The sequence below is a fragment of the Dendrobates tinctorius genome, unplaced genomic scaffold (genome assembly GCF_039654945.1).
Source record: "Dendrobates tinctorius isolate UK_male_01 unplaced genomic scaffold, ASM3965494v1 ptg000022l, whole genome shotgun sequence".
NCBI classification, from domain to species: Eukaryota; Metazoa; Chordata; class Amphibia; order Anura; family Dendrobatidae; genus Dendrobates; species Dendrobates tinctorius.
The window spans coordinates 112517247-112589335 of NW_027361690.1; the positions used below are offsets into that span (position 1 = coordinate 112517247).

Here is a 72089-nt window from a genome sequence, read left to right on the forward strand (position 1 = left end):
CACCCGCAGAGCCGCACTCCACATAGAGAATAATGGAGCCTCCAGCACCGACCTCCACCCGCAGAGCCGCACTCCACATAGAGAATAATGGAGCCTCCAGCACCGACCTCCACCCGCAGAGCCGCACTCCACATAGAGAATAATGGAGCCTCCAGCACCGACCTCCACCCGCAGAGCCACACTCCACATAGAGAATAATGGAGCCTCCAGCACCGACCTCCACCCGCAGAGCCGCACTCCACATAGAGAATAATGGAGCCTCCAGCACCGACCTCCACCCGCAGAGCCGCACTCCACATAGAGAATAATGGAGCCTCCAGCACCGACCTCCACCCGCAGAGCCGCACTCCACATAGAGAATAATGGAGCCTCCAGCACCGACCTCCACCCGCAGAGCCGCACTCCACATAGAGAATAATGGAGCCTCCAGCACCGACCTCCACCCGCAGAGCCTCACTCCACATAGAGAATAATGGAGCCTCCAGCATCGACCTCCACCCGCAGAGCCACACTCCACATAGAGAATAATGGAGCCTCCAGCACCGACCTCCACCCGCAGAGCCTCACTCCACATAGAGAATAATGGAGCCTCCAGCACTGACCTCCACCCGCAGAGCCACACTCCACATAGAGAATAATGGAGCCTCCAGCACCGACCTCCACCCGCAGAGCCACACTCCACATAGAGAATAATGGAGCCTCCAGCACCGACCTCCACCCGCAGAGCCGCACTCCACATACATGGCTGCTCTCAGTGCTCTGTGCTGTGCGCACAGGACCTGTGATGAGGTCACAGTAGGGGAGGAGTCAGGGGTCACATGATCGGGGGCCCTGACACCTTACCTCCTGTGATCTCATCACAAGCCTTTGCACGCTACCAGCAGCATCAGCGTTCAGGCTACTTGTAGATGCTGCTGGTAGCACAGCACATAATGCCGCCCCCACGGTCACTCACTTTTAGGTGGGGAGAAGATGGAGTGCCATTGCAGCAGCCAGCAGGAATGTGGTGGGGGCCCCCTTAGAAGCTCTTGTGGTGGGGGCCCAGGGGCTGAAGCCCCGCCTGCCCTGCCTGTAATCCGGCCCTGCGCGGTGGCGGATTATAATGGGGCAATTTACTGGCCTGGGCTGTGGGCCCGGGGCAACTGCCCAAATTGACCTCATTATAATCCGCCACTGACCAAAACTGTCTCTGATGTTATCAATCTTCTGCTTGAAAAATGAGGCAAAGTCTTCAGCTGAGATGAGTGGGGAGGGAGGAGGTGCTGGGGGACGGAGGAGAGAATTGAAGGTGTAGAATAACTGTTTAGGGTTGTGAGACAGGGAGGATATGAGAGATGAGAAGTAGGTTTGTTTAGCTGTGGCGAGTGTGGTCTTGAAAGTAGTGAGGGACTGTTTGAATGCGATGAAGTGCTCGTTGGAGTGGGATCTTTTCCATCTGCGCTCAGCAGCCCTGGAAGCTCGCCTCAGTTCTTTGGTCAGGCTGGTGTGCCAGGGCTGTCTGTTGATTTTGCGAGCTTTGGTATGTGTAAGTGGGGCAGCAGATTCCAAAGCTGTGAGAGGGAGGGGGGATTCAGAGAATGAGTGTAGGTCAAGGTGCTTAAGATTTCTGCGAGGGTGTGAAAGTTTGTGGGGTGGGGATTGTAGACATGAAGTGGAGAGGGAAGAGAATGTGAGAAGGTTGTGGTCGGAGAGAGGAAGAGGTGAGTTAGAGAGGTTAGATAGGGAGCAGAGGCGGGTGAAGATGAGGTCCAGTGTGTGGCCATCTTTGTGGGTGGCTGTAGAAGACCATTGAGTGAGGCCGATGGAGGAAGTGAGAGATAGAGGTTTAGTGGAAGCTGAGAGGGAAGTGTCAATGGGGATATAATGTGTATATATCTATTCTTTTGTTTCTTAATTAAACATGTCAGTGTGATTTTACTGTATCACGCACTGAATTGCCGGCTTTTGTTAAAGGACACGGTGCGTATTTCTCGCAAGTCACACGTGTGGTCCGTGTGTAATCCGTATTTTTTGCACACCCATAGACTTGCATTGGCGTATTTTGCCCGTAATACGCTGACAATCGCAGCATGCTGCGATTGTCTCGGCCCATAAAATATGGCTGAGAAATATACAGCTGATGGGAGCTGCCCCATAGAGAATCATTGGTGCGTATGCAATGGTGCGTTTTAGCGCCTCTCACTCATCCACACAGGAAAAGGATTTGCCAGGGGAAATGCAGAGAGATAATGTAAACTCCCCATTAAGTTTTACCTGCCCAACCCAGGAAGAAGTGCAGAACCGCCTTAGTAAGATTAAAATTGACAAATCACCAGGCCCTGATGTCATTCACCCTCGGGTATTAAGGGAGTTAAGTAATGTGATAGACAGGCCTCTATTCCTTATTTAAAGACTCTATAGAAACAGGGTCTGTTCCTTTTGATTGGCGGCAAGCAAATGTGGCACCAATATTCAAAAACGGGTGTAAAAGGGAACCTAAAAACTATAGGCCGGTAAGCTTAACATCTGTTGTGGGTAAAATTTTTGAAGGCTTTCTAAGGGATACCATTATGGAATATCTCAATGTTAATAAATGTTTAACTCCATATCAACATGGATTTATGAAGGATCGCACCTGTCAAACTAACCTGATCAGCTTCTATGAGGATGTAAGCTCTCAAATGGACCAAGGAGAATCATTGCATGTCATTTATCTCGACTTCTCTAAAGCATTTGACACTGTCCCACATACAAGATTGGTAAGTAAGATGAGAAAGCTTGGGCTAGGGGAAAATGTGTGTAGATGGGTAGGTAGCTGGCTTAGTGAGAGAAAACAAAGAGTGGTTATTAATGGTGTATACTCAGATTGGGCCAGGGTTACTAGTGGGGTACCACAGGGTTCTGTATTGGGCCCCCTAATTAATATATTTATTAATGATCTAGTGGATGGCTTACACAGTAAAATATAAGTATTTGCAGATGATACAAAACTATGTAAGGTAGTTAACACAAAGGAGGACAGTTTGCAACTACAGATAGATTTGAGTAAATTGGAGAATTGGGCTGAAAAATGGCAAATGAGGTTTATCACAGATAAGTGTAAGGTTATGCACATGGGAAGGAGAAGAAGATGCTACAATTACTTACTAAATGGGAAACTGCTGGGGAAATCAGACATGGAAAAAGACTTAGGCATCTTAGTCAATAAGAAGCTAAATTGGAGTGCCCAGTGTCAGGCAGCTGCCACCAAAGCAAATAGGGTCATGGGATGCATTAGAAGAGGTCAGGGGACACGAGATGAAAACATAATTCTCCCTCTGTACAAATCACTCATCAGACCACACTTGGAGTATTGTGTGCAATTTTGGACGCCGGTGCTCAAGAAAGACATTACTGAACTTGAAAGGGTTCAAAGGCGGGCTACTAAAATGATAAATGGAGTTGGTTCACTACAATACCCAGAAAGGTTATCAAAATTAGGTCTATTTACTCTAGAAAAGAGAAGACTTAGGGGAGACCTAATATATATGTACAAGTATATCAGAGGGCAATACAGAGATCTCTCCAGTGAACTGTTTGTACCAAGGACTGTGACACGAACAAGGGGGCATTCTCTTCGTTTGGAGGAAAGACAATTTCTGCACCAGCATAGAAGAGGGTTCTTCACGGTAAGAGCAGTGAGGCTCTGGAATTCTCTTCCTGAGGAAGTGGTGATGGCCAACTCACTGAATGAATTTAAGAAAGGAATGGATGCTTTTCTTGTGAGTAACAGTATAGAAGGTTATGAATAACAGAATATTATACAGTTGTGGCCAAAAGTGTTGACACCCCTGCAATTCTGTCAGATAATACTCAGTTTCTTCCTGAAAATTATTGCAATCACAAATTCTTTGGTATTATCTTCATTTAATTTGTCTTAAAAGAAAAAACACAAAAGAGAATGAAGCAAAAAATTGATCATTTCACACAAAACTCCAAAAATGGGCCAGACAAAAGTATTGGCACCCTCAGCCTAATACTTGGTTGCACAACCTTTAGCCAAAATAACTGCGACCAACCGCCTCCGGTAACCATCAATGAGTTTCTTACAATGCTCTGCTGGAATTTTAGACCATTATTCTTTGGCAAACTGCTCCAGGTCGCTGATATTTCAAGGGTGCCTTCTCCAAACTGCCATTTTTAGATCTCCACAGGTGTTCTATGGGATTCAGGTCTGGACTCATTGCTGGACACCTTAGAAGTCTCCAGTGCTTTCTCTCAAACCATTTTCTAGTGCTTTTTGAAGTGTGTTTTGGGTCATTGAACTGCTGGAAGACCCATGACCTCTGAGGGAGACCCAGCTTTCTCACACTGGGCCCTACATTATGCTGCAAAATTTGTTGGTAGTCTTCAGACTTCATAATGCCATGCACACGGTCAAGCAGTCCAGTGCCAGAGGCAGCAAAGCAACCCGAAAACATCAGGGAACCTCCGCCATGTTTGACTGTAGGGACCGTATTTTTTTCTTTGAATGCCTTTTTTTCTCCTGTAAACTCTATGTTGATGCCTTTGCCCAAAAAGCTCTACTTTTGTCTCATCTGACCAGAGAACATTCTTCCAAAACGTTTTATGCTTTTTCAGGTGAGTTTTGGCAAACTCCAGCCTGACTTTTTTATGTCTCGGGGTAAGAAGTGGAGTCTTCCTGGGTCTCCTACCATACAGTCCCTTTTCATTCAGACGCCGACGGATAGTACGGGTTGACACTGTTGTACCCTCTGACTGCAGGGCAGCTTGAACTTGTTTGGATGTTAGTTGAGGTTCTTTATCCAACATCCGCACAATCTTGCGTTGAAATCTCTTGTCAATTTTTCTTTTCCGTCCACATCTAGGGAGGTTAGCCACAGTGCCATGGGCTTTAAACTTCTTGATGACACTGCACACGGTAGACACAGGAACATTCAGGTCTTTGGAGATGGACTTGTAGCCTTGAGATTTCTCATGCTTCCTCACAATTTGGTTTCTCAAGTCCTCAGACAGTTCTTTGGTCTTCTTTCTTTTCTCCATGCTCAATGTGGTACACACAAGGACACAGGACAGAGGTTGAGTCAACTTTAATCCATGTCAACTGGCTGCAAGTGTGATTTAGTTATTGCCAACACCTGTTAGGTGCCACAGGTAAGTTACAGGTGCTGTTAATTACACAAATTAGAGAAGCATCACATGATTTTTTGAACAGTGCCAATACTTTTGTCCACCCTCTTTTTTTATATCTGGTGTGGAATTATATCCAATTTGGCTTTAGGACAATTCTTTTTGTGTTTTTTCATTTAAGACAAATTAAATGAAGATAATAATAACAAAGAATTTGTGTTTGCAATAATTTTCAGGAAGAAACTGAGTATTATCTGACAGAATTGCAGGGGTGTCAATACTTTTGGCCACAACTGTAGGTAGATGGTTGACCCAGCTTAGGGGAAAGAATTTTTTTCCCTATGGAGAAAATTGGCTTCTACTCTGTAGGTTTTTTGCCTTCCCCAGGATCAGCAATGCAGAACAGCTGCACTAAAAATAGGCTGAACTAGATGGACATAAGGTCTTCATTCAGCCTTCAAAACTATGTTACTATCCCTACTTCTCTCTAGTGCGACGCCGGCCTTACACACAGTCACACTGGTTATACAGTTGCCCTCACTACACAGTCACCCACCCTGGTTATATACTGTCATTCTGGTAATACAATCACCCCCACTATACCCAGTCACCCACCTTGGTTATATACAGTCACCCTCACTATACCCAGTCACCCACCCTGGTTATATACAGTCACCCTCACTATACCCAGTCACCCACCCTGGTTATATACAGTCACCCTCACTATACCCAGTCACCCACCCTGGTTATATACAGTCACCCTCACTATACCCAGTCACCCACCTTGGTTATATACAGTCACCCTCACTATACCCAGTCACCCACCCTGATTATATACAGTCACCCTCACTATACCCAGTCACCCACCCTGGTTATATACAGTCACCCTCACTATACCCAGTCACCCACCCTGGTTATATACAGTCACCCTCACAATACCCAGTCACCCACCCTGGTTATATACAGTCACCCTCACTATACCCAGTCACCCACACTGGTTATATACAGTCACCCTCACTATACCCAGTCACCCACCCTGGTTATATACAGTCACCCTCACTATACCCAGTCACCCACCCTGGTTATATACAGTCACCCTCACTATACCCAGTCACCCACCCTGGTTATATACAGTCACCCTCACTATACCCAGTCACCCACCCTGGTTATATACAGTCACCCACCCTGGTTATATACAGTCACCCACCCTGATTATATACAGTCACCCTCACTATACCCAGTCACCCACCCTGGTTATATACAGTCACCCACCCTGGTTATATACAGTCACCCACCCTGATTATATACAGTCACCCTCACTATACCCAGTCACCCACCCTGGTTATATACAGTCACCCACCCTGGTTATATACAGTCACCCACCCTGGTTATATACAGTCACCCTCACTATACCCAGTCACCCACCCTGGTTATATACAGTCACCCTCACTATACCCAGTCGCCCACCCTGGTTATATACAGTCACCCTCACTATACCCAGTCGCCCACCTTGGTTATATACAGTCACCCTCACTATACCCAGTCGCCCACCTTGGTTATATACAGTCACCCTCACTATACCCAGTCGCCCACCTTGGTTATATACAGTCACCCTCACTATACCCAGTCGCCCACCTTGGTTATATACAGTCACCCTCACTATACCCAGTCGCCCACCTTGGTTATATACAGTCACCCTCACTATACCCAGTCGCTCACCTTGGTTATATACAGTCACCCTCACTATACCCAGTCGCCCACCCTGGTTATATACAGTCACCCTCACTATACCCAGTCGCCCACCCTGGTTATATACAGTCACCCTCACTATACCCAGTCGCCCACCCTGGTTATATACAGTCACCCTCACTATACCCAGTCGCCCACCCTGGTTATATACAGTCACCCTCACTATACCCAGTCACCCAGGTTATACAACGACAAACTCCGCAGATTTCCTTGCACTGCTCCCTCTGGCGGCCACAATAAATCACTGCGCCTAGATCAGGTCGCCGCAGCCGCTGCTGATGACGTAACTTTTCCTTGCCTCCTCTCATATCTGGTAGCTCCGTAACAGTGACCAGAGGAGCAATACTTGTGAGAAAATAATGCAGCCGAAGCCTTAGTCTGTAGTTTATTCCCTTGCACACTGACAAAAAAGAATCGGTTGTGGTAAAACTTGCTAATTCCAGTATCAATAATGGCGGCCGGTGCGTCTGATGACGTCATTGCTATGCGCCGACTCCGCCAGCTCTTATGGCTGTACAGTAGTGACATTGGCTATTCCGCTGCACATTAGGATCATGTGGGCGGCCGGGGCCCTGCTCTCCAGGGCGAGGGTGAGTAGCGCTGAGGATACATCACTGCTCACAGCAGAGGGGCTGTTACAGTTGTGTCCTCTCAGCATCTGTGCAGCCTTCAGCTGACGGATTGCATGGACTGGATGGGAACATGAGCTCAGCCCAGGGCTCCATCCACTGTCAGCAAGCAGAGGGAGCTGCGTGCAGAGTGTATGGGAAAGTTACAGGCCTCCTTATTATTTAGCCATTAACCCTTCCCACCCCATATAATAATTCTAGTCCTCGTAAACTGACGTACAGTGCTGGTGTTGATGGCTGGCTGTACCGATGGTGTATTAAAGTCACTGTTCTATTACTACACTGGGAAGAATCCCGCAAACGGATGTAGTGCAAGTTTCAGTACCCAGACCCCTTTAAATAATCCCACCTTTTACCCCGGGGTATCGAATTATGTGTAGCTGAGAAAAACGGCACCAAATGCTCATTGTGGGAACTCAATCTTAGGGTCCGTTCATATGGCCTGACCGGCAGCACGAGACCACCACCGATTGTGCAACCTTTATAAACAACGGTCATTGAAATGCCTGTTTACACAGACAGACCAAAGCAAACGATGCACGTTGTAACAAATCTACACTAGATCGCTCAGCGCACGGAGGCGGCCATAGATCTCATCGGTGCGTTTACACATGAAAAGCCACAGCCAAGAACGACATTCTTTTGAGCTGCACAAAAGATATGTCCTTGTTCATCGGCTGATCGGCAGCCTGTTTACACTGAAAGCTCTCTTCCACAACTATCTTTCAGTGTAAATGCATCTTAAAGGCAATCTGTCATGTAAAAAAAAATGCTTTTAACCCGCAGATATGGGGTTAATCCGCAGGTTAGCGTTCTCTACCTACCCGGTGGCAGCACTGAGAGCCCCGCTGCCGGGAGTAAATGGACTTTATTCTTACCTACAGCCTCAGGCTTTCAGTCATAAGGCTGCGGCCGGCACAGCTTCAGTCACCGCTCAGTGAGCAGCAGCTGTACCTGCACACCCAGCACTGATTGACAGCCAATTCAGCATTAGAGCCGGCTGTCAGTCAGTGCCGGGGGCACAGTTACAGCTGCCGCTCACTACGTACTGAGCGGTGACCGTGCCCAATCTATTGGAACGTGTTCACAATGCTTGATGAATTCACAGAAATGGATCCTGAGCTCATTGGGACCAATGTATTCTTTAAATGAACATCCATTGCAATTCCTAATTACATATTACATCTCTGTGCATGATGTGTACGGCCATGTGCATGATCCTGAGAGGATATTTATGTCTGGTACATGTTTTAAATGGTTAATTATAGGAATATATTTTACTTTCCTTCCGATAGACTTGTGTCCTCTGTAACCTCAGAAGATCATTTGTCTCTAAGACTGAAGCAGAAGACAGGATCACGCACGTGCTGAAGACAAAGTTTCCTCTCGCCTCCTTTGTGAACGTGATTGACATCTCCGGTAATAGAGTGATGTACAGTGAGAATGAGTGAGGACAATGACTTGGGATCCAGTAGATCTCTTGATTATTCCGTCCTACATATTGTACTCAAGGAAACACCAAGAGAAGAGTAGAAAACTGCAATAGAGTAATATTAGCCATTGTACTGTGTTGGGAGATTGCTACTATAATATGAAGCTGGCCAAGAAGCAGGCATTACTATTACCACAGATATCTTACCAGGGAGTAAGGTGGTCTCCTAAATCCGCTGTTTCTCCCTGCTCCAGTGTGTGTGTTTTCATTGGGAATAAACACATTAGATGGCCGTCAGCCCACTGCTGTCTCTTGCAAGTTGACTTACAGCTCCTGTGTTCGCCTCTGAACTCCTCTGCCAAAAGTTTTTTTCCAAGATGAACAAAAGGATCATCCGCTGAAATTCAGCAAGCCAAATCCTTCTGTACCCCACATCATCTGTTGAGGTAGAGTCTGGTGGCCTTCATACACATTGTTGGCCGATTGCTCCAAGTGGTTCTCCCTATTTTGATCCAATATATATGGGAGGGCTAAGCTTTCACAGACAACTCTGGGATGTCCTAATACACAGAAAATAGTTGTCCAGTCCACATTCGGAGGGTTATTATAGTTGTCCAGCCCCAGTCCACATTCGGAGGGTTATTATATTTGTCCAGCCCCAGTCCACATTCGGAGGGTTATTATAGTTGTCCGGCCCCAGTCCACATTGGGAGGGTTATTATAGTTGTCCAGCCCCAGTCCACATTCGGAGGGTTATTATACTTGTCCGGCCCCAGTCCACCTTCGGAAGGTTATTATACTTGTCCGGCCCCAGTCCACATTGGGAGGGTTATTATACTTGTCCAGCCCCAGTCCACATTCGGAGGGTTATTATACTTGTCCGGCCCCAGTCCACATTCGGAAGGTTATTATACTTGTCCAGCCCCAGTCCACATTCGGAGGGTTATTATACTTGTCCTGCCCCAGTCCACATTCGGAGGGTTATTATACTTGTCCAGCCCCAGTCCACATTCGGAGGGTTATTATACTTGTCCAGCCCCAGTCCACATTCGGAGGGTTATTATACTTGTCCTGCCCCAGTCCACATTGGGAGGGTTATTATACTTGTCCAGCCCCAGTCCACATTCGGAGGGTTATTATAGTTGTCCGGCCCCAGTTCACATTCGGAGGGTTATTATACTTGTCCGGCCCCAGTTCACATTGGGAGGGTTATTATAGTTGTCCGGCCCCAGTCCACATTGGGAGGGTTATTATAGTTGTCCGGCCCCAGTCCACATTGGGAGGGTTATTATACTTGTCCAGCCCCAGTCCACATTCGGAGGGTTATTATACTTGTCCGGCCCCAGTCCACCTTCGGAAGGTTATTATACTTGTCCAGCCCCAGTCCACATTGGGAGGGTTATTATACTTGTCCAGCCCCAGTCCACATTGGGAGGGTTATTATACTTGTCCAGCCCCAGTCCACATTGGGAGGGTTATTATACTTGTCCAGCCCCAGTCCACATTCGGAGGGTTATTATACTTGTCCAGCCCCAGTCCACATTGGGAGGGTTATTATACTTGTCCAGCCCCAGTCCACATTGGGAGGGTTATTATACTTATCCAGCCCCAGTCCACATTCAGAGGGTTATTATACTTGTCCTGCCCCAGTCCACATTGGGAGGGTTATTATACTTGTCCAGCCCCAGTCCACATTCGGAGGGTTATTATAGTTGTCCGGCCCCAGTTCACATTCGGAGGGTTATTATAGTTGTCCGGCCCCAGTTCACATTCGGAGGGTTATTATAGTTGTCCGGCCCCAGTTCACATTCGGAGGGTTATTATAGTTGTCCGGCCCCAGTCCACATTGGGAGGGTTATTATACTTGTCCAGCCCCAGTCCACATTCGGAGGGTTATTATACTTGTCCGGCCCCAGTCCACATTCGGAGGGTTATTATACTTGTCCGGCCCCAGTCCACCTTCGGAAGGTTATTATACTTGTCCAGCCCCAGTCCACATTGGGAGGGTTATTATACTTGTCCAGCCCCAGTCCACATTCGGAGGGTTATTATACTTGTCCAGCCCCAGTCCACATTGGGAGGGTTATTATACTTGTCCAGCCCCAGTCCACATTGGGAGGGTTATTATACTTGTCCAGCCCCAGTCCACATTCGGAGGGTTATTATACTTGTCCAGCCCCAGTCCACATTGGGAGGGTTATTATACTTGTCCAGCCCCAGTCCACATTGGGAGGGTTATTATACTTATCCAGCCCCAGTCCACATTCAGAGGGTTATTATACTTGTCCTGCCCCAGTCCACATTGGGAGGGTTATTATACTTGTCCAGCCCCAGTCCACATTCGGAGGGTTATTATAGTTGTCCGGCCCCAGTTCACATTCGGAGGGTTATTATAGTTGTCCGGCCCCAGTTCACATTCGGAGGGTTATTATAGTTGTCCGGCCCCAGTTCACATTCGGAGGGTTATTATAGTTGTCCGGCCCCAGTTCACATTCGGAGGGTTATTATAGTTGTCCGGCCCCAGTTCACATTCGGAGGGTTATTATAGTTGTCCGGCCCCAGTTCACATTCGGAGGGTTATTATAGTTGTCCGGCCCCAGTTCACATTCGGAGGGTTATTATAGTTGTCCGGCCCCAGTTCACATTCGGAGGGTTATTATAGTTGTCCGGCCCCAGTTCACATTCGGAGGGTTATTATAGTTGTCCGGCCCCAGTCCACATTGGGAGGGTTATTATAGTTGTCCGGCCCCAGTTCACATTCGGAAGGTTATTACAGTTGTCCGGCCCCAGTCCACATTCGGAGGGTTATTATAGTTGTCGGGCCCCAGTTCACATTGGGAGGGTTATTAAAGTTGTCCGGCCCCAGTCCACATTGGGAGGGTTATTAAACTTGTCCGGCCCCAGTCCACATTGGGAGGGTTATTAAACTTGTCCGGCCCCAGTCCACATTGGGAGGGTTATTAAACTTGTCCGGCCCCAGTCCACATTCGGAGGGTTATTATAGTTATCCGGCCCCAGTCCACATTCGGAGGGTTATTACACTTGTCCGGAGGATTCGGCCACTGTTCTTGTAATGTGCATTACTGCCCCCACATGTTTATATGTTATACTGTTATTTTCTTGATTGTGAAAAAAAATTTCAGTAGACTCAACCCCAAAAAACTACACACTCGGCCCGACTACATATATATGCTTACTCCACTGGGAGGAGTGTATAACCCGCGGCAGACTCTTTCCAGTGAAATCCAGTATGACTGATCCCTTTTTCCTTTTAGGCCTCATTCAGATGTTAATGATTTTCATACCCTAAAATAACAGACAGATTTCCATCAGTGCTTGGTTGGTGTCATTTTTTTATCGTTAACGTTTTATCGTTTTGGTTTTTTTTTTGTCTACTAGTTTTCTCAAACTTCTCCCATCAAACAAGCAGGACAATCGGACAGCACACAGACACACGGATGGCATCTGAGTGCTGTCCATTTTCTTTTTTTTTTTCCCCACGGACCTATAAATTTGTATTCACAAATTCGGACATTTCTTCATGTTTTGGTCTGCAAATAGACGCGGACATGTGAACCGCCACATAGACTATGATGGGTACGAGCTGTATTTGAAAAACACAGAACGTGCAAGTGGAAAACTTACGAATGAATGAGGGCTTATTCACAGTTGATCTTTGGCTGAAATCAGGACTGGATACATTGTAGCAAACCTCCTGCTGTAAACAGCAACCAGCCAGGGTGGGTCTTCAGTCTAAGGGTATGTTTCCACGGTCCGTTATGGCAGCACTTTGAATGCAGAAGATCCCCGCTCCGTCCAAAGCGCTGCTGGCTTTTTTACATGCGGTGATTCCGCACGTGTTCATTGAAGACATGCGGAATTACCTCATTCTATACATAGGACGGTACTATTTATCTTGTGGAGACTGTGCGTTCTATAAAGACGTGCTGCATGTGCGTATACACAGGGATGCCGGAGGCGTCCCTGCATGCATAGTGGAGAACCCCTCCACTATGCTGTAACGTCTGGACGCTGCGGATTGGACGCTGTGGCTGTACGCAGCACATACGGAACTTGGAAACATACCCTAAAAAAAAAAACAATAAAAAGGAGTCTGTGTCAGGTCCTCATCATTTTCAGGATTTGGCTGCTAATGAATGAAAAAAAAAAAATAGGATGATACAATTTCTATACAAGGCCACGTTCACACGCTCAGTATCTGGTCAGTATTTTACCTCAGTATTTGTAAGTGGCGACGTGTTTCTATTATACTTTTCCTGTGATTGTTCCACTCCTGGTTTTGGCTTACAAAACAAATACTGAGGTAAAATACTGACCAAATACTAATCGTGTGAACGTGGCCTAATAGTTATGTGGTGTATATATTAATGAATTGATCCAGGTCTCTTTTATCACAGGAGGATGTGGAGCGATGTATGAAATCCATGTGGAGTCTGAAGAATTCAAAGAGAAGCGCACAGTGCAGCAGCATAAGATGGTTAATGAAGTGAGTATTCTTCCTTTCTTGCGCCACGTGCCCACGTTCAGTATTTGATCAGTTTTTTTACCTCAGTATTTGTAAGCCAAAACCAGGAGTGGGTGATAAATCCAGAAGTGGTGACGTGTTTCTATTATACTTTTCCTCTGATTGTTCCTCTCCTGGTTTTGTCTTACAAATACTGAGGTAAAAAAATTCACCAAATACTGATTGTGTGATTGTGGCTTTAACCAATTCCTGGCAAAGCCAATTCACCTTCCTGACCAGGCCAAAAATTTTCAATTCTGACCATTGTCTTATGTGGCAATAACACTGACATTCTTCTACATATCCCAGTGATTCTGAGATTCGTTTTTTCGTGACACATTGTACTTTGTTTGTGGTAATTTTAGGTCTATAAGATTTGCATTTATTTATGTCAATATCTAAAATTTGTAAAAAAAAAAAAAAATAAAAAATTGCAAACGTTGAATTTTTATGATCGTAAAACACAGTCCTACCTCAAAAATTACTTAAAGGGAACCTGTCAGCAGTTTTGGCCGCTATAAGATGCAGCCACTGCCTTTCAGGGCTTATACACAGCATTCTATAATGCTGTAGATAAGCTGCTGATCCGACCTATAAGATAAGAAAAATACGTTTTATTAAACTCACCCGAGGGGCGGTTCGGTCCGATGGGTGTCGGGTCCGGGTCCTCCCATCTTCTTGAGCTGCCGCCCTCCTGCTTGCTTCATCGCTCCCGGCATCACATTTCTGCGCAGGCATACTTATGTGCCCTGTTGAGGGCAGAGTAAAGTACTGCAGTGCGCAGGCGCAGGGAAAGGTCAGAGAGGCCCAGGGCCTGAGCACTGCAGTACATTGCTCTGCCCTCAACAGGGTAGATAAGTACGCCTGTGCAGGAGCGCGATGCCGGGGAGCGATGAAGAAGCAGGAGGGTGGCATCACAAGAAGATGGGAGGCGCTGGACCCGGACCTGCGACACTCATCGGACCGGACAGCCTGAAGGGCTGTGGTCGCATGTTATCACTGCCAAAACTGCTGACAGGTTCCCTTTAACCCCTTCCCGACCTGTGACACAGCGTGTGTGTCATGAAAGTCGGTGCCAATCCGACCTGTGACGCATACCCTGTGCCACAGAATGATCGCCCTCCTGCGGGCCGGGTGACCGGGGTGAATGAAAGGTTACCCGGCACGCAGGTACAGGCGGACCTATACTTGACCCCGGGGGGGAGGCTTAGCCCTCCCCCCCCGGGTCTACGATCACTCCTGGTGACCTTTTTGTCACCCCCCTCTGATCTGATTGGAGCTAGCGTCCATGTGACGCTAGCCCTCCAATCAGATGTGGAGGGGCGGAGAAAAACAATGTCTGCCTCGCTCCTCAGCTTCAACCCATCTGTGGAAGTCGAGGAGCGAGGTGCCTGACCGCTGACCTGCCCTACAGAGCCCACGATCGCTGCTGCTGCCACTGCCGCCGCTAGCACCACCGCTGCTGTGTGCTGAGGACAGGTACTCCCCCCCCCCCCCCCCCCCCCCTTGTCCTCCACTCCCCCGACCTCCGCTCCCTGCCCCCCGATCACCACCTGAATGGGTGATCACCCCCTGCCCCCCCTAATCACCTGCTACATTTGCTCACCTCCTCCTGCAGGCTCCATTTACTCCCCTCCTTGCGCCTGACAGCTCCATTTTCTGTCCTCCTCCCCTTGTGATCACCCCCTACCCCCCCAATCACCTGCCGCTGCTATCTACATTTTCTGCTGCTCCCCTCCTGCCCCCAATCGCACCTGACAGCCCCATCCTCCCCTGGTGATCACTCCAATCACCCCCTGATCACCTGCTGCCGGCTTCATCTACAGCTGGTCCTCTGCTACCCTCCTGCCCCCCCCCTCACCTGACAGCCCCATCCTCCTCTGGTGATCACCCCCCCAGTGATCACCCCAATCACTCCGTGCCCCCCTGATCACCTACTGCTGCTGCCGACACCATAAACAGCTCGTCCTCTGCTCCCCTTTTGCTCCCCTCCTGCCCCCGCCAGCGCCTGACAGCTCTATCCTCCCCTGTTGATCACCGCCCCCTTGATCACCTGCTGCTGCTGGCTCCATCTGAAGCTGGTCCTCGGCTCCCCTTCTGGCCCCCCCTGATCACCTGCTGCTGCCGGCTCCATCTGTAGCTGGTCCTCGGCTCCCCTTCTGCCCCCCCCCCCCCCGCAACTCATAGCCCCATCCTCCCCTGGTGATCGTGCCCCCCTGATCACCTGATCACCCCCTGATCACCTGCTGCTGCCGGCTCCATCTGTAGCTGGTCCTCTACTCCCCTTCTGCCCCCCCGCGACTGATAGCCCCATCCTCTCCTGGTGATCACCCCCCCCAGTGATCACCCCAATCACCCCCTGCCCCGCTGATCACCCCCTGATCACCTGCTGCTACTGCCGGCTCCATCTGCTGCTGCATATCCTCAGCCCCTTCCTGCCCCGCCCGCGCCTGACTGCCCACGCCTGACTGCCCTCGCCCCCGCGCCTGACTGCCCTCGCCCGCGCCTGACTGCCTGCGCCTGACTGCCCTCGCCCGCGCCTGACTGCCCGCGCCTGACTGCCCTCGCCCGCGCCTGACTGCCCCGTCCTGCAGTAGAAAGTTTTTCACCAAACACTCGTACATACACACGCCCACGCACAATATAATAAAGCTTTTTTACACACCACACACACAATGTCCCGCTCATCCCAGTCACAAAGGGTCTGCTCAGTTGAGGAGGCATATAAAATTATTGCCTCCGAAACTGATAGTGAGGAGGACCCCACCTTTCTCTATTCCTCCCACTCTTCCTCTTCCAGCGACATAGACTTGCCACCACCAAGATGTCGCAGGACAAGAAATCGTCCGGAGCCCAGGGAGGAAGAGTCGGAGGCCTTAGAGGAAGAGTCTGGTACCGTGGAGGAAGTCCCACAGTCAAGTGTGAGTTTCCCCCAACCTAGTGCTAGTCACGCCCAACCTAGCACTAGTGCTCCCTCCTGGACCCCCGTCCCTGAAAATTTTGCTCCACGGATTCCTGATTTCGTTCCCCAATCAGGAATCCAGTTTGAGACTGACAACTTTATCTTCCAAAAGGTAGGGGAGAAAACAAGGGGAACTGCTACCTTGGATCTAATCCTTATAAACAGGGAGGAAATGGTTGAGGAGGTAAAAGTGGCTGGGACCCTAGGAGGTAGCGACCATGCTAATTTAGAATTTTGGATAACTAGAGGAGGAAGACCTGTGAAGACTCAGGCGTCAAGGTTAGATTTCAGAAAGGCAGATTTTAAGGGATTCAGAAAGAGAATTGGAGGGATCCAATGGCTGGATATCCTTAAAGACAAAAATGTCCAGGAAGTATGGGAAATCTTGAAAAATGAAATTCTCAAAGCACAATTGTTAACAATACCGAAAAGAGGGAAGAATAGGAAGCATTTAAGGAAACCATGATTGATGAACACAGAACTTAAGCACATGCTAAAAAGGAAGAAAAAAATGTTTATAAAATGGAAAGAGGGAGGCATATCTAAAGAAGAATATAATGCTGTCTGCAGAGCCTGCAGGGCACAAATCAGATTATCTAAAGCTGAAAATGAATTGAGGCTTGCAAGAGATGTCAAAAGCAATAATAAAGGATTTTGGGGATATGTCAAAAGTAAAAGAAAAGTCAAAGATGCTATAGGATTTTTACAGGATGAAAATGATGAAATGGTAAGACAGGATGTTGAGAAGGCCGAACTTTTAAATTCCAATTTTGCATCTGTTTTCTCTCAGAAAGGAAATGTAACATCAACTGTTCTTCACTGTCCTATTAAGGGAATAGAAGAATCCAGGATATCTATAAACAGAAAGATAGTGAGGAAACACTTAGCTAACCTAAATGAATTCAAGTCTCCAGGTCCAGATGAATTACACCCCAGAGTACTGAAGGAGATAGCAGAAGAAATGTATGAACCCCTCTCCATAATCTTTGAAAATTCTTGGAGAACAGGAGAAGTCCCAGAAGACTGGAGAAGAGCAAATGTTGTTCCTATCTTCAAAAAGGGGAAGAAGGTGGACCCAGGCAACTATAGGCCGGTGAGTCTGACTTCTATACCAGGAAAGATCTTTGAACAAATTATGTATGTCAGTACCTGGATAAGAATGAAGTGATTAAACAGAGTCAGCATGGGTTTGTAACTAATAAGTCATGTCAGACTAACTTAATTTCCTTCTATGACGGAATCACTGATTGGGTGGATCAAGGAAATGTTGTAGATATAGTATATCTTGACTTCAGCAAAGCATTTGACAAAGTATCTCATACAATCCTTATTGAAAAAATGACTAAGTATGGAATGGACAAGGCAACTGTTAGGTGGATTCATAACTGGCTTAGTGTTCGGACCCAGAGAGTGGTCGTAAATGGCTGCACGTCCAGTTGGAAAAATGTCTCAAGTGGGGTACCACAGGGCTCTGTCCTGGGCCCTGTATTGTTCAACATCTTTATCAACGATTTAGATGAAGGAATTGAGGGTAAACTGATTAAATTTGCTGATGACACAAAGCTATTAGGGATAGCTAATACTAGAGAAGAGAGAGAGAGGATTCAAAAAGATATAAATAAACTGGAGAAGTGGGCAGCAACTAACAGAATGGTTTTTAACAGGGAAAAATGCAAAGTACTACATCTAGGCAATAAAAATGAAAAAAGCATATACAGAATGGGAGGAATAGGCCTAAGCAACAGCACATGTGAAGAAGACTTGGGTATACTAATAGATCACAGACTGAATATGAGTCAACAGTGTGATGCAGCAGCAAAAAAGGCAAATGCAATTCTAGGATGTATTAACAGAAGCATACAGTCTAGATCACGTGAAGTCATTATTTCCCTCTACTCCTCTTTGGTCAGACCTCATCTGGAATATTGTGTCCAGTTTTGGGCACCACATTTTAAAAAAGACATCAACAAACTGGAGCAAGTTCAGAAAAGAGCAACCAGAATGGTGACCGGTCTGCAAACCCTGTCTTATGAGGAAAGGTTGCAGGATTTGGGATTTTTTAGTTTGCAAAAGAGAAGACTGAGAGGAGACTTAATAGCTGTCTACAAATATCTAAAGAGCTGTCACATTGTAGAAGGATCAACTTTATTCTCATTTGCACAAGGAAAGACTAGAAGCAATGGGATGAAACTGAATGGGAGGAGACACAGATTAGATATTAGAAAAAACTTTTTGAGCAGGGGGTTGGACCAGATGGCCCAGGAGGTCCCTTCCAACTCTACGATTCTATGACTCTATGAAATAGACTTTTTCAAAGTCTTTTTCTCTGAGTCAATCGTCAGTCTCATGGTGGAGCAAACAAACTTGTATGCCCAGCAATTTTTGGCCGAACACCCAATTTCTTCATTCTCTACTTGGAGTCCCGTGGACTCTGTAGAAATGATTAAATATTGGGGACTGGTCCTTCACATGGGGATTGTGAAGAAAGCAGAAATTCGCCAATACTGGAGTACCGATATTTTATATCAAACTCCAGTATTTGGCATGGTTATGTTTCGCAAACGTTTTGAGGCGATTCATAAATTTCTCCATTTCAGGGACAACGCTGAAAGCCTTCCCCGCGATGACCCGAATTTTGATAGACTGTTCAAAATTCGGCCGCTCAACGAACACTTCAGCAACAAGTTTGCTGAAGTGTATATTCCCGAAAGGGAAATTTGTGTGGATGAATCCCTCGTCCACTACAAAGGGAGGCTTCAGTTCCGTCAGTACCTGCCCAGCAAAAGGGCGAGGTACGGGATAAAACTCTACAAGCTGTGTGAGAGTACCTCAGGGTACACTCTCGGCTTTAGAGTTTACCAAGGAAAGGACAGTAGGATCCAGCCCCCAGAATGTCCACTTGCTTTAGGGGAGAGAGGGAAAATAGTGTGGGATTTGGTCCACCCAATGCTTGATAAAGGTTACCATCTGTACGTTGATAACTTTTATACAAGAATCACACTATTTCAATCCCTCTCTGCCAGAGCTACCGTCGCTTGCGGTACCGTGCGCAGAAACCAGAGGGGTCTCCCTTTTTCCGCTAATTGAGCAGCCTCTCCGAAAGGGTGATAGCCGAGCCCAATGTAGCAGCAACATGCTTGTGGTCAAGTTCAAAGACAAAAGAGACGTCTTTGTCTTGACCACAATCCATGGTCCCAGCACCACGGCCACCACCGTTCGAGGTACCCAAGCACCGGTCCACAAACCGGACTGTGTCCTGGCGTACGACCATCACATGAGGGGAGTTGATCTTTCTGATCAAGTCCTCCAGCCCTATAGTGCCATGCGGAAGGTGAAGGTGTGGTACAAAAAACTGGCTGTGCACATCGTACAAATGGCACTGTATAACGCATGCGTGCTATCACGATGTGCAGGCCAGACCCACACCTTCCTTCAGTTCCAGGAGGCGGTGATAAAGGCCATGATTTTTGGAGAGGAGGACGGAGCGCGCCCCAGCACCCCTGGAACTCAAGCTTCCCATATGGTACCAGGGCAACATTTTCCCAGTGAGGGGATAAGAAGAAAAAGGTGTCGGGTGTGCTATAAAAGGGGGACAAGAAGAACGACTCGTTTCCAATGTGAAACGTGTCCTGACAAACCTGGACTGTGTTTGAATGAATGCTTCAGAATTCATCACACGTCCATGGACTAAACACATCCAGACATTCCACGACAAAACTCACCCACACTAGGCTGACATACACCACACACACCAACCTGACGTACACTACACCACACACACCAACCTGACGTACACTACACCACACACACCAACCTGACGTACACTACACCACACACACCAACCTGACGTAGTGTGTCAGGTTGGTGTGTGTGGTGTAGTGTACATCAGGTTGTTGTGTGTGGCCTAGTGTACGTCAGGTTGGTATGTGTGCTGTACACTACACCACACACACCAACCTGACGTACACTACACCACACACCAACCTGACGTACACTACACCATACACACCAACCTGACGTAGTGTCAGGTTGGTGTGTGTGGCGTAGTGTACGTCAGGTTGGTGTAATATAGTGTACATCATGTTGTTGTTGTGTGTGTGGGTGGTGTATATTACACCACACACCAACCTGACATACACTACATACTTTCCATAAGCGACATGGTGTCCGCTAACGATTGGAGCTAATTTTCCATTCAAAAAGTCAAATGGCGCTCCTTCCCTTCTGAGCCCTGCCGTGCGCCCAAGCAGTGGTTCCCCCCCACATATGAGGTATCGGTGTACTCTGGAGAAATTTTCCAACAAATTTTAGGATCCATTTAATCCTGTTGCCCATGTGAAAATGAAAAAATTGAGGCTAAAAGAAAATTTTTGTGAAAAAAGTACTTTTTCATATTTACGGCTCAATTTGTGAAGCACCTGGGGGTTCGGAGTGCTCACTATGCATCTAGATAAGTTCCTTGGGGGGGTCTAGTTTACAAAATGGGGTCACTTCTGGGGGTGCTCCAATGTTTAGGCACACATGGGCTCTCCAAACGCGACATGCTGTACGCTGAGGATTGGCGCTAATTTTCCAGTCAAAGTCAAATGGCGCTCCTTCCCTTCTGAGCCCTGCTGTGCGCCCAAACAGTGGTTTATGACCACATATGAGGTATCGGTGTACTCAGGAGAAATTTCTCAACAAATTTTAGGATCCATTTTATCCTGCTGCCCATGTAAAATTAAAAAATTGAGGCTAAAAGGAAATTTTTGTGAAAAAAGTACATTTTCATATTTACGGCTCGATTTGTGAAGCACCTGGGGGTTCGGAGTGCTCACTATGCATCTAGATAAGTTCCTTGGGGGGTCTGGTTTCCAAAATGGGGTCACTTGTGAGGGTGCTCCAATGTTTCGGCACACAGGGACTCTCCAAACGCAACATGTCAACCGCTAAATATTCCAGCATATTTTCCATTCAAAAAGTCAAATGGCGCTCCTTCCCTTCTGAGCCCTGCTGTGCACCCAAACAGTGGTTTATGACCACATATGAGGTATCTGTGTATTCAGGAGAAATTCCCCAACAAATTTTACAATCCATTTTATCCTGTTACCCATGTGAAAATGAAAATATTGATGATAAAACAAAATTTTTGTTGGAAAAATTAAAATGTCCATTTTTTTCTTCCATGTTGCTTTAGTTCCTGTGAAGCACCTGAAGGGTTAATAAACTTCTTGAATGTGGTTTTGAGTAGCTTGAGGGGTGCAGTTTTTAGAATGGTGTCACTTTTGGGTATTTTCTGCCATATAGACCCCTCAAAATGACTTCAAATGTGAGGTGGTCCCTAAAAAAAAAAATGGTATTGTAAATTTTGTTGTAAAAGTGAGAAATCGCTGGTAAAATTTTAACCCTTATAACTTCCTAACAAAAAAAAAATTTTGATTCCAAAATTGTGCTGATATAAAGTAGACATGTGGGAAATGTTATTTATTAACTATTTTGTGTCAAATAACTCTTTGGTTTAACAGAATAAAAATTCAAATTTTGAAAATTGTGAAATTTTCAAGATTTTCACTAAATTTCCATTTTTTTTCACAAATAAACGCAAAAATTATCGACCTAAATTTACCACTAACATGAATCCCAATATGTCACGAAAAACAATCTCAGAATTGCTAGGATCCGTTGAAGCGTTCCTGAGTTATTACCTCATAAAGGGACACTGGTCAGAATTGCAAAAAATGGCCAGGTCATTAAGGTCAAAATAGGCTGGGTCATGAAGGGGTTAACAAAAAACATATTATATGTGTATGTCTAGATCAGTGGTTCCCAAACTCCAGTCCTCGCGGACCCCAACAGGTCATGTTTTCAGGATTTTCATAGTGTTACACATGTGAGAGAATTCCTGATGCCTTGATGATACTTCTATCATCTGTGAAATACTAAGGAAATTCTGAAAGCATGACATGTTAGGGGGCTATGAGGACTGGAGTTTGGGAAACACTGGTCTAGATCATCAAGCAAAAAAAACCCTCAAAAGGGAACATATTTTCTCTTTCGTCTCATTGGGGGACACAGAAACCGTGGGTGTGTGCTGCTGCCTCTAGGAGGTTGACACTATGCCATGAAAAAAATGTTAACTCCGCCTCCGCAGTATACACCCCTCCGACAGGCTATAGGACAATCAGTTTTGCTTAGTGTCAGATAGGAGGTGGACAGGGGTCTCTTACAGACCCATGCCTACCTCAATGTGCGTCGTTCCTTTTCAGGTAACCAAGGAGGGATATAGAGTAGATCTGCTACATCTGTACTCCCACACTGGGATTATGAGTACGGTGTGTAATGCCACCCCGTATCCTCATAAATCCCATTGGCAGGACCCTAGCCCCTAACACGGACTCATGTTCAGGTGATCGTATCTGGTCCTGACCTTCGTCTCTCATCACTCGCCCTCCAGAGCCTGATGATCGAGTGAGACGCCCTGCAGAAAAGATTTGGGACAGCAATCTTTTCATCAGGTAACTGCTCCCTGTCATGGGAGGAGCTGAAGGTAAGAGGCTGCAGCATTTTTCATGGAAAGAAAAAGAAGGGAAAAAAAAAAAAAAGAGAAGCTCTTTTACTTGCATTTATGGAGGGATCACTGTTACCCTGTGCTCCATGGCTATAACTTATCTTAAAAGCCAGTACCTGCTTCCACGCACTGCAGGAATGCAGATTGCGGCGCAGCCTCCAATCCTTCCTCCCGCGGCGGCATTATGCTCCTGGGCTCCAGCGGTCATGCAGCACGCGCGCGTCCGATGTCAAATCCAGGCTTCCGGGGTAAGCCCAGCCCTCTGGGTCCTCTTCCGGTACTGGCGCCATCCTGGTGCTCCAGGAAGTCCGGGGCTGGGCCCCGCCCACCGGTTCCGGGCGGGGCTAGGGTGCGGTTTTCTCTCTCCCTCTCCCTCCCTCCCCTCTACTTTCGGTCAGCAGCTGCCGTGGGGACACAGGACGTGGGATGTGAGTACTGCACTACAGTGTTGCTCCCTCACCCCGCTCTTTACCCCCGACGGTTGCAACCATCGTTAAATATTTTTTATGTACCTCAGGAAGTAACAAACTTCCTTCGGGTCAGTCCTCCCTACGATGCTCAGAACGCAGCAGACCCACTGTATTACCTATGCTAAAGAGCAGGTGCAGCCCACCCCCCCACCTTTCCAGCCAGGGAGCTGGATGAGGCCATCTTGCCTGCCGCCCAGGGGCCAGCCGTTGCCGCGGGAGACAGGAATGTCCGGGATGGGCCTCTGCCTTATCTAAATCCGTGGCTAACCTTAACAAGGTATCACAGTACCTGGTAACGGTGCTTGACAGATTGCCACCTCAGACTCCAGTGGACACAGGTGCATCAAAGGAGTCCTTTTTCTGGACCTTTTAGAGGCCGTAAAATGTTGAGACAGGACCACCAGCCCAGGTCCCCTTCTTACTCCATCTCACCGCCAGAGTTTCTCTGGCTGTCTGCCTCCTCCCGGTCCTCCCCAGAGGCGTGTGAAGTATTTTTAGAGACACGCTCGGAAGAGGGTTCTGAATACGGGCCAGAACAGCCTAGGGCGTCAAGGATATGGTCCAGGACCTCTTTGCTCCAGTAAATGAGACCTTAATATTAAGGACGCCACATCGAAGCCTGAGGATAAGGCTCTCTCATTTAAGTGGTATAGGTCCCCCTCCAGGGTCTTCGCCACCCACAGGGATTTTGAGGAGGTGTTGGCCAAGGAAAGGGAAAACCCGACCAGGCGGCTTCAGAGGGGAAGCCATTTTGGGATCTCATATCCAGATCTCACTACCAACTGGACCTCCTCCCCTTCGGTGGATCCATCAGTGTCCAGTTTCTCTACCAAAACATTCCCTCCACTCACCAGTGGAGCACCACTGGAGGATACCAATGATAGGAGGGTAGAATCCCTGGCGAGATCCACCTTTTAAGGTAGCAGCCGCTATATTGTGTCCGGCCTTCGCCTCAGCTTGGGTAGCTAAGTCTGTGTCAAGTTGGGTCAAACAGCTTAGACAGGGCATATTGGCCGGGGCTCCGCCAGCAGAACTAGCTTTGGACGCCGCAGCCAAGCATCCAGCAACAGGGTAGCCATCCGGTGAACTGTCTGGCTAAAGGCCTGGCAGGCTGATTTGTCCCCAAAGAGATCCCTAACCAATCTGCCTTAATATGGCTAGCTACCATTGCTGCCATAATCTTCGTAAAAATTCTGGTACTGTTGCCAGCCCAAATGGTAGGGCCACCAACTGGGAATGCTTCTGCTCGACAGCGCAGCGCAAAAATACTTGATGTCCCTGAAAAATGGGGCCGTGCAGGTAGGCGTCCCGAATATCTATGGAGCATAGGAATTCCTGATCCTCTACAGAGGCAATCACCCGCCAGATCGACTCCATCCTGATGTGGCGTAGGTGGACCCATTTGTTTGACTTCTTGAGGTCTAGTGTGGGACGAACCGAGCCATCTTTTTTTTTTTTTTTGGTATTACAAATCGGTTTGAGTAAAGGGTTGCACAACGCTCCTGCTCGGGAACAGGGATGATTACTCCTGCGCTGAGGAGAGAGTTGATTGCTGCAAAAAAACCTGAGGCCATGGCAGCATCTCTTGGTGGTTGAGAGAGAAAAAAACGGCCACGCGGAAGCGCGCTGAAGTCCATCTTGCATCCTGTGGATACCACCTCCCTTACGCAGGTATCCATTACTAAACTCCGCCAGACATCTCTGCAGGAGAGAAGGTGGCCCCCCTAGTGTGGGAGAGGGACTGGGAAGGGATCTGTAATCCCTGCAGGAGTTAGGCTGAAGAGGATCTGCCTGGCCCCGACCTGGTAGCTCTGCTGTGGGAACTGCGAGGGCGCCATGAAGGAGAGGCCCGAAAGGACACCTCCTTCCTGTCCCTAGGCGCCTGCGACCTCTGTGGGCCCTGAGCATAGGCGTTTGCCGCTGGGGCATGACGAAAGGGACGAAAGGATTTGGCCTTTCGTTTGAAAACGTATCGACGAGACCTGGCCTGAGGGAGAAGGAAGCTCATGCCCCCAGCTGCATCTTTAATGATTTGATCTAACATTGGACTAAAAAAGGAGTTTTTGTGTACTCACCGTAAAATCTCTTTCTCTTAGCCTCTAATTGGGGGACACAGAACCATGGGTGTTATGCTGCTGTCCACTAGGAGGCGACACTATGCATAATCTGAAAAAGATTAACTATGGCTCCTCCTCTACAGTATACACCCCTGGACGGCATCAGCCTTCTCCAGTTTTTGCTTAGTGTCGCATAGGAGGCACACCTAAAGAATTTTTTTCTCTTTTTCACTCCGTTTTTTTCCGGATGACAGATGAAGAAAAGTGGGTCTCCTGTGAGACTCCCGGCATGGCTCCTTCCTCGGCCCCCTATTATGGGGTGCCCGGTTGAAGTTGAGATGGCTGTTCCCCATGTCGCTCCTTCCCCAGTCCTGCGGGTGCTAGTTCAAAGTCGAGACCCCCCTCCTTCTCCAATTCCTTTTGGTCTTGGGTTGAGGTCGAGACGAGGAGGAAGCCCCCTGATGGTGACAGCAGCACCCTCCCTAATCCCCCTCTGGGGGAATTAGGTTGAGACGCCTCAGGTAAGGTCTGTACCGCTGCAATCTGCAGCTCACAGTATCCAGGGACCCCAGCCCAGCTGCGGGCTCCTATCGGGGCCGGGGGGGAGTGCGGGCAGGCATGGCACATACAGACACAGGGCTCCCTGCGCCCCTGTCTCTGCGGCAGCACCAGCTCCATAGCGCCTCAGGGGGACCTATCACAGGGCCCCACTTCCGATAGGGGCTCCACCGCTATCCTGCCTTTCTATCCGGGGGGGGTCCGGTTCAGATCCGACCCCCTCCCGGACTTCCGCGCAGTCCTGGAGCCCTTTCTGGGCATCAGTAACTAATTTAGGCCGCGGCTTTGGCCTAGCTGAGGTCACCGCCTCCTCTCCACCCCCCGGATGACAAATAGTGTCATAGAGGAGGCGGATCGAGACAGAAAGGGCGCGTTTTTACACATCTCTGCACGCTCTTTCTCAGCTCTCCGCCCCCTTCTTCTCGGTGGCCATTTCTGCTGCAGGCATCAGCAGCACCACGCCAGCCAGTCTCCGGGGGGCACAGGACTGTGTATCTTCGGCGCTGGACCTAGGGGCACGCTGGTGGGGTAAGATCACAGCTCGGGTTTTTTACTCGGCTGTGAATCCGGATTCCCTGTAAGGCTCTCCTATAGGTTTTTCCCTGCATAGCCACCCCTGTAGGGCCCTCTCATAGCCAGCCCTTCTGCACTCTGTGCACTATGTCGGGCTCAAGGTCCAAGAGAACCAAGCAGGACTGCTTTTATGCATTCTGCACAGCCTGCAAAACAACTCTTCCCAGAGGCAGCACGTACCCGCACTGTCGGGACTGTATCCAAAATACTGGGTCAGAACCCCAAGAGGCTCCTACCAATGCTTCAGCAGCTGCTACCATGCCGGAATGGGCTACCCAGATGTCGCAGTCTATGACGCAGTCCATAGATAACCTAACCTCCACATTGGTCCAGGCTCTGCAGGGTCATGTCTCGGCTATAAGCGTTACCCAGCAAAGGGACAGCTCCACTCAGGGACAGGCCGTTTCTGGCTCTCCCAGACGTAAGCGTACCCACACGTTGCGTTCCTCTGCGTCATCCCATAGCACACGGTCATCCCCCTCTAGGGAGAGACACCGTAGTTCCAGGTCACCTAGACCGTCCCCTACCAGAGACAGACAACGCAGATCTCCACAGCGATCCCTGACGACAGAAGGCCTTCGCCCCAGCTCGCCCACCAGGGAACGCCTCAGCGATACGCAGGATTCGGAAGGCATCTGTGACTCCGACTCAGACAACGAAACGGAGACGTCTCTGGTCCCTTGTCCCCCTAGCAATACAGCGCTAGTTGAGGACATAATCTCTTCCATCCATCGGGTGCTGGACATTTCCGATCCAACCCCGGAAGCCCCAGAACACAAGATTTGCTTTGAAGATGTTCTGAAACCACCTAAGGTCTTCTCTAACCACCCGGAATTTCAGGCGATCCTTACTAAGCAGTTTTCGCAGCCTGAGAAGATTCTTCAATAGCAAATATTTGGAGGCTAGGTGCCCCTTCCCACAAAAGGACACCAAGGAGTGGACAGATCCGCCCGAAGTGGACCCCCCAGTCTCTAGGCTAGCAGCACAGACCCTCCTATCACTGCCAGATAGCTCAACCCTCAGGGACGCTGCAGACCGGCAGGTAGAACGCATGGCTCGTTCAGTTTTCGAAGCGGCAGGTGCCTCCCTGGCTCCCGCGTTCGCTTCAGTATGGGCGGCCAAGGCCATTCTGGCTTGGGCCAAAAAATTGCAAACTGGCCTCCAAGCTTCAAATCCTGAGCTGTCGGACCAAGCGGTTCAAATAGCAGTGGTAACAGATTACATGCTTCATGCAGCCCTGGATTCCGCAAGAGGTGTAGCGGGGATAGCATCAAACGCCATCACGATTCGGCGTATCCTCTGGCTACGGGAATGGAAAGCGGATGCGGCCTCAAAGAAGTCCCTCACGCATCTCCCGTACCTCAGTGGACGGCTTTTTGGTGAAAAGTTGGACACAATGATATCCAATGCCACTGGGGAAAGAGTACCTCTCTCCCTCAACTAAAACCTAAATGCACGTTCAAACGGCGTAACCAAACACAACTCAGATCCTTTCGGAATTCTTTGGGCTGGTCCGCCTCGCGTCCAGCACAAAATCGTAACCGCTCTCCACGCAGGGACTACCCACGGGCGGCGCAGAGGCCAGACAGGACCTGGCAGTCGAAAACAGGCCAGGCGAAGCCCAAAGGAGGAAAACCTCAGAATTTCTCCATCATGATTCACGAACTCCGGAAGACACCCCACCCGTAGGCAGACGACTTCTACTCTTTCAGCAAGTCCGGCTGCCTATTACAGAAGACAGGTGGGTCAGGGAAATAGTGTCTTCCGGAAACAAGATAGAGTTCACTTCCAGTCCACCGAACCAGTTCTTCCTCTCTGTTCCACCAAAACCGCCAGAAAAGGCTCGTGCTTTTCCAACAAGCGGTATTCTCTCTCCTTCAAGCAGGAGTCGTAGTACCGGTTCCCGCGGCCAAACGTTTCCGAGGGTTCTACTCCAATCTATTCATAGTCCCCAAGAAAAGAGGCAGCGTCCGGCCCATACTAGACCTAAAACAACTCAACAAGTATGTACGAGTTCGTCATTTTCGCATGGAGTCCCTTCGGTCCATGATTGCGTCCATGGAGCAAAGACAATATCTCGCCTCCATAGACATACAGGACGCATACCTGCATATACCGATTGCGAACCTGAGAAATCTCTGATGGGTGGGAGCAATCGACCAGGACCACTACCAGTTCGTGGCTCTCCCATTTGGACTCGCCACAGCTCCCAGAACATTTACCAAGGTCATGGCTGCCACCATTGACGTTCTACACTCCAGAGGCATAGTAGTCGTTCCATACCTGGACGACCTTCTCATCAAGGCTTCCACCTTCAAGGACTGCAAGGTCAGCGTCTCAATCACAATCGACACTCTGAGTCGCCTGGGCTGGTTAGTCAACTTACAAAAGTCATCGACTACCCCGAGTCTGTCTCTGACCTTCCTCGGGATGCTATTCGACACCTCCAGGGGTCTGGTGCTCCTTCCCAGAGACAAGGCACTGGCTCTCCGTCTAGGAGTTCGCATACTCCTCCGCAATCCCCCCGATCTCTCCGGTTTGCCATGAGTCCTCGGCAGGATGGCAGCAGCAATGGAGGCGGTACCATTTGCCCAGTGTCACCTCAGGCCTCTTCAGCTAGCCATCCTCAAGTCCTGGGACAGGAATCCTTTCTCCCTCCACAGGGAGTTCCGGCTAACGTCGGCAACCAGGAGGTCCCTGCACTGGTGGCTCAAGCCAACCTCACTGGCAATGGGAAAATCCTTTCTCTCAGGTCAATGGAAGGTCCTGACCACCGATGCGAGCCTGACAGGTTGGGGTGCGGTGCACCTACATCACAGGGAACAGGGCAAGTGGTCACCAGAGGAAGCGAACATGCCCATCAACGTCTTGGAAATTCAGGCCATCTTCCTGGCATTGAGAGCCTTTCGTCACTTGCTGGCAGCCTCTCGTATTAGAGTACAGTCGGACAATGCCACGGCAGTGGCTTATGTGAACCACCAAGGCGGGACCCGCAGTACCCAGGTGATGAGAGAAGTGGCACATATCCTCCATTGGGCGGAAGACACAAGGTCGGTACTCTCTGCGGTCCACATTCCGGGTGTGGACAACTGGGAAGCCGACTTCCTAAGCAGACAAGGAATGGACTCGGGAGAGTGGTCTCTCAATCCCGAAAACTTTCGACAGATCTGCCATCGCTGGGGGACCCCGGACGTGGACCTAATGGCATCCCATCTCAATGCCAAGGTCTCCAACTTCATGGCCAGGACACGCGATCCGCGGTCGCTCAGAGCAGATGCCCTGGTTCAGGACTGGACCCAGTTCCAGCTTCTGTACATCTTTCCACCTCTCCCCCTGATATCCAGAGTCGTGAGGAAGATCAAACACGAGGGAGTTCCAACCATCCTGATCGCGCCAGACTGGCCCAGACGTACATGGTACGCCGACGTCGTACAACTTACAGCAGACGTCCCCTGGCGTCTCCCCGACCGGCCCGATCTTCTGTCACAAGGCCGATCTACCACCAGAACTCAGGGGCTCTCAATTTGACGGCGTGGCCCTTGAGACCTGGGCAGGACTCTCAACGGACGTCATTAGAACCATGATCAGGGCACGGAAGCCAGCCTCCGCCAAGATTTATTACCGTACCTGGAGAGCTTTCTTCACCTGGTGCAAATCTCGCGGCCAGATTCCACTCCCTTATTCCCTCCCAAAAGTCCTTGGCTTTCTCCAATCGGGCCTGGACGCCAGGCTATCCCTGGGCTCGCTCAAGTGCCAGGTGTCAGCGCTCTCAGTGCTTTTTCAGAGGCGCATCGCTAACAAGCCGCAAGTAAGGACCTTTCTCCAGGGGGTTTCCCGATTGGTTCCCCTCTACAGACGTCCACTGGAAACGTGGGACCTCAACCTGGTCCTGACAGCATTGCAGGCACCTCCTTTCGAACCCCTTAAGGAAGTCCCACTCCACATTCTATCACAGAAGGTGGTTTTTCTGGTGGCAATCACCTCGCTTCGCAGGGTGTCTGAATTGTCAGCACTCTCCTGCAGACGGCCCTTCCTAGCCTTTCACCAGGACAAGGTGGTTCTCCGTACAGTCCCATCCTTCCTTCCGAAGGTTGTGTCCAACTTCCACCTCAATGAGGAAATTTCACTGCCATCCCTTTGCCCGGTTCCGGTTCACAGAGTGGAGAAGGCTCTGCATACGCTTGACCTCATCAGGGCATTGCGTATATACGTGTCTAGGACTGCACCCTTCCGGAAGTCTGAATCCCTTTTCCTTCTTCTGGAAGGCGTTCGCAAGGGTCTGCCGGCTTCCAAAGCTACCCTTGCCAGGTGGATCAAGTCCACCATACAAGAGGCTTACCGCCTTAACAATTCTCCTCTTCCAGCCGGTATCACTACACACTCTACACGGGCAGTAGGGGCCTCCTGGGCCATTCGGCACCAGGCTTCGGCACAACAGGTGTGTAAGGAGGCCACTTGGACTAGCTTACACACGTTTACGAAACACTACAGAATTCATACCCAGTTCTCAGCGGATGCGAGCCTGGGTAGACGGGTTCTGCAGGTGGCAGTGCCCCAAGTTTAGGGACCTGTCTGCACAATATTCGTCCATTACTTCCCACCCAGGGACTGCTTTGGGACGTCCCATGGTTCTGTGTCCCCCAATGAGGCGACAGAGTAAAGGAGATTTTTGTGTACTCACCGTAAAATCTCTTTCTCTTAGCCTCTAATTGGGGGACACAGCTCCCACCCTGTTGCCCTTACGGGCCGTTGTTACGGTTGAGTTCTCATATTGTTCTTTGAGCTCGTACATGGTGGCCTTATTACAGGCATGGTTATGTTATTTCTGTTAACTTCCTCCTAATGCTTTTGCACAAAACTGGAGAAGGCTGACGCCGTCCAGGGGTGTATACCGCAGAGGAGGAGCCATAGTTAATCTTTTTCAGATTATGCATAGTGTCGCCTCCTAGTGGACAGCAGCATAACACCCATGGTTCTGTGTCCCCCAATTAGAGGCTAAGAGAAAGAGATTTTACGGTGAGTACACAAAAATCTCCTTTTTTGGTCCAATGTTAGATCAAATCATTAAAGATGCAGCTGGGGGCATAAGCTTCCTTCTCCCTCAGGCCAGGTCTCGTCGATACGTTTTCAAACGAAAGGCCCAATCCTTTCGTCATGCCCCAGCGGCAAACGCCTATGCTCAGGGCCCACAGAGGTCGCAGGCGCCTAGGGACAGGAAGGAGGTGTCCTTTCGGGCCTCTCCTTCATAGCGCCCTCGCAGTTCCCACAGCAGAGCTACCAGGTCGGGGCCAGGCAGATCCTCTTCAGCCTGACTCCTGCAGGGATTGCAGATCCCTTCCCAGTCCCTCTCCCACACTAGGGGGGCCACGTTCTCTCCTGCAGAGATGTCTGGCAGGGTTTAGTAATGGATACCTGCGTAAGGGAGGTGGTATCCACAGGATGCAAGATGGACTTCAGCGCTCTTCCGCGTGGCCGTTTTTTTCTTTCTCAGCCACCAAGAAATGCTGCCATGGCCTCAGGTTTTTTTGCAGCAATCAACTCTCTCCTCAGAGCAGGAGTAATCATCCCTGTTCCCGAGCAGGAGCGTTGTGCAACCCTTTACTCAAACCGATTTGTAATACCAAAAAAAAAAAAAAAGATGGCTCGGTTCGTCCCATACTAGACCTCAAGAAGTCAAACAAATGGGTCCGCCTACGCTACTTCAGGATGGAGTCGATCTGGCGGGTGATTGCCTCTGTAGAGGATCAGGAATTCCTATGCTCCATAGATATTTGGGACGCCTACCTGCACGGCCCCATTTTTCAGGGACATCAAGTATTTTTGCGCTTCGCTGTCGAGCAGCAGCATTCCCAGTTGGTGGCCCTACCATTTGGGCTGGCAACAGTACCAGAATTTTTACGAAGATTATGGCAGCAATGGTAGCTAGCCATATTAAGGGTCAGAGGTATAGTATTAGTCCTATATCTCGACGATATTCTCGTCAAAGCACGCTCTTTCGATCAGGCTCAGGAAAACCTATCTGCGGTTCTAGTCACGCTCTCCCGGTTTGGTTGGCTCTTCAACAGGATCCCACCTTACGCCAACACAATGCCTAGAGTTCTTAGGGATGTTAATCGACACCTGCTGCTAGAGGGCCTCTCTTCCCGAAAGGAAGTGGGTTACTCTCCGGCAGGGAATTTGCTCTCTGCTAGAATCCCGACTCCTGTCTTCGCGCTGCCATGAGAGTCCTGCGGAGGATGGTGGCAGCCTCAGAGGCAATACCCTTTGCCCTGTCCCGTTCCAGGATACTTCAGAGGGACACCCTCCTTCAGTGGTACAGGTCCGTCTCTTCACTGGATCGCCCTTACTCCCTCCCAGTTCAGGCCTGACAGTCCGTCAAGGGTGACTGACCTCCACCCTTGTTTATCTGGGGCGGTCCTTTTTTCCCCCTGTCCACTGGCAGGTGATAACTACGGATGCCAGCCTCCTGGGCTGGGGTGCGGTATTCCCTCACCTGGCGGTCCAGGGGCAACGGTCAAGGCGAGAATCCTCACTGTCGATCGATATTCTCGAACCAACCGGGATCTTTCCAGCACTCCTACATTGCGAAGGATGCCTCAAGGATCAGCCAGTCCGGATTCAGACGGTCAATGCCACAGAAGTGGCATACATCAATCACCAGGGGGGAACCATGAGTCCCCAGGCATCGGCAGAGGCATCAAGAACCTTCAGCCGGGCGGAAGCCACGATTCCGGCAATAACGGCAATTTACATTCCCGGCACAGACAACACGGCCGCCGACTTCCTCAGTCGGGAAGGGCTCGCAGCAGAATAGTCCTTACATCAGTACATGCTCCATCAAATCTGCCGACTATGGGGGACTCCGGATGTGGACCTTCTGGCATCTGGACAGAACAGAAGGGTCCAATAGTTTGTCTCCAGGTGCCGCGATCCTCTGGCAATAGGGGTCGACGCGCTGGTTATTCCATGGTCACAGTTCAGACTCCCTTACCTGGTCCCTCCCTCTCCTACCCAGGTTACTAAAGGGGATCAGGGCATAAGGGGTGCCGGTCATATTGGTTGCCCCATACTGGCCCAGGAGGGCCTAGGTCGCAGAAATTATCAATCTTCTCGCAAGCACCCCCTGGAGATTCCCCGACTGGCCAGATCTCTTGGCTGAGGGGCTGTTTTACCACCAGAATTCTCGGTTGCTCAATTTGACGGCTTGGCCATCTAAACCACATTACTGAGAGCAGCGGGGTTGTTTCGGACCGAAACATTAATACAATGACCCAGGCTAGGAAGCCGTCTTCTTCAGGGTCTATTATCAAGCCTGGAAGGCTTATTTTGGCTGGTGTGAGTCTAATCACATCACACCTATACCCTGTTCCCTACCATCTTTCCTAGCCTTCCTCCAGGCAGGATTAGATGCCGGTATTTCCCTAAGTTCCCTGAAAGGCCAAGTATCTGCTCTCTCTATTCTTTTCCAACGGAATTTGGCCTTTTGCCTGCAGGTTAAAACCTTTTTTCAAATGGTGGCATACAGCTCCTCCTTACAGATCCCCAGTGGATCCATGGGATCTTAACCTGGTCTTGGAAGCCTTGACAAATTCACCCTTGGCGCCCCTCCGGGAAGCTCCCATATTCCTTGTGTCCTGGAAGGTTTCAGAGTTGGCGGCCCTGTCCTGTCGCCTTCCATTTTTAATTATGCACCAAGACAGGGTTATTTTGCGGCCTCCTCCTCCCTTCCTTCCCAAGGTGGTATCGGCCTTCCACCTGAACGAGGACATAATCCTACCGTCATTTTGCCCCAACTCATCCTCTGGAGCGTTTTTTTTTTTTCAATAAGTTGGACCTGGCCAGGGCGATAATGGTCTACCTGGCTAGGACGGCTCCTTTCAGGGAAACAAACTCGCTCTTTGTCATTCCTAAAGGGGTGAGAAAGAGGCCTGCCAGCCTCTAGGGCAACTATCGCCCGCTGGATCAGAATGGCAATTCTGGAAGCCTACCGGGTGAAGAACAGGGTGTTCCCTGCTGGGGTTAAGGCTCTCCCAACCACGGCGGTGGGCGCCTCCTGGGCAGCAGACCATAGGGCATCAGCCATGCAATTGTGCAAGGCAGCCACCTGGTCGTCCGTTCATACCTTTTCAAGGTTCTATAAGGTCCATACCTATACTTCAGCGAACGCTGAAAGAATCTTTCAGGCGGCAGCGGTGAGTTCTCCGACCTGAAGGATGTTTCTGTCTTCTCCCTCCCCAGGGACTGCTTTTTGGACGTCCCACGGTTTCTGTGTCCCCCAGTGAGACGAAAGAGAAAACAGGATTTTGGTTGCTTACTGTAAAATCTGTTTCTCAGAGTCTTCATTTGGGGACACAGCGCCCTCCCATGATTTTGTTACTTGTAATAAATATATGATGACTTACATGATAATGTCTCCTCCTACTGCTTTTTCCCTAACTGATTGTCCTACAGCCTGTCGTAGGGGTGTATACTGCGGAGGCGGAGTTAACATTTTTTTCATGGCATAGTGTCAACCTCCTAGAGGCAGCAGCACACACCCATGGTTTCTGTGTCCCCCAATGAAGACTCTGAATAACAGATTTTACGGTAAACAACCAAAATCCTGTTTTAAAAATTACGCCTCTAAAGGAATGCATCTAGGGGTGTGATGAGCATCCTGAACAAACAGCTGCTAACGTAGAATTTTTAGAACAGTGGGACATGAAAATGAAAAATTAAAAAAAAAATTCCAACTAAAATGTGTTTTGTCGCAAATTTTTCATTTTCTACAGGAATAAGGCTAGTTTCACACTAGCGTTACCGGGCGCAGTGCAGGGCCGCCGCTAAGCTCCACCCCCTCCGGTCAGCTCCTCCGATCGCATGACGCTGCATGCGATCAGCGTACCCTATACTTAGCGTTGGGTACGCTGGTCGTGCGCTGGTACCCTTTTGCCCGCGCATCCGCCCTTTTTGCGCTGTGCCGAGCGCACAAAAATGCGCAGTGCAAAAAGGGCGGATGCGCGGGCAAAATTGTACCAGCGCACGACCAGCATTTCCAACGCTAAGTATAGGGTACGCTGATCGCATGCAGCGTCATGCGATCGGAGGAGCTGACCGGAGGGGGCGCAGCCGGGGGCGGACTTTAGCGGCGGCCCTGCTCTGCGCCCGGTAACACTAGTGTGAAACTGGCCTAACAGAAGAAATTGTTCCCGACAATTTGTTGTACAACTTCTGCGTAGCCTATGTCAGACAACTCTTAAAAGTGACCCCATTTTAAAAACTGCACCCCTCAAAGTATTCAAAGCCACACCCAAAAAGTATGTTAACCCTTCAGATGCTTCAATGGAATTAATTGGAAGGAAGTGGAAAGAAAAAAAACCAGGAGAAAAATTAACCCCAAAATGTATTGTGTAATTTTTCCTGAGTATTCCTTATACAGTATATGTTTAGGTAAAGGAAGGGAAAGCACTCTTTGACTTTAGGAATAGATTGTTTTCTTACACAAACCTCTAAGGCTAGTTTCACATTTGCCGCCGCTAAGCCCCGCCCCTGCCGCGCCTCCACCGGTAGCTCCGCCTACCGGCACATGACGCTGCATGCGTCCTGCGTCCCCTATCTTTATCACTGGGGGCGCAGGCTGTGCGCAGTATGCGTTTTGCGGCGCATGCGTCCTTTTCACGGTGCGCCGACCAGTGCCAAACGCAACCTACTGCAGTTTGGTTGCGCTCGGCGCACCGTGAAAAGTACGCATGCGCAGCCAAACGCATACTGCGCACGGCCTGCGCCCCCAGTGATAAAGATAGGGGACACAGGACGCATGCAGCGTCATGCGCCGGTAGGCGGAGCTACCGGCGGAGGCGCAGCAGGGGGCGGGGCTTAGCGGCGGCCATGCGCAGGCCGTCGCTGCGCTCAAAAGCGCAAATGTGAAACTAGCCTAAGGCCTTCACATAGCAGCTGTAGTTATACTGAGAATACATTACACACAGGAGGACTCCATTCTCTAATTGTGTCTTCTGGAGGCAACTGGTCACCCAGGATTTTATTTCGAGGGTATCATACTACAGAGGGCTGAATAGAAAAAATGCACGTCACAATTTTCAGATTTATATTTGTAATATATTTAGAAAACCATGTATTTCCTTTATGCTTCACAAATACTTGCTATTTAATGTTGGTATATCACATAAAATCCCAATAAAATACATTTAAGTTTGTGGGTGTAACGTGAAAAAATGAGGAAAATTTCACTGGGTATGAATAATTTTTGTAGGCACTGTATATTGAGCCATGTTCTAAGAGCTATAGCTCTTTCTATTTTTCTGCAGGATGATATGATGTTTTCAGGGATGCCATTATTACTTACTGTATATACAACCTTTTGATTGCATTTTATTCCACTTTTTCTTCAGCATTTGTCTTTATTTTTTTATGATGTTCACTGTTCAATGACATGAGAGTCTCATAGATCAAGTCTAGTGATGAGCGAGTATGCTAGATTCTCGGGTTTCCCCGAGCATGCTCGGGTGGCCTCCGAGTATTTAGAAGTGCTCAGAGATTTAGTTTCTGTCTCTGCAGCTGCATGATTTGCAGCTACTTGACAGCCTGAATACATGTGGGGTTTGTCTGTTTGTTAGGGAATTCCCACATGTATTCAGGCTGTCAAGTAGCTGCAAATCATGCAGCTGCGGCAACAGAAACTAAATCTCTGAGCACTTCCAAATACTCGGAGATCACCCAAGCATGCTCAGGAAAACCCAAGCAACAAGCATACTTGCTCAACACTAATCAGGTCATTTCCGATGCTTTCATACCAAATATTTGTACTTTTTTTAATTTATTTATTTTTAATATAGTTGTCAAAAAATGTTTCCTTGTGTGTTTTTTTTACATTTTTTTTTTTTTTTAGTCCCTCTATGGGACTTGAACAGTTTACATTTTGGTCACTGGTCTAATACCCTGGAATACAGAAATATTGTTGGGTATTCGCCCATCAGTGTTGGGGCTCTTTCACACGTCCTGATGTTTCCGGTACCAGAAAAAACAGTGCCGGAGATATCCGGGTCCATTTGTATGCAATACTTGTGGCATACAGTGGGTACGGAAAATATTCAGACCCCTTTAAATGTTTCACTCTTTGTTTCATTGCAGTCATTTGGTAAATTCAAAAAAGTTCATTTTTTTCCTCATTAATGTACACTCTGCACCCCATCTTGTCTGAAAATAAACAGAAATGTAGAAATTTTTGCAAATTTATTAAAAAAGAAAAACTGAAATATCACATGGTCATGGGTATTCAGACCCTTTGCTCAGACACTCATATTTAAGTCACATGCTGTCCATTTCCTTGTGATCCCCCTTGAGATGGTTCTACTCCTTCATTGGAGTCCAGCTGTGTTTAATTAAACTGATAGGACTTGATTTGTAAAGCCACACACCTGTCTATATAAGACCTCACAGCTCGCAGTGCATGTCAGACCAAATGAGAATCATGAGGTCAAAGGAACTGGCCAAGGAGCTCCGAGACAGAATTGTGGCAAGGCACGATCTGGCCAAGGTTACAAAACAATTTCTGCAGTACTCAAGGTTCCTAAGAGCACAGTGTCCTCCATAATACTTAAATGGAAGAGGTTTGGGATCACCAGAAGTCTTCCTAGACCTGGCCGTCCAGCCAAATTGAGCAATCGTGAGAGAAGAGCCTTGGTGAGAGAGGTAAAGAAGAACCCCAAGATCACTGTGGCTGAGCTCCACAGATGCAGTAGTGTTATGAATGGGTCACCGAGGAGAAAAAAGTAAAACAAGCTAAGTCGCAGAAAACCAGAGAGGCCGGCAACCACGCAGACCACAGACCCCTGATCCCACCACACAACAAGCAGCAGCCGCAGAGCGCACCCACAACGCTCCCAGATGCCCCGCCACAGCCGGAGGACCAAACAAGCTCAAAGCACGAAAAGGGGAAAACCAACTGCCCCAGAGCAGACCCCAAAGGAACAGACAGCCCCCACACATGCACCGACGGCGAAACAAGATGAAAGCACAAACACAGGCAGGAAAATAGGCTGAGCAAACGATGGGGCCCAAACCAACCAGAAAGGAAAGACACCACCCGCAAAAAACCCTACAAAAATAATGTCCAACACATCCGACAGCAAAATTGACCCTGAAGTCACCAGACTTCTCCCACTACATCAGCACTCTGAAACACTCTGAGACAGAGCAAAAAGAGGCCAAACCAGTAAGGGACAAAAAGCAAACCGGCAAGATACTGATAAACAAGAGTGGAAATTCAGCACAGCCCCCAGCCGAGGCCAGCCGACCACACAAAAACAGAACAGACCAACAAAATCAAGTGTGAACATCAGCAGAAAAACCTAGCTCTAGATGAGCGGAACAGAGCTGAAAACCAAGAGCTGACAAGCCAGAAGGAATCACCAGCAACTGAATAGGGCGTCGGCTGTCTTAAATCCAATCTGAGACTCCTGAGGTCCAATCGTCATCCTCATTCTCAGGTGGCAGATCTCCATCGAGCAAATCAGCCTTACTACCTCCTGTTACCACCAGAGGGAGTCTGGAAGGAGAACTCACAACTGGTGAACCAGAGAATGAACTCACAACAATACCCCCCCTTGAGGAGGGGTCACCAAAGCCTCATCCACGCCACCAGGCCGATCAGGATGGGCCCGGTGAAAAGCACGAACCAATCTATTGGCATGAATATCAGAGGCAGAGACCCAAGAATTATCATCCTGACCATAACCCTTCCATTTGACCAAATACTGGAGTCTCCGTCTAACCAAGCGAGAATCCAATATTTTCTCTACCTCATATTCCACATTGCCTTCAACCAACACAGGGTCAGGAGGTGCTGCCATAGGAACCACTGGCTCAACAGAGATTTGTGAAATACGTTATGGATCTTGAACGTAACTGGAAGAGCCAATCGAAACGAAACAGGATTAAGAATTTCCAAAATCTTATAAGGACCAATAAATCTTGGCTTAAATTTAGGAGATGCAACCTTCATAGGAATATTCTTAGACGACAACCAAACCATATCACCCACTTTAAACCAGGGACAAATGGTCCTATGCCGGTTGGAAAATCGCTGGGCCTTTTCCTGAGAGAGTGACAAGTTATCCAGCACTTGGTCCCATATCTGCTGCATTCTCTTAACTACAGTGTCCACGCCTGGGCAGGACGAAGATTCCACTTGCCCTGAAGAGAATCGAGGATGAAACCCAAAATTACAGAAAAAGGGTGATATCAAAGTGGCAGAACTAGCTCTATTGTTCAGTGCGAATTCGGCCAAGGGTAAAAATGAGACCCAATCATCCTGATCAGCAGATATAAAACATCTCAAATAAGACTCGAAGGTCTGGTTTGTTCTCTCAGTCTGTCCATTGGTCTGGGGATGAAACGCGGAGAAGGATAACTGAATTCCCAGATTGGAACAAAAGGCTTTCCAGAATCTGGAGACAAACTGGACTCCTCTATCGGACACAATGTTCTCAGGAATCCCATGTAACCGAACCACCTGTTGTAAAAACAAGGGTACCAACTCAGCGGAAGATGGCAACTTTGGGAGTGGTACAAGATGGACCATCTTCGAAAATCTATCACAAATCACCCAGATAACAGTCATCCTCTGAGAAACAGGAAGATGAGAAATAAAATCCATTGAGATATGGGTCCATGGCCTCTTGGGCACCGGCAAGGGCATCAGCAACTCTCTAGAATGAGAACAGGGTTTAGACTGAGAACAAGTCCCACAGGACTGTACAAAATTCCTGACGTCACGAGATAAGGCAGGCCACCAAAAGGACCGACTCGCCAAATCTCTGGTACCAAAAATACCTGGATGACCAGCCAATGCGGAGCAATGAATTTCAGACATCACTCTCATTCTCCACTGGTCAGGAGCATACAATTTTCCCATAGGGCAACGCTCAGGTTTATCCTCCTGAAATTCCTCCAGGGCACGTCTCAAATCGGGCGAAATGGCAGAAAGAACTACCCCTTCACCTAGGATGGTAGAAACACAACAAGAGAACACAAATTGACAAATTTGCAAAAAATACTCTGCAGTAAAAAACATAACAGTAATCAGCAAGTGCTGTATAACAAATACAGGGTATTTAGCCGATACGTTTTTTGCAAAAAATGTATGCCAAGCCGCTTCACCACGTCACGGTAACCCTTCACGAAGCAGTCCCTATCTAATGTATTTAAAACCTGAACATGTGAACAGTGTCTAAATGAACAGGATACAGACAGGCGCCTCCTAGTATGAGCTTGTGGTGTAAGACAGCTCATTTATGTGCATGTCACACAGGAGAGGGGTGGGGTCTCCCAAACCATGCTTAGCAAGGAAAAACGGATTAAAAACATACTGTATGTGACATGCACAAGTGTGGACAAGTCAGTAAGAAAATGCTCACACCACCCAATGGCTGAAACACAACAAGAGAACACAAAATGACAAATTTGCAAAAAATACTCTGCAGTATAAAACATAACAGTAATCAGCAAGTGCTGTATAACAAATACAGGATGGTAGTAGGCTCGGTCACACTAAGAGAATCGGCAAAGAAGCTCCTAGAAAGGGCGTCTGCCTTAATATTCTTAGTGCCCGGAAGAAAAGAGACCACAAAATTAAAACGCGTGAAAAACAAGGTCCATTTAGCCTGTCTAGGATTCAAGCGTTTGGCTGACTCCAGATAAATCAAATTCTTGTGATCGGTGAGGACAACAACTTGATGTCTAGCTCCCTCCAACCAATGTCTCCACTCCTCAAATGCCCACTTCATGGCCAACAATTCCCGATTCCCCACGTCATAGTTGCGTTCAGATTGGGAGAACTTTCGAGAAAAAAAGGCACAAGGATTCATCTTAGAAGTCACAGGGTCTTTTTGGGACAAAACAGATCCTGCACCAATCTCAGAAGCATCTACCTCCACCTGAAATGGAAGTGAGACATCAGGTTGCCTTAAAACTGGAGCTGAAGTAAATCTCTGCTTAAGCTCCTGAAATGCTGAGAGAGCCTCAGGAAACCAATTCAGCACATCAGCGCCCTTCTTGGTCAGATCAGTCAGTGGTTTGACAATACCAGAAAAATTACCTATAAATTTACGATAGAAATTAGCAAAACCCAAAAACTTCTGGAGGGCCTTCAAAGAAGTAGGCTGAACCCAATCATAAATGGCCTGTACCTTGGCCGGGTCCATTTCAATAGTCGATGGAGATAAGATAAATCCCAAAAATGAAATCCTCTGTACACCAAAGAGGCATTTCGATCCCTTAACAAACAGGAAATTCTCCCTCAAAATCCGGAACACAGTCTGGACGTGTTCCACATGAGAATCCCAATCACTAGAAAAGATCAAAATATCATCCAGATAGATGATCAAAAACTTATCCACAAAGTCACGGAAAATATCATTCATAAAAGACTGGAAGACAGAAGGGGCATTAGTGAGCCCAAAAGGCATCACCAGGTACTCAAAATGTCCCTCCGGAGTATTAAACGCCGTCTTCCATTCATCCCCGTGCTTGATGCGAATAAGATTATACGCCCCCCTGAGGTCAAGCTTAGTAAACCAGCAGGCACTCTTAACTCTGGAGAATAAATCAGACATCAGAGGTAACGGGTACTGATATTTAACCATCTTGTTAAGGGAACGATAATACACGGTCTTAATGAACCATCTTTCTTGGCCACAAAAAAAAAAAAACAGCACCTAAAGGTGACGAGGATTGTCTAATATGACCCTTCTCCAACGACTCCTTAATATAGGATCGCATAGCATCATGTTCGGGTACTGATAAGTTGAAAAGCCGACCCTTGGGAAATTTACACCCAGGCATCAACTCAATTGCACAGTCATAACTCCTATGAGGAGGCAAAGACGCAGACTTGCTCTCAGTAAATACATCAGAAAAATCGGCTAGATAATCAGGAATATCATGAGACTGAGGAGAGGTGGAGAAAACAGGAGCGTCCGTAAGAACACACTGACAACCCCAACTCACCACAGACCCAGATTTCCAATCCAAAACTGGATTATGAGTTTGCAACCAAGGAAAACCCAGAACAATAGTATCATGCAAATTATGCAGCACCAAAAATTTACAATTTTCTTGGTGGTCGGGGCAACTCGCATTGTCACCTGGGTCCAAAACTGAGGTTTATTCTCCGCCAAAGGAGTAGCATCAATACCCCTCAAAGGAATAGGCGTCCGCAGAGGCATCATGGAAAAACCTCAACGTTTAGCAAAGTCCAAATCCATCAGATTCAACGATGCTCCTGAATCCACAAAAGCCTTCGTGGAAAACGTGGATAAGGAGCAGATCAGAGTAATTGCCAAAAGAAACTTAGGTTGTACACTGCCCACAGCAAATGTGTGCAAAACGTTTCTCTTGTTTAGGGCAGACAGAAATAGTATGAGACATCTCCACAGAAAAAACACAGCTTATTACGCCTTCTAAACTCCTGATGTTGCGCCCTAGACAAAACCCCATCACATTGCATAGGTTCAGACGTTTGTTCAAAAGGTGTCAGCGCCTCCCGTGTAGTTTTACGATCACGTAAACGCTGATAAACTTGAATGGCTAATGACATAGAATCATCCAGACCAGAGGGAACAGGAAATCCCACCATCTTTTACGGTCTCTGATAAACCCTTCCGAAAGAGAGCTGCCGATGCACTATCATTCCATGTAGTAAGGACCGCCCACTTTCGGAATTTTTGACAGTATAACTCTGCAGAATCCTGACCCTGGTTTAATGCCAACAGGGTTCTCTCAGCTTGATCAACAGCATTAGGTTCATCATACAACAGCCCCAAGGCTTGAAAAAATGCATCCACATTAGTCAGAATAGGATTTTCAGGTGTCAAAGAAAAGCCCAATCCTGGGGATCGCCGCTCAGCAAGGAGATGACAATTTTAACCTGCTGCACAGAGCTCCCCGATGAGTTAGGCTTCAAGGCCAGAAATAATTTACAATTATTCTTAAAATTCAGAAATTTAGAACGATCCCCAGAAAACACATCAAGAGTAGGGATCTTAGGTTCAGCAGCATGTGACTGAATGAGGTAGGTGGAAATTCCCTGCACTTCAGCAGCAAGCTGCTCCACACGATCAGACAATTGCTTAATCTCCATTAGGAAAAAGAAAAAAAAAATTCTATGGCCCCAGAGAAAAAGAGGAAAAAATATATAAAAAAAAAAAAAATTCTGACACTTTTCTTTTAACAACTTTTTCCTGCTTTTTAGTACCCTAGAATCTGCGGTATAGCTGGTGATTCTGTTATGAATGGGTCACAGAGGAGAAAAAAGCAAAACAAGCTAAGTCACAGAAAACCAGAGAGGCCGGCAACCACGCAGACCGCAGACCCCTGATCCCACCACACAACCAGCCGCGGAGTGCACCCACGACGCTCCCAGATGCCCCGCCACAGCCGGAGGACCAAACAAGCCTGAAGCACGAAAAGGGGAAAACCAACTGCCCCAGAGCAGACCCCAAAGGAACAGACAGCCCCCACACATGCACCGACGGCGAAACAAGATGAAAGCACAAACACAGGCAGGAAAATAGGCTGAGCAAACGATGGGGCCCAAACCAACCAGAAAGGAAAGACACCGCCCGCAACCCGCAAAAAACCCTACAAAAATAATGTCCAACACTTCCGACAGCAAAATTAACCCCGAAGTCATCAGACTTCTCCCGCTACATCAGCACTCTGAAACACTCTGAGACAGAGCAAAAAGAGGCCAAACCAGTAAGGGACAAAAAGCAAACCAGCAAGATACTGATAAACAAGAGTGGAAATTCAGCACAGCCCCCAGCCGGGGCCGGCCGACCACACAAAAAACCGAACAGACCAACAAAATCAAGTGTGAACATCAGCAGAAAAACCTAGCTCTAGATGAGTGGAACAGAGCTGAAAACCAAGAGCTGACAAGCCAGAAGGAATCACCAGCAACTGAATAGGGCGTCGGCTGTCTTAAATCCAATCTGAGACTCCTGAGGTCCACGTCATCCTCATTCTCAGGTGGCAGATCTCCACCGATCAAATCAGCCTTACTACCTCCTGTTACCACCAGAGGGAGTCTGGAAGGAGAACTCGCAACTGGTGAACCAAAGAATGAACTCACAACAAAGTAGGGAGATGGGAGAAAGTTCTACAAAGTCAACGATCACTGCAGCCCTCTGCCAGTCAGGCCTTTATAGCAGAGTGGCCCGACGGAAGCCTCTCCTCAGTGCAAGACGTATGAAAGCCTGCATAAAGTTTGCTAAAAAACACAGGAAGGACTCCCAGACGATGAGAAATAAGTTTATCTGGTCTGATGAGATGAAGATATCACCAGAAAGTTCTAATTATAAGCGGTATGTGTGGCGAAAACCAGGCACTGCTCATCACCTGCCCAGTACAATCCCAACAGTGAAACGTGGTGGCAACATCATGCTTTTGAGGTGTTTTTCAGCTGCAGGGACAGGATGACTGGTTGCAATTGCAGGAAACATGAATGCACCCAAGTAGAGAGAGATCCTGGATGAAAACTTCTTCCTGAGTGCTCTGGACCTCAAGGCTTGGCTGAAGGTTCACCTTCCAACAAGACAATGACCATAAGCACACAGCTAAAATAACAATGGAGTCACTTCAGAACAACTCTTGTGACCATTCTTGACTGGCCCAGCCAGAGCCCTGACCTAAACCCAATTGAGCATCTCTGGAGAGACCTGAAAATGGCTGTTCACCAACGTTCACCATCCAACCTGACAGAACTGGAGTGGATCTACAAGGAAGAATGGCAGAGGATCCCCAAATCCAGGTGTGAAAAACTTGTTGCATCATTCCCAAGAAGACTCATGGCTGTACTAGCTCGAAAGGGTGCTTCTATTCAATACTGAGCAAAGGGTCTGAATACTTATGACCATGTGATATTTCAGTTTTTCTTTTTTAATAAATTTGCAGAAATGTCTACATTTTTGGGTTTTTTTCAGTCAAGATGGGGTGCAGTGTGTACATTAATGAGAAAAAAATGAACTTTTTTGAATTTACCAAATGGCTGCAATGAAACAAAGAGTGAAAAATTTAAAGGGGTCTGAATACGCTCCGTACCCACTGTACGTACTGGCACGTACTGACACCTGGAAATCAGCAGTACAGTTAGCACTGTTCCCCAGAGCCAGGTGCTGAAGATAACTCCCATCATTCTCGCCTGCTTGTGCTGTGATCAGTGCTAGCACGGGAGAATGTTGAGAGTTGTATTCAGCTGATAACAGCGAGAGCAGGCGGCAGCTGATGGGAGTATTCATCAGTCGCTGCCTGCGTTATAAATAAATAAATAAAAACACCGGAGTGGTTTTCCCTGTATTTTGATACAGGGGAACGTATAGAGGCACACAGCTCTGCTCCATATGCACGTATAGAGACACACACCCAGCACTGCTCCATATGCACGTGTAGGGGCACACAGCTGTGGTCCATATGCACATATAGGGGCACACAGCTCTGCTCCGTATGCATGTATAGGGGCACACAGCTCTGCTCCGTATGTACGCATAGGGGCACACAGCTCTGCTACATATGCATGTAAAGGGGCACACAGATCTGCTCCATATGCACGTATAGGGGCACACAGATCTCCATATGCATGTATAGGGGCACTCAGCTCTGCTCCATATGCACGTATAGAGGCTCGCAGCTCTGCTCCATATGCACGTATAGAGACACACCCAGCACTGCTCCATATGCACGTATAGGGGCACACAGCTGTGGTCCATATTCACGTATAGGGGCACTCAGCTCTGCTCCATATGCACGTATAGGGGCACACACCTCTGCTCCATATGCACGTATAGGGGCACAGACCTCTGCTCCATATGCTCGTATAGGGGCACACAGATCTCCATATGCATGTATAGAGGCACTCAGCTCTGCTCCATATGCATGTATAGGGGCACACACCTCTGCTCCATATGCACGTATAGGGGCACACACCTCTGCTCCATATGTGCGTATAGGGGCACACACCTCTGCTACATAAGTACGTATAGGGGAACACACCTCTGCTCCATATGCACGTATAGGGGCACACACCTCTGCTCCATATGCACGTATAAGGGCACACACCTCTGCTACATATGCACGTATAAGGGCACACACCTCTGCTACATATGCACGTATAGGGGCACACAGATCTGCTACATATGCACGTATAGAGGCACACAGATCTGCTACATATGCACACACACAGACACACACGCACCTCTACTATATATGCACATTTTCTACACCCATAGCTCTGCTATATTCACATTTTAGCACAGACATACGCACTATGTTACCACATCTTGCAGTTCCTCTCATGCATATGATTGATCACATGACCTGAAAGGTCCTGGAGCTAGTTGGGTCAGGACGTGCAGCCTACATGCAGATCCTGGCAGCTTCCTCTCCTACTCTGCACCAATCATGTAGATCAGTGTCAGACAGGAGGAGAGATAGCAGCTCTGTCAATGATCAGGAAGGACGTGGTGTCTGCATTTTCCTCTATAAGAGGACGCTGCCTCTGGATTATAAGAAGCACACACTTTTTAAGAAGAGTTTTTGCCTTGCTAAAAGGTGCATCTGAAAAATACAGCTTATATTTGGGTATTTTGTTTCTTATTTCCTCCTCTGGTTCCCATTTTTTTCTAGGCTCTTCAAGAAGAGATTAAAGCAATGCATGGTCTCAGGATATTCACGTCTGTCCCGAAACCCTGAAGTCATCCAATACAGGAGAGAAGTTCAATATGTAACCAGATTGTCAGCTGCTGTGTACTCCTGAGACCTGACCGGGGGGCTTCGGCAATATTTCATGTGACCCCGGATATTGGAGATCTATTTATATGAAGCTACAGATGTTGCACATTATAGTTTTGCTACCTAGAATATAAAATTGACATTCGAATAAAGTGAAGTAACACAATGTGCGCAGTTCTGGTGTTTTATTTTACTGCTTCATTGCAACAAATGAAGGAACTTTGCTCCCGTTTTGTGTACACAGCTTCAATGCAGATCTTATGTGTAGGCTAATCTGACAATCATACTTTGTTCTAGCTCATCTCATTGGATTACAGAGGAAAAAGCTGAAAGAGGGAGAGTAAAGGCCCCGTCTCACTAAGCAATCTCGGTAGCGAGATCGCTGCTGAGTCACAACTTTTGTGACGTAACAGCGATCTCACCAGCGAGATTGCTATGTGTGACAGCGATCAGCGAGCGGCCCCCCTGCCGGTATCGCTAGAAGAAACCTCTGGACATTTCTTTGGTCGCTGGTCTCCCGCTGGCCAGCACGCATCGCTGTGTGTGACAGGCGGGAGACCAGCGATCAGGTGTAAAAAATAATTAAAAAAATATAGTTATTCTCACCTTCCGACGTCGCGTTCAGCCATCCCACCTCTCTCCACGCTCCGGTCCCAGTGATCCTTTGCACGAATGACCGCGAGACTTTGTTATCCCGCGAGACCGTGACATCTCGCTGTCATTCGTGCAAAGGATCACTGGGACCGGAGCGTGGAGAGAGGCGGGATGGCTGAACGGGACGTCGGAAGGTGAGAATAACTATATTTTTTATTTTGATTCTATTTTTTACAGGATGGCCAGCGATGCCGGGCGCTCGGCATCGCTGTGCTGATCGCTGGTGAAGCTGTCTGTGTGACAGCTCACCAGCGATCACATAGCGATTTACCAGCGATCCTGACACCTTGATATCGGTGTCGGGATCGCTGGTAAGTCGCTTAGTGTGACGGGGCCTTAAAAGATGACTGCACCATCAGACTGCACAGAGGGCTTGTATGCCATCTCTAAATATGGAGTCACATACACAAAACGGTAACTTGCCGTAGATTGTCTGTGGGATAGATAAGCTACATTTGTAATCAAAATGAAACGACCCTACATCTCCTGACTTGTAGGATTTGAAGAAGACGGTTGCAGCATTAAATCAAGATCATTAGGGACTTGGACGCTATTGATTGTAAGGAAAATCACGTCTGCCAAAGTGAAAGTTTCTTGACTAAGTACAAAAGAAGCTTATCATAAAGGGGTTGAATACTCCTGAGACTCCAGTATTCAGAAACAGTGACATTTTCATCCTGACTCGTTGCTTTTGCTCTTTTCTTCTTTTTTTTATTTGTTTTTTATTTACAACTTTTTTTTTTGTATTGAAGGGGTTATCCAGGATTAAAATTTTTTTTTTTTTATTACGTACCTAACGACCTGCCTGTTCTGCTCAGTGCAGATCCCTGCCGGCACAGAGCGGCCACAGACCACGGGCAATTTAGTGACTTACACTGACGTCATATCAACATAGCAGAGGATTCTAGTCCACTCTGTTGATTGAGGTGTGACTATCATTGTCATGCTTACAGATATCAAAAGACTGACCGTCGGGGGCGTGGCCTGGCTGAGGATGTGAGCAGACTCAGGGAGGGAGCTCTCCGGGACCTATAGCTTATCCTTAACTCCACTGGGCCGTAACGAAGTTGATTTACAGCCTCATTACCTCCGGAGAGTATCCTGCTCGCATTGGTATCCACAGAAGACTGTTTTAAGGCCGGGGGAGCAAATAAAAAGCCAAAGGTCACAGCGACGGGAAAACCAGGAGACTTCCAAGATGGCGTCACAGCGTCTACTCCAGGCACCCAAACAGGGCGGCAGCCATACATGCAGCGGAGAGGCTGACAGAGTACGCCAGGGGATCAGAGAGGAGCTTCCAGGCCCCATACAAACAGCTGCAGGAGATATCCGACTCCACACAGATTAACTCCCAAGATGCCATTAAGGAGAATGGGGGAGTAGTGCTGGCTCCCATCCTCCGCATTCCTGTACATAGCACAATCCTGAAATCTCAGCCACATTCCAACAGAGCACAGAGCCTACACTAGAGGACATCCTAACTGCTGTAAGTCATTATGGCACAGCCATGTCATCTGTACTCAAATAGGTCAAATTAAAGCGGAAATCTCTGGCATGAGACAGGGACTCCAGAAGCTTAATGATCGCATGGCAGCCTCAAAAGGGAGGATTAGTGACCTTGAAGATAAAATGCCACAGATCTCGCAAGATTCCCTGCAGACACAAGCAGCAGCTGTCAGCTCTGTTTAACAAGGCAGACGACTTGGAAAACAGGTTAAGAAGAAATAATGTAAAGGGCCTGTCACACTAAGCGATATCGCTAGCAATATCGCTATAACTTGTGACGTTATAGCGATATTGCTAGCGATATTGCTGTGTCTGATACTTACCTCCGACCCGCTCCCCCACTGGTTATTGCTGATCGCGCGAGAACGTCCTGGACCGTTTCTCATCGTCAGCTTCCTGCGGCGCTTCCTGTGGAGAGATGAGCGACGAGCGTGGAGCCGGGCGGGAGGAAGCAGGATTGCCTAGTGTGACAGGTAAGTACCTAGCCCCATCCCCAGAGATGTCACTGGTGAGATCTGCCTGTGTGGCAGCTCACTAGCGACCACTTAGCGATGCACCAGCGATCCTGACCACGTCATATCGGTCGGGATCGCTGGTGCATCGCTAAGTGTTACAGTACCTTAAGAGTTATTGGGGTGCCAGAGAAACCAGAAGAACTAATCCGACTGAATTCTTTGAGAAATGGATTCACCAAATTTTTGGTGCTGAGGTCCTGTCCCCACTTTATGCTGTGGAACGAGCCCATAGAGTTCCTACCAGACCCCTTCCGCTGGGAGCTCCCCCAAGGCCAGTTTTAATGAAATTACTCCACTAGAAAGACCAGGATGCCATCCTGAGGGCTGCCAGAATTAAAGATTCTATAATGGTAGATGGCCACAGAATATGATTTTTTCCTGATTGCTCTGTTGAAATATCCAAAAGGAGAGCTCAATTTACGGATGTGAAAAGGCGCCTGAGGAACCTCCAAGTTTCATACTCTATGCTGTATCCAGCTAGGCTCAGAGTGGTAGCTTGGAACGAAACATTCTATTTTGAAAATCCTAAAGATGCTTCACATTGGCTGGACACGAATCAGCAACGGCTTAGACAAGAACAGCGATTTTGAAATATATTTGTTATGGCATGTGTCATCTAGGAACATTAGTTCGGCCATTGTCATTATAACATAACCACTATGGCCCAGTGGACTGTCCACTTTGATATCCATTATTTGGTCTTGGTGGATCTCTTTAAATTCCATATTGCTTCATTCCCTGTTTTCAGAGCTGTAGGTTCGGCTCCATTCTGCGGCTTCAGGATGGACTGGTGCTCTCACATTGACTTTTTTGTCATGTTGCAGTTTGTAGAATGGGTAAGGGTGGGAAGGGGTATGGTGGTGGTTTTTCTAACGGGGTTTTTCTTTTTCATAATTTTTATGTGCTGCTGCTCTCAGATGATTTTAAAAGGTGGGATCATATTTGCTTATACCATTTATATGTCTCACTGTAATGACGGGAAAAGTCAGCTTTCTTCATGGGATGTTTGCGGTCAAGGGGATGCTACTAAAAGGGCAGCAGTTATGGATTATATTAGACCCCATTTTTCTGCAATAGTGTGTCTACAGGAGACTCATCTGGAACAAGATAAAATATCATTCTTGACCCGTGCATGGATGAGCTATGGGTATCACTCAACATATTCGGGTTATTCTAGAGGAGTCAGTATTTTGGTCCATAGGTCTATCCCTTTTGTATTGATTGCATCTACAATAGATCAAGACGGTAGATATGTACAGTGGGGAAAAAAAAGTATTTAGTCAGTCAGCAATAGTGCAAGTTCCACCACTTAAAAAGATGAGAGTCGTCTGTAATTTACATCATAGGTAGACCTCAACTATGGGAGACAAACTGAGAAAAAAAAATCCAGAAAATCACATTGTCTGTTTTTTTTTCATTTTATTTGCATATTATGGTGGAAAATAAGTATTTGGTCAGAAACAAAATTTCATCTCAATACTTTGTGATATATCCTTTGTTGGCAATGACAGAGGTCAAACGTTTTCTGTAAGTCTTCACAAGGTTGCCACACACTGTTGTTGGTATGTTGGCCCATTCCTCCATGCAGATCTCCTCTAGAGCAGTGATGTTTTTGGCTTTTCGCTTGGCAACACTGACTTTCAACTCCCTCCAAAGGTTTTCTATAAGGTTGAGATCTGGAGACTGGCTAGGCCACTCCAGGACCTTGAAATGATTCTTGCGAAGCCACTCCTTCGTTGCCCTGGCGGTGTGCTTTGGATCATTGTCATGTTGAAAGACCCAGCCACGTTTCATCTTCAATGCCCTTGCTGATGGAAGGAGGTTTGCACTCAAAATCTCACGATACATGGCCCCATTCATTCTTTCATGTACCCGGATCAGTCGTCCTGGCCCCTTTGCAGAGAAACAGCCCCAAAGCATGATGTTTCCACCACCATGCTTTACAGTAGGTATGGTGTTTGATGGATGCAACTCAGTATTCTTTTTCCTCCAAACACGACAAGTTGTGTTTCTACCAAACAGTTCCAGTTTGGTTTCATCAGACCATAGGACATTCTCCCAAAACTCCTCTGGATCATCCAAATGCTCTCTAGCAAACTTCAAACGGGCCCGGACATGTACAGGCTTAAGCAGTGGGACACGTCTGGCACTGCAGGATCTGAGTCCATGGTGGCGTAGTGTGTTACTTATGGTAGGCCTTGTTACATTGGTCCCAGCTCTCTGCAGTTCATTCACTAGGTCCCCCCGCGTGGTTCTGGGATTTTTGCTCACCGTTCTTGTGATCATTCTGACCCCACGGGGTGGGATTTTGCGTGGAGCACCAGATCGAGGGAGATTATCAGTGGTCTTGTATGTCTTCCATTTTCTAATTATTGCTCCCACAGTTGATTTCTTCACTCCAAGCTGGTTGGCTATTGCAGATTCAGTCTTCCCAGCCTGGTGCAGGGCTACAATTTTGTTTCTGGTGTCCTTTGACAGCTCTTTGGTCTTCACCATAGTGGAGTTTGGAGTCAGACTGTTTGAGGGTGTGCACAGGTGTCTTTTTATACTGATAACAAGTTTAAACAGGTGCCATTACTACAGGTAATGAGTGGAGGAAAGAGGAGACTCTTAAAGAAGAAGTTACAGGTCTGTGAGAGCCAGAAATCTTGATTGCTTGTTTCTGACCAAATACTTATTTTCCACCATAATATGCAAATAAAATGAAAAAAAAACAGACAATGTGAGTTTCTGGATTCTTTTTTCTCAGTTTGTCTCCCATAGTTGAGGTCTACCTATGATGTAAATTACAGACGCCTCTCATCTTTTTAAGTGGTGGAACTTGCACTATTGCTGACTGACTAAATACTTTTTTTCCCCACTGTATGTATTCACTGTAAAGTTTTTAATACGGAATTGTTATTGATAATAGTATATATTCCTCTCCCTTTCAACAATACTGTCATGAATATTATAGCTGGTATTATTGGAAAGACCCCTGGGGTCCCGGTGATGTGCATGGGGGATTTTAATAATATCATTCACCCATATTTGGATAAGCACAATGCGAATGCAAGCCTACAACATCACCCTATTTCTAGATTTGGGGAGATGGTGGCGGAGCTCTCATTGTTAGATCTGTGGAGAATTAAATATCCTAAGTCTAAGCAGTTCTCGTGCTATTCTAAAACGCATAATACTCTATCTAGAATAGACTTGGTCCTGGGTTCGGAAGAAATATTGCACATGATGGACAAAATTGAATACTTACCCAGAGTACTATCTGATCACTCTCCCGTACTAACTAGTCGTCTTAACCTCCTACCGGGTTTGAGTCTTTCTCATAATTTGTGGTCATTCAACCCATTCTGGTTACAGATTGTAGACATAGAGCCCATCTCGCTTGCCCTCAAACGTTATTTTCGAGAAAATGGTACTGGTGAGGTATCGCTTAATATGATATGGGATGCTATGAAAGCCTGTTTGAGAGGGACTTTAATTCAGGGGGTCAGCGGGTCCAAGACTAAATCTAAACAGTTTGGAGTATTTCTTAGGGAACGTGCCCAGGCGACAGAGCATAAATACATATCTACAGGGGAATCACAAGATTTGTTGGAGTGGAAGAAGGCACAAAAGGCGTATGACTCTCAAATTAAAGAAAGAGCTAATACCAAAAGATTATTTTCACAGCACAGATTTTTTGAAGAAGGGGAGAAGGCAGGCCACCTCTTAGCAGTAATTTCTAGGGCACAGAGGGGGAATTCACTTATTTGAGCACTCAGGAATCATAATGGAGTATTGGTTAATTGTCCTGACAAAATTTTAACAATTTCCTCTGAATGTTATAAAGGGCTTTACAGCTCTGTTACAAAATAATAAAGAACAAATAATGTCTTACATAGATGATATTTCACTGCCCACAGTTTCAGACATGGACAGGATTTACTTAAATAGTCCATTACAGTTGGAAGAATTACAAGATGCGGTTGACTCAATGCCCAATAATAAATCATCGGGTTCAGATGGCATACCTGAGGAAATTTATAAAAAGTTTGGAGATGTCTTACTTCCCCAGCTCCTTAAGACCTTTCAGGCGGCGGCCAGGACTGGCTCTCTACCCCCATCAATGCAGGAGGCTCTAGTTGTAGTTGTCCTTAACATAGCGATATCGCTAGCAATATCTCTAAAGCGTCACCGATTTTGTGACACAGCAGCGATATTGCTAGCGATATCGCTACATGTGATTCTTACCTCCAACCGGCTCCCCCGCTGGCTACCGCTGATTGCGCAAGATCGGCCTGGTCCATTTCTCGTTGTCGACTTCCCGCTGGCTCCGACGAGCGAGCCATGGACGCAGGCGGAAGACTGACACCCTCGTCGCGTCTGAAAGGTAAGAGCGACCGCCGACCGCTGCTGCATCGCTAGTGAGATCTGCCTGTTTGGCAGCTCATTAGCGACCATTTAGCGATGCACCAGCGATCCTGACCGGGTCATATCGTGGTCGGGATCGCTGGTGCATCGCTAAATGTAAAGGGGCCTTTAAACCAGACAAAGATCCTTTATTGCTTGATTCTTACAGACCTATCTCTCTGCTGCCTACAGATGTTAAAATTATTGCCAAAGTATTAGCCACCAGACTGAACAGAGTGATATCTTCCCTAATCCATACAGATCAATCTGGTCTTGCGTCGAGAGAGCTGACCAGGTTCAGGTTGGGTCTATCCTGATACGACGATATAAAGGTGGAACAAGATGTGACTCTGACAGAGATTATCACATGATAATTTGATCTAGCTTACAATGAGGAGACTTCAGATATGTAGCTCTTTAACTGAGACTTACGTTGACTTGTTGTGATCTTCCTTTGTACCATTGTAACAATTTTGGGAGTGAAACTATATGTAATCAGCTATACCATTTTACCATTAAAACATTGTTTGCATTGGAGTTGTAAACTGGGGGGAAGGAAGAGTGGAGTTAGAGGTGTATGTACCTATATTGCAGGTTGTTGTTGTTTTCTTTTTTGTTTTTCCTTTTTGAATTGAAAATTTCAATAAAATGTACTTCAATTAAAAAAACTGACCGTCACTTCCAAACAGAAATCAGGTGTGAACAGGTGCTTACTAAGAGTAGCCATCTCCATATACAACTAAACAGATAAAGTAGCACTATGTAACGCTAAATCATGCAAACATGAAATACGAAAAATTGAGAATGCTTAGCGCATAAATTGGCCAGTTGCCAGGTACACATGAAATAGCCAATTTATGCGCTAAGTCTTCTCAGTTTTTCATATTTTCTAGTGCAGTAATGCAATTTAGTTTTCGTATTTCATGTTTGCATGCTGTAGTGCTACAGAGTGCTGCTTTATTTGTTTAGTTACCATTGTCATGTTGATTGACAGCAGTTATGCAGTTATGTCAATCCGGATGATGTCGACAGAGCAGCCTGGAAGAAGAAGATCTGCTCTGTTGAGGTGGAGCAGCTGAATCGCCAGCAGCAGTGGTCAGTGACCGCTCTGAGCTGGTACCTGGTAGAACAGCAGGTAGTTGCCTCTGTTAGCAATTACCTGCCTGTTAGTATTTAGGCCCATGGTAAAAAAAAAAATGTACTGAAAATCCCTTTTAAAAAGGCCCAGATTTAACATGTTCACCTGGTGTGTGTGTGTTTTTTTCTTTTTTAAATCATCATTCCGGGTTAGGTTTTGGGGTTTCTAGATTCGTCAAAAGGCGCAAAATTTCTCCGCAACGCCAGTCGTAATTTTGAGTATGTTTTAAATATTTTGGGCAAATTTACAATATTCTGGAGGAACATGCAACTTTTTGGGCTAAAAATTCACAAAATAGCTTAAAAACAAAAAGGGAAGAGGGAGTGGTTATGCTCTTGGACTGAGCGGATGAGTTTGAGCAGATGTCCTAGTATCCATCCTTACAATATCCTGCTGGGATTCAAGGGATCTTTGGGCCAAAACTCACCCTGAAAGACCCTGGGGGTGAGTGACTGTGCTGATACTGTGAGAAAGTGCGCTGGTCTTCTGAAAATGGCCCTGGTGAGACTTTAAGTCTTCTGGCCTGTAGCATGTGGTGGAGGTGTAGAAGAAAACCATGAACATTTTTAATTTTTCCCACATAAATGTTCATTTAGCCCCAAATTTTTTATTTTCACAAGGGTAACCAGAGAAAATAGACCATACAATTTGTTGTGCAATTTCTCCTGAGTACACCGATACCCCATATGTGGTGGAATACTACTGTTTGGGCACACGGCAGGCCTCGGAAGGGAAGGGAGCACCATTTGACTTGTGTAGCACAAAATTGGCTGGAATAGATAGCGGACACAATGTTTTGTTTGCAGAGCCCCTAGTGTGCCTAAACAGTGGAAACCCCCTTCAAGTGACCTCATTTTGGAAACTAAACCCCTCAAGAAATTTATTTAGATGTGTGGTGAGCAGCTTGAACCCACAGGTGCTTCACAGAATTTAATAACGTTGAGCCGTGAAAATGAAAAATTACAGTTGTAACTATGTTCCTCGTACGGAATAAGTTATTAGACAACTTTATTCTTCGGGTTGGTGCATTTACAGCAATACCAGATTTACATCTTTTTTTATGTTTTGCTGCTGTCACACACTAAAAGACACTTTTTTTCTTTGCAAAAACAAGTTTTTGCATGGCCATATGTAAGTGCTATAATTTTACATATTTCAGCTGACAGTCATGTGAGGGCTTGATTTTTGCAGGACGAGTTAACCTTTGTATTGGTACTATTTTTGGCACATTATATTTTTTTATTGCTTTCTATTACGATTGTTGAACCAGCAATAAAGGAATTGTTTTTGTGTTTTCATGCCATTCACTTAGAGGTAAAATTGATAAGGCAGCTTTATTCTTCAGATCAGTACGATTACAGCGATACCACGTTTATATATTTTTTTTATGTTTTGGCACTTTTACACAATAAAAATTATTTTATAGAAAAATAATTATTTTTGCATCACTGTATTCTGAGAGTAGTTTCTTTCTACTGATGGAGCTGTATGACAACTTTTTTGCGGGGTCAAGAGCCATCACGTTTAAGCTATACCATTTCTATTTACATTGTGTTTTATCCCACTTTTTGTTCGGCCGCATGGTGCAAAGGCATAGTTTTTTGCCTCGTTTTTTTCTTTTTTTTACGGGGCTCACTGAAGGGATTAACTAGTGTGACCGTTTAACAGGTCAGGTCGTTCCGGACTCGGTGATACCAAATATGTGTACTTTTTTTTTTTGTTTTTTACATAAAAATCTATATATATTTATGTGTACAATATTTTTGCTATTAATGTTATTATTTTGTGAGTGTTTTTAAAATATATATATATATATATTTTTTTTTTACTTAGTCCCACTATGGGACTTTAAATTTCATCACTCTGATCGCTGGTATAATGCATTGCAATGCTTTTTACCTGTCAGTGCTGCACTGACAGGAGCCTCTTAGATCATGTTCTGAGCTTGGTATAACAGGCTTTCTGTAGCCTGGTGACCTGGACGTCGTCATCACTTTCTCAGGTCACCATGGCAACAATTGGGCACTTGAGATGACGTTGCGAGGGTGCCGATTGGACAGGAGAGGGAGCCTCCCAGCCTCCTAAATGTTGCAATCGGTATCTAAAGAAGCTTTTAGTGGGTAAAACATCCGGGCGCAGTGCAGGCACCACTACTGGCAGTGAGAGCTGGGTGTTACTTTTCAGATTGGCTGAACACCAGGCTGCGATCATGCGGGAACAGCTCATGTACCTGCGCGATCGCCATGACGTAGCTATACTTCATCAGTCTGGAACTTCTTCCCTTCCATGATGTATAGCTTCGGCCAAAGTCGTAAAGGGGTTAAATGGGTAATGTTACTGTATAAGGCCCCGACTGTTACAATAAGGGTTAACAGAAAAATCTCTTGATAGTCTAGAACTGCATAAGGGACTAGGTAGAGATGTCCTCTGTCACCATTACTTTTTGCTTTAGCTGCTGAACCTTTAGCCTGCATTGTTAGAAAGAATCCTGGGATAGAAGGATAGAAGGCTGTAAATTTGGGGGTAGGGAAGAAACGATTGCTCTATATGCTGATGACTTACTTTTGTTTGTTAATCATTCTAATACTTGACTTCCCGCTATAATGGAAATTATAGAGAAATTTGGGCTACTCTTGGGATTAAATATCAACTGGTCTAAATCCACTTTACTCCCCTTGGACAACAGGGACACCTTGATCCTTGAAAATATTTCAGATATTCCAGTGGTTCAGGAATTTAAATATCTTGGTATTCGTATTAGTAGGAAAATGCAGGATTATTTCTCCCTAAGTGTTATTCCCATGGTGACTAAGATGAAGAGTAAAGTTAGTGCTTTGGGAAAACTACCGTTGTCTGCACTAAGAATATGAAAATGTGCCTTATGCCTTGTGTTCTATACATTCTCCATAACTCTCCAGTGTGGATTCCTAAGTACTGGTTTTGCAGAATACACATCATTTTCAGGGACTTCGTATGGGAAAGGGGCATTCCTGGAATTATACTGGAGAAGCTGCAGTTACCTAAGAATTAGGAGGATTAGTGCTGCCACATATTTTGGGATATTATTTAGCTTTCCAATTCCAGTGCTTTAGAGGATAGAGCTTTTGGAATCTCTTAAGTTCAAAGGTAGCTCAAGACGACCTCCCAATTTATTCCTTATACATAAAATTTGGGGGACTTGCAATAGTTTTCTGGGAATGATATAGATATACCCCTATATGGGATAACCCTTGTGTATTAGAACTTCTGCACTTGGAAGGGTTTGGGAACTGAAAATGATAGGGTTCGAAATATATGTACCAGCTGTATGCAGAGGGGTGTTTCGGCTCATTTGATTATTTGAAACAAGAGTTCAATCTGAATAATTCACAGATTTAAAAAAAAAATATTTACAACTAAGGCACGCTATTAGAACACCGTAAACTATCTCGGATCTCACAATCTCATTCAATAGGATAATCACTTTTGTGGTATGTGATAAAGCTACTAAGGAATTGGTTTCACTACTATATAATTCTCTGTTGATGAAAATTTTGGGAGATCCTATGGCTTCGGTTAAAGATAGATGAGAGAAAGACGTGGGAAACATCTCTATGGAGGACTGGGAAGATGTCCTTCAATTGATAGGGCAGATCTTGATTAAGATCTTGGTCAGTGTGCTCCTGCAGCCTCTAAGTGCATCATATAAGTGCGTTTCGCTGAAATAGATCAGAATTGGAACTGAAGGTAACTGGATAGTTAGTCTCAGTAAATAATGTTTCTGTGTGTTTTCACTCTGACCCCTATAGTCCCCCACTTTCTACAGTGCCTTGCGAAAGTATTCGGACCCCTGGAACTTTTCAACCTGTTCCCACATATTATGCTTCAAACATAAAGATATCAAATGTTAATTTTTGGTGAAGAATCAACAACAAGTGGAACACAATTGTGAAGTTGAACGAAATGTATTGGTTATTTTAAATTTTTGTGGAAATTCAAAAACTGAAAAGTGGGGCGTGCAATATTATTTGGCCCCTTTAAATTAATACTTTGTTGCACCACCTTTTGCTGCGATTACAGCTGCAAGTCGCTTGGGGTATGTCTCTATCAGTTTTGTACATCGAGAGACTGAAATTCTAACCCATTCTTCCTTGGCAAACAGCTCGAGCTCAGTGTGGTTTGATGGAGTTAGCAGCAGTTTTTCAGCTCTTTCCACAGATTCTCGATTGGATTCAGGTCTGGACTTTGACTTGGCCATTCTAACACCTGGATACGTTTATTTGTGAACCATTCCATTGTAGATTTGGCTTTATGTTTGGGATCATTGTCTTGTTGGAAGACAAATCCCCTTCCCAGTCTCAGGTCTTTTGCAGACTCCAACAGGTTTTGTTCAAGAATGGTCCTGTATTTGGCTCCATCCATTTTCCCATCAATTTTAACCATCTTCCCTGTCCCTGCTGAAGAAAAGCAGGCCCAAACCATGATGTTGCAACCACCATGTTTGACAGTGGGGATGGTGTGTTCAGGGTGATGAGCTGTGTTGCCTTTACGCCAAACGTATCATTTGGCATTGTTGCCAAAAAGTTTGATTTTGGTTTCATCTGACCAGAGCACCTTCTTCCACATGTTTGGTGTGTCTCCCAAGTGGCTTGTTGCAAACTTTAAATGACACTTTTTATGGATATCTTTGAGAAATGGTTTTCTTCTTGCCACTCTTCCATTAAGGCCAGATATGTGCAGTGTACGACTGATTGTTGTCCTATGGACAGAATGTCCTACCTCAGCTGTAGATCTCTGTAGTTCATCCAGAGTGATCATGGGCCTCTTGGCTGCATCTCTGATCAGTCTTCTCCTTGTTTGAGATGAAAGTTTAGAGGGACGGCCGGGTCTTGGTAGCTTTGCAGTGGTATGATTCTCCTTTCATTTCAATATGATCGCTTGCACAGTGCTCCTTGGGATGTTTAAAGTTTTGGAAATCATTTTGTATCCAAATCCGGCTTTAAACTTCTCCACAACAGTATCACGGACCTGCCTGTTGTGTTCCTTGATCTTCATGATGCTCTCTGTGCTTCAAACAGAACCCTGAGACGATCACAGAGCAGGTGCATTTATACGGAGACTTGATTACACACAGGTGGATTATATTTATCATCATTAGTCATTTAGGACAACATTGGATCGTTCAGAGATCCACAGTGAACTTCTGGAGTGAGTTTGCTGCACTGAAAGTAAAGGGGCTGAATAATATTGCACACCCCACTTTTCAATTTTTGCATTTCCACAAAAATTTAAAATACCAAATAAATTTCGTTCAACTTCACAATTGTGTTCCACTTGTTGTTGATTCTTCACCAAAAATTTATATTTGGTATCTGTTTGTTTGAAGCATGATATATGGGAAAAGGTTGAAAAGTTCAAGGGGGCCCGAATACTTTTGCAAGGCACTGTACTAATCCCCCTAATCCTGACACCTAGTAAGGAACTGGTTATCTCTCCCTCCATCCTCCCCATCTATCTCACCTCCTCAGATCTCATCCTTAACATACAATCCTCTGTCTTCAAACACAGACAGTAACCTCATGCCCTCTCCTGCTCCCACCTACTAACACTTTCTCTGCTCCTCCTTACTGCTGGTGATATCTCCCCCAATCCTGGTCCTCCTTACCACATCCACACAGTCACTTCTACTTCCCATCTACTATCTATCACACATTTTCACAGCCTTTATAATGTTATTCTCATATACCCATTCGTCCAGCCCCCGCTTCCCCAGTCCCTCTAACAGGAGCTCTATGGAACGCTCTCTCTGTCTGCAACAAACTTCAATACATCCATGATCTTTTCATTACTAACAAACTTTACTCCCTTGCCATTATCAAAACCTGACACAGCCTCTCCAGCTGCACTTTTGTATGGTGAATTCCACCTTTCCCACACACCCCGACCCAGCAGCAAGCATGGTGAAGGAGTTGGTTTTCTCCTTCCAGATATCTGCTCCTTCACCTAAATCCAGCTGCCACCGTCCATGACTCTCCCTTCTTTTGAGGTGCATTGTGTGCGCATCTACTCCACTTCAAACCTCCAACTGGCTGTTATTTGCCACCCCCCAGGGCCAGCCACCACCTTTGACCATTTCACAACCAATCCACTTCATTTCCTTTCCACTGACATCCCCACTATCATCATGGGTGACTTCAACAACCCCATTGACTCTTCCCACTAAGCTGTCTCTAAGCTTCTATCTCTCACTTCCTCCTTCGGTCTTGCTCACTGGCCTTCTGCAGCCTCATAAAGATGACCACAGACTGGACCTCATCTTCACCAGCCTCTGCTCCCTATTTAACCTCTCCAATGAGCACTTCATCGCATTCAAACAGTCCCTCACTACTTTCAAGTCCATAATCACTGCAGCAAAACAAACATACTTCTCATCTCTCAAATCCTCCCTGTCTCACAACCCCAAGCAGCTATTCAACACTTTCAATTTTCTCCTCCACCCCAGCACCCCTCTCTCTCCTCTCATCTCTGCTGAAGACTTTGCCTTTCTCTTAAAGGAGAAGATTGACAACATCAGATGACGCTTTTGCCTAAAATCCCCACAAACCCCTTCTCATAACTACTCAACCCGCAATTTCGAAAGATCAACTTTACACTCCAAATCACATCTCACCACCTGTGAACTTAGAATCATAGAATCGTAGAGTTGGAAGGGACCTCCTGGGCCATCTGGTCCAACCCCCTGCTCAAAGCAGGATTCGCTAAATCATCCCAGTCAGATGTCTGTCCAGCCACTGTTTGAAGACATCCATTGAAGGAGAACTCACCACTTCTCGTGGCAGCTTGTTCCACTCATTGATCACTCTAACTGTCAAAAAGTTTTTTCTAATATCTAATCTGTGTCTCCTCCCATTGCTTCTAGTCTTTCCTTGTGCAAATGAGAATAAAGATGATCCTTCTACAATGTGACAGCCCTTGAGATATTTGTAGACAGCTATTAAGTCTCCTCTCAGTCTTCTCTTTTGCAAACTAAACAATCCCAAATCCTGCAACCTTTCCTCATAAGACAGGGTTTGCAGACCGGTCACCATTCTGGTTGCTCTTTTCTGAACTTGCTCCAATTTGTTGATGTCTTTTTTAAAATGTGGTGCCCAAAACTGGACACAATATTCCAGATGAGGTCTGACCAAAGAGGAGTAGAGGGAAATAATGACTTCACGTGATCTAGACTGTATGCTTCTGTTAATACATCCTAGAATTGCATTTGCTTTTTTGCTGCTGCATCACACTGTTGACTCATATTCAGTTTGTGATCTATTAGTATACCCAAGTCTTTTTCACATGTGCTGTTGCTTAGGCCTATTCCTCCCATTCTGTATATGCTTTTTTCATTTTTATTGCCCAGATGTAGTACTTTGCATTTTTCCCTGTTAAAAACCATTCTGTTAGTTGCTGCCCACTTCTCCAGTTTATTTATATCTTTTTGAATCCTCTCTCTCTCTTCTCTAGTATTAGCTATCCCTCCTAGCTTTGTGTCATCAGCAAATTTAATCAGTTTACCCTCAATTCCTTCATCTAAATCGTTGATAAAGATGTTGAACAATAAAGGGCCCAGGACAGAGCCCTGTGGTACTCCACTTGAGACATTCTTCCAACTGGATGTGCAGCCATTTACGACCACTCTTTGGGTCCGATCACTAAGCCAGTTATGAATCCACCTAACAGTTGCCTTGTCCATTCCATACTTAGTCATTTTTTCAATAAGGATTGTATGAGATACTTTGTCAAATGCTTTGCTGAAGTCAAGATATACTATATCTACAGCATTTCCTTGATCCACCCAATCAGTGATTCCGTCATAGAAGGAAATTAAGTTAGTCTGACATGACTTATTAGTTACAAACCCATGCTGACTCTGTTTAATCACTTCATTCTTATCCAGGTACTGACATACATGTTGTTTAATAATTTGTTCAAAGATCTTTCCTGGTATAGAAGTCAGACTCACCGGCCTATAGTTGCCTGGGTCCACCTTCTTCCCCTTTTTGAAGATAGGAACAACATTTGCTCTTCTCCAGTCTTCTGGGACTTCTCCTGTTCTCCAAGAATTTTCAAATATTATGGAGAGGGGTTCAAAAATTTCTTCTGCTATCTCCTTCAGTACTCTGGGGTGTAATTCATCTGGACCTGGAGACTTGAATTCATTTAGGTTAGCTAAGTGTTTCCTCACTATCTTTCTGTTTATAGATATCCTGGATTCTTCTATTCCCTTAATAGGACAGTGAAGAACAGTTGATGTCACATTTCCTTTCTGAGAGAAAACAGATGCAAAATAGGAATTTAAAAGTTCGGCCTTCTCAACATCCTGTCTTACCATTTCATCATTTTCATCCTGTAAAAATCCTATAGCATCTTTGACTTTTCTTTTACTTTTGACATATCCCCAAAATCCTTTATTATTGCTTTTGACATCTCTTGCAATCCTCAATTCATTGTCAGCTTTAGAAAATCTGATTTGTGCCCTGCAGGTTCTGCAGACAGCATTATATTCTTCTTTAGATATGCCTCCCTCTTTCCATTTTATAAACATTTTTTTCTTCCTTTTTAGCATGTGCTTAAGTTCCGTGTTCATCCATCCTGGTTTCCTTAAATGCTTCCTATTCTTCCCTCTTTTCGGAATTGTTAACAATTGTGCTTTGAGAATTTCATTTTTCAAGATTTCCCATCCTTCCTGGACATTTTTGTCTTTAAGGATATCCAGCCATTGGATCCCTCCAATTCTCTTTCTGAATCCCTTAAAATCTGCCTTTCTGAAATCTATCCTTGACGTCTGAGTCTTCACAGGTCTTCCTCCTCTAGTTATCCAAAATTCTAAAATAGCATGGTCGCTACCTCCTAGGGTCCCAGCCACTTTTACCTCCTCAACCATTTCCTCCCTGTTTATAAGGATTAGATCCAAGGTAGCAGTTCCCCTTGTTTTCTCCCCTACCTTTTGGAAGATAAAGTTGTCAGCAAGAGAGGATAAGAATTTCCTTGACCTGTTAGTTTTGCCTGAGAGAGATTCCCAACAAATGTCTGGATAGTTGAAATCTCCCATGACAACTATGTCATATTTTTGGAGAACTTGGCCATTTGATGCATAAAGAGTTCATCCATATCTTCAGCTTGCACAGGTGGCCTGTAGTAAATGCCTACAATGGTGTCCTTTCCATTGTTCTGTCCTTGTATTTTTACCCAAACAGTTTCCACAGAACTCCCAGTCTCTGAAGCTTCAATCTCTGTGCAGATATACGCGTTTCTAACATACAATGCGACACCTCCTCCTCGTTTATCAAGTCTGTTTCTTGCAAATAAGTTGTATCCTTCTAGTCTTGTATTCCAATCATGTGTATTGTCCCACCAAGTTTCAGTGATTCCAATGACATCATATTTCTTTTCCTGCGTTAGTAGTTCCAATTCTCCTTGTTTGTTGCCCATGCTTTGTGCATTAGTATAGAAACATTTTAGTTTGTGATTGGTTTCTCTTTCTCCAATATTTGTATTAATTAGATTCTTTTGTCTTTGTTCTTCCTGTTCTTCCTTTCCACTTCTAATAGCAGAGTTCTCAATAGCATTTGTCAGGTGTGTGGCTTTTTCTAGTCTTTTGCTTCCCTTCCATGTTGTTCTAGTTTAAAGCTCTCCTTACAAGTGTAGCAAGACGACTTCCAAATACATGTTTTCCAGTCTTCGTAAGGTGCACCCCATCTCTAGCAAGTAGTCCATCGTAAAGGTACCTCACTCCGTGATCCAGAAATCCAAATCGTTGCTGACGGCACCATCGACGTAGCCAGTTGTTCACCTGCAGAATCTTATTCCACCTCCTTGTTCCATGGCCATCCACTGGGAGGACGGAAGAGAAGACCACCTGCGCTCCCAGTGGATGGCCATGGACTTAGGCACTTTCTTGCCTAAGTCTTCAAAGTCTCTGCAGATGGTTTCCAGGTCGTTTCTTGCGGTGTCATTTGTCCCCACATGTAGTAGCAGGAATGGGTAGTCATCTGTAGATCTGAAGAGTCCTGATATCCTGTCAGACACATCTTTAATTTTTGCACCTGGAAGACAGCACATTTCTCTTGAAGTTATATCCGGTCTGCAGATAGCGGCCTCTGTTCCTCTCAACAGGGAATCCCCCATGACCACCACTCTCCGTTTCTTCTTCACAACATTTTTCTTTCTCCATCCAGGAGGACTCTGAAAGCGTACAAGGTTGCTGTTTGTGGGCAAAGTCTTATCCTGATGTATTTCTTCATTGGTTTCCTGCGTGAGAGCCTGGTACTGGTTCCTGAGGAGTATGGGTGCTGACTGCCTCCTGATCCTCCTGCTTCTCTGGGTCACATGTCTCCATTCCTCTGTTTCTTCAGGTGCACTTCGAATTTCTTCTCTTTCTGTCACATGAAGAGATAATTCTGCTCTGTCCAAGAACTCTTCACCTTCCTTAATGATCTTCAACGTAGCTAACCTCTCTTCGAGACTTTGCAACTTTTCCTCCAACAGGGACACAAGCTTGCATTTGTGGCATGTGAAGTTTGGCTTTTCCACTGGTAAGTCTGTGAACATGTAGCAAGAAATGCAGCTCACCAAATGGCTCCTGGCCTCTTCCATATTGAGATTTCTTAAAAACGATGAAAGATGAGCCAAAATTCCGATTTCCTGTTTTCAGCTGCAACAGCCAAAACCCAGTGATCGCTGAGCTCGCGGAGACTCTTCACTTATCCCAGAAGGCACTGGGAATATGCAGATGATCTCCTCAAGACTCTTCCCCTGGTTTTCCGATTTCCTCTTTTCAGCTGCAACAGCCAAAACCCAGTGATCGTTGAGCTCGCGGAGACTCTTCACTTATCCCAGAAGGCACTGGGAATATGCAGATGATCTCCTCAAGACTCTTCCCCTGGTTTTCCGATTTCCTCTTTTCAGCTGCAACAGCCAAAACCCAGTGATCGTTGAGCTCGCGGAGACTCTTCACTTATCCCAGAAGGCACTGGGAATATGCAGATGATCTCCTCAAGACTCTTCCCCTGGTTTTCCGATTTTCTCTTTTCAGCTGCAACAGCCAAAACCCAGTGATCGTTGAGCTCGCGGAGACTCTTCACTTATCCCAGAAGGCACTGGGAATATGCAGATGATCTCCTCAAGACTCTTCCCCTGGTTTTCCGATTTCCTCTTTTCAGCTGCAACAGCCAAAACCCAGTGATCGTTGAGCTCGCGGAGACTCTTCACTTATCCCAGAAGGCACTGGGAATATGCAGATGATCTCCTCAAGACTCTTCCCCTGGTTTTCCGATTTCCTCTTTTCAGCTGCAACAGCCAAAACCCAGTGATCGTTGAGCTCGCGGAGACTCTTCACTTATCCCAGAAGGCACTGGGAATATGCAGATGATCTCCTCAAGACTCTTCCCCTGGTTTTCCGATTTCCTCTTTTCAGCTGCAACAGCCAAAACCCAGTGATCGTTGAGCTCGCGGAGACTCTTCACTTATCCCAGAAGGCACTGGGAATATGCAGATGATCTCCTCAAGACTCTTGACCCAATCCCGTCCCACCTCATCCCAAACCTCACCACAGTTTTCATCTAACCCATCTCCTCAATCTGTCACTAACAACTGGTGTCTTCCCCTCCTGATTCGAACATACCATGATCACACGCATCCTCAAAAAGCCCTCCCTTGACACATCCTCTCTGTTGAGCTATCACTCCATATCACTTCTCCGCTGTGCCTCAAAACTACTGGAACAACATGTCCATTTTGAACAGTCCTCCCACCTCTTCTCCTGCTTCCCCTTTGACCACTTACAATCTGGCTTCCCACCGCACCATTCCATTTAAACTTCCCTGACTAAAGTCACCAATGACCTACTAACTGTCAAATTTAAGCAACACTACTCTGTCCTCCTCCTCCTGGACCAGTCCTCTGCCTTTGACACAGTGGACCTTTTCCCCTTACTATATTCTCTCATCTCTTGGCATCACAGGCGATAACCTGGATCTCTTCATACCATTCAGCATCTCCCACTCACACACCACCTCCTCATCTTGCCCCCCCATCTGTCTGTGTTCCCCAAGGTTCAGTTCTAGGATCCCTGATTTTCTCCTTCTGCATCTGTTACATAGCGTTAGTGCCGCTATGTAACGGATGCCGTCAGTGCATTGCCATTAGCGCAATGTGAACCCAGCCTAAGGTTCCACTACCACTATGTTTGATCCTTCATATACATGGTGGATACCTACTACTAAAGAGCACGGTACATTTTGTAGAGCTCCTTTTTGAATAATAAATTACATATAATGTATACTGTCAGTGCCTACATGCAGATTATAATACAGCCCCACTTCCAAAAAGTTTGGACGCTGTCTAAAGTGTAAAAAAGGCAAGAATTCAATGATTTTCCAAAATGTGAACAAGTGTATTTAAAAATTGTGGAACAATGTCAGAAAAATGTTTCTCAATGTAAAACTGTGAAGACTTTGAATTACCCACCATCTACAGGACATAATATCATCAAAAGATTCAGATTCTGGAGGAATTCTGGTGTACATGGTCAATATTGGATGCTTCGGCATTGGACAGCTCAGAGTGTCCCATGGCTTTCAGTACCACCTCTATGCTGATGACATACAGATCTACCTCTCTGGATCTGATATCACCTGCTTACTAACCAGAATCCCATAATGTCTGTCCGCTATTTCATCTTTCTTCTCTGCTAGATTTCTAAAACTTAACATGGGTGAAACAGATTTCATCATCTTTCCAACATCTCACTCAACCCCCCAAAACAGACTTTTCCATCAAAGTTAATGGCTACCCACTCTCCTCAGTCTGGCAAGCTTGCTTCCTCAGGGTAACCCTTAACTCTGATCTCTCCTTCAAGCCACACATCCAAGCCCATTCCACTTCCTGCCAGCTCCAACTCAAAAATATCTCCCGGTTCAACACATTCCTCAACAAAGATTCTGCTAAAGCACTAGTGGATGCCCTCATCATCTCCCACCTCGACTATTGCAATCTCCTCCTTTGTGGACTCACACATCTTCAACCTATCCTAAACTCTGCTGCCCAATTAATCCACCCGTCTCCCTGCTGTTCCCCGGCCTCTCCTCTCTATCAATCCCTTCACTGGCTCTCCATTGCCCTGAGACTCCAGTTCAAAACTGTAACCTTGGCATACAAATCCACCAACAACCTGTCACCTCCATACATCTGTGACCTAGTCTCTCAGTAGTTACCTGCATGCAACCTCTGATCCTCACAAGATCTCCTTCTCCCTTGTTATCTCCTCTTCCCACAATCGCATACAAGACTTTTCCTGTGCATCCGCCCTACTCTGTAACTTTCTACTCCCACATACACTCTCACCTACCGTGGAAACCTTCAAAAGGAACATGAAGACCTACCTCTTCGGACAAGCATAAAATCTGCAGTAACTCTCGTTCCACCATACGGCTGCATGACCAGCTGTATCCTCACCTATCCCTTGTAGATTGTGAGCCCTCACGGGCAGGGTCCTCTCTCCTTCTGTACCAGTCGGTGACTTGCTTTGCTCAAGATTATTGTACTTGTTTGTTGTTATGTATACCCCTTTTCACATTTATAGTGCCATGGAATAAACTGTGCTATAATAATAAATAATAATAATACGGCCCAGAGAAGGTCTCAATGAGTTCTTGTGCACAGAGTTTACGGGACCCCCAACAAGCATTATGTAGGATAGGTCTTAAGCCCCCGTTACACACTGCGATATCGCTAGCAATATCGCTGTAAAGTCACCGATTTTGTGACGTTGCAGCGATATTGCTAGCGATATCGCTGCATGTGATACTTACCTCCGACCGGCTCCCCCGCTGGTTATCGCTGATCGCGCGAGAAGCTGCTGGACCATTCCTCGTCGGTCACTTCCTGCTGCGCTTCCTGCTGTGACGACGAGCGACGCGTGGAGCCGGGCGGGAGGACGCAGGATCGCCGCGTCTGACAGGTAAGTAGCGACCCCCGTCCCCAGCGATGTCGCTGGTGAGATCTGCCTGTGTGGCAGCTCACTAGCGACCACCTAGCGATGCACCAGCGATCCTGACCGCGTGATATCGCTGGTCGGGATCGCTGGTGCATCGCTAGGTGTAACGGTACCCTTAGAGGAGATCATGTTTGTCTGAGATGCAGGGAGGTAGGAGCAGACTTAATGGATATGTTTTGGTCTTGTCCCAAATTGACTGAGCTGTGGGAAAATGTTGGAAAATTAGTAGGTAGCTAGGTCCGGATCCAGTTCAGCTGGCCATAAACAAAACATTTTATTATGCCTGGAAAACCATTGCCAAACACTGGTTAGCAAATGATCCTCCCTTGATAGATGAAATAATATGACATCTAAATAAAACAATGCTGATGTAAAAAAAGCTACAATATATATTAAAAGGGGAGCAACGGATACATTTGGTAAACAATGAGGTAACTGGCTTAGATGTCCTAGGGTGGTTTCCGAGGAGTTTGTGAAGGACGTATTGTTTAACTTACTAATACTATAATATTAAATGAATTAGTGTTGGGTTACACACCAGAACGGGAGGGACGAATTGTTGGAATTTGGGTGTGGAGGAAGGTGGTGTGGTCTCAGTTTAAGAATTTGTTTGTAATGCACATGTATATGATGTAATGTAACGCTGTTTCTTGTTTATCTTTCCAAACGAATGCCGTTATCCTTGATGAATGATTTAAATAAACGTAAAATGATGTATCGAGCCCACTGTGTTGAATTTGGTGATAATTTGTGATATTGAATTTGCTTGTTATATTTCAACCACAGGTCCAACCAAAGTTGGTACACTATGTAAAATTTAAAGAAAACAAGAATGCAATGATTTGGAAATCTCTTTGTTAGTTATTTTATTCACATCCAAATGTAGATCACAGATCAGAAGATGAACGTTGGACATTTCCCCATTTCATTTGAAAATATAAACAAATTTAGAGATTACTGGCAACAACACAACTAAAAAAAAGTTGTACCCCGGCAATGTCTACAGTTGAGCAGCATCTCCTCCTTTACAACAGTCTATAAACATCTGGGAAGTGAGGAGAAAATTCCGGGAGTTTTCAGAGAGCGTTGTCCCATTCTTGTCTGATGTAGGGTCCCAGCTGCTCATCAGTGTTGGGTCTTAGCTGGATTTTCTGTATCATAATGCACTAAATGTAATTGGTGAAAGGTCTGGACTACAGATGGCCAGCTCATCAGTCAAACTCTTCTGTGGAGCCATTCTGTTGTGATAGATGCAGTACGTGGTTTAGCATTGCCTTGCACAAATACACAAGGTCTGGCCTTCTCTGAAATAGACATTGTCAGGATGGGAGCATAGGTTGTTCTAACACCTCTATATAATGCTCAGCATTGAATGAGTCTTCCAAGATGTGGAGGCTACCAGGACAGAGATGCAATCCTCAAGGCTGCACGCAATAAATTTACTGTAACCGTCCAAAACATCCTTTTTCACAGACTACGCCACTGATGCCTCAAACGGAGGGCTCAATTGGACATAAAACGTTGGCTACACAACATACAAATCCCCTTCTCCATGGTGTATCCGGCAAGGCTCAGAGTGGTAGCTCTGGGTGAGTTTTTGTTCTTTGATCATGGCAAGATGTGAATGCGCATAGACTATGCCGCAGCTCGCAACGCTGAGGTTTCAGAATCCTAAATCTGGCTATGTAATCAGGGAATTTACTACTCCAAATTTTAGCTAAAAGATATGTAAGCTACTCATGTCATAGGCAGTAATGCAGCCCCGTACCATCAGTGATGTAGGCTTCTAAAGTGTGTGCTGACAACAAGCTGGATGGTTCCTCTCCTTTTGAGTCTGCCGAACATGGCGTCCGTGCGTTCCATAAAGAATTTCACATTTTGATTCATTTGCAACAGAACCGTTTCAATTTTGCCTTACACCATTATAAATGAGCTTTGGCCCAGAGAAGACGGCAGCATTTCTGGATTATGTTGATATATGGCTTCTTTTATGCTTGATAGAGCTTTAACTTGCATTTATGGATTGCACGGCGACCTGTGTTCACAAACAGTGACTGCTGGAAATAGTCCTGATCCCGGTCAGTGATTTTTACACCCGAATCACGCCTGATTTTAATGGGGTGCTGCCTGAGGGTCCATGAATCCCAAGCATCCAATATTGACCGTGTGAACAAGAATTCCTCCAGAATCTGAATCTTTTGATGATATTATGTCCTGTAGATGGTGGGTAATTCAAAGTCTTCACAATTTTACATTGAGAAACATTTTTCTGACATTGTTCCACAATTTGTAAATACGCTTGCTCACATTTTGGAAAATCATTGAATTCTTGCCTTTTTTACAATTTAGACAGCGTCCAAACTTTTTGGAAGTGGGGCTGTATTACAATCTGCATTGTAGGCACTGACAGGATACATTATATGTAATTTATTATTCAAAAAAGAGCTCTACAAAATGTACCGTGCTCTTCAGTAG

General features: G+C 46.4%; 1 protein-coding gene across 1 annotated transcript; it reads left to right on the plus strand.

Moving 5' to 3' along the window:
• The first annotated feature begins 7294 nt into the window (after positions 1-7294).
• BOLA3 (bolA family member 3) lies at positions 7295-47561 on the plus strand. The gene is given in 5 exon segments (XM_073569057.1): positions 7295-7396; positions 7398-7448; positions 8783-8906; positions 13338-13426; positions 47291-47561. Coding segments are annotated over 5 exon segments (417 nt in total). The 5' UTR covers positions 7295-7309; the 3' UTR covers positions 47357-47561.
• The last annotated feature ends 24528 nt before the right edge of the window (positions 47562-72089 follow it).